The 72089-nt window shown below is 46.1% G+C and overlaps 1 protein-coding gene and 1 long non-coding RNA gene across 2 annotated transcripts; one reads left to right on the forward strand and one right to left on the reverse strand.

Annotated features, from left to right (window-relative positions):
- Positions 1 to 2956: 2956 nt before the first annotated feature.
- Positions 2957 to 49836, reverse strand: LOC306798259 (XK-related protein 6-like). The gene is made up of 3 exons (XM_079298236.1): positions 49053 to 49836; positions 4569 to 4684; positions 2957 to 3026 (listed from the first exon to the last, which is right to left on the reverse strand). Exons 1-2 carry the CDS (start codon positions 49775 to 49777, stop codon positions 4636 to 4638), a joined length of 774 nt encoding a protein of 257 aa, XP_079154362.1. The 5' UTR covers positions 49778 to 49836; the 3' UTR covers positions 2957 to 3026; positions 4569 to 4635.
- Positions 49837 to 57443: 7607 nt separating this feature from the next.
- On the forward strand, positions 57444 to 58333 carry LOC306813673. Its single transcript, XR_013777019.1, has 2 exons — positions 57444 to 57678; positions 58116 to 58333. It is a non-coding gene; the product is annotated as an uncharacterized lncRNA (long non-coding RNA).
- The last annotated feature ends 13756 nt before the right edge of the window (positions 58334 to 72089 follow it).

The raw sequence follows: 72089 nt of genomic DNA on the forward strand, positions 1-72089 counted from the left end.
TCTGGCTGTCCCCTCCTGTCAGGAGCTGTGCAGAGCCACAAGGTTCCCCCTGAGCCTCCTTTTCTTCAGGCTCAGCCCCTTCCCAGCTCCCTCAGCCTCTCCTGGTGCTCCAGCCCCTTCCCAGCTCTGTTCCCTGCCCCTCAATGTCCCTCTTGTCAGGGGGGTCCCAGAGCTGTCCCCAGCACTGGAGGTGCCCCGGCAGTGCCAGCTCATGGGACAGGCACTGCCCTGGTCCTGCTGGACACATTTCCTGGGACAGCCCATGGCCTTTTTGGCTACCTAGCCACAGCTGGCTCTTGTTCAGCTGGATATTGTCCATGGCATGGAAGGTCCAGCCCTACCACACTAGTGCTGGATCCCCTGACCAGCTTTTAAAACACCCCCAGCCCATCCCAGTGTGTCCCCCCAGTCCTGCAGAGCAGTGATGGTGACAGTCCCTTGGCCAGGCAGCCAAAGCTGCATCATCAGGCTGGGAAACAGCCCAGCACCAAACTGATGGAGGCTGAACCATTTCTCCTTCCCATATCCACAGCCCAGGATCAATTCACCTCTGCCATGAGAATCACTTAAGAGGGGCAGCACTGAAACCACTTCATAGGAAGCAGTTTTAAAAATGCCCTGCTCTGCATAAGATGAGTTTGCCACAGAGAAGGGGAGCAAAAATTCAAGCATGTTCAGCATCTTATAGATTAATCCTAGGCCTAGAGCCAGGATAATTACTGCCAGAAGGAATAAAAGTAACATAAATATAGGTTAACACACAAAGGGTCCCCTTTGCAAGGTTTTACACATCACCAGCTCACAGGCAGATTTGTAAATTTAATTATAGAAAGATTTATAAAAGCAGGTAATACCCGAAGGGCCGTAAAAATAATTTTACTACAGTGAAGAGAACAAAATAAAAATAAAAAAAAAAGCTCCAAAGATTTTAAATTAAGTAGGGCATCTGATGGATCTCCTGAAGCCCTTCTGCAGGATCCAGCCCAGACTGCCTGAGCAGCATCAGGCACAGCCTTCCAGAAATGCCATTTCCAGAGGACAGCAGGTAAGTCACTCTGACAGCCTTGTGACCTTCCAGCGCTGATGTGCTTAAAAAAAAAATCTTTTTTTTTTTTTTTTTTTTTGTAGAGGGTGTTCCTGTTATGATCAATGCCTTCTTAGGATGGGGAAGGACAATTCTGAAACACTTTTGCTGCAGGGGTGCAGTGAAATCCCTGGAATTGCTGGTTCCCATCAGGATTAATGTCCTTTTCTGCCAAGGACAGCTTTGAGGGAGGAGGAGGATGGTTCCCTGTCCGTGGCAGGATTTGATTTTTAGGGTCCCTTCCAATCCAAATCATTCTGTGACTCCATGATTAAATATCACTGGGATGGGTTTAGGTTCTGAATGAGCTGTTGCCAGTAAAGGAAAAAGCAGGAGTAGGGGCTATCCAAACAACTCAGCATGGAAAAAGTGGGATATTCTCTGCCAGCCATGCCACAAGAGTGCTGGGCTCCTGAAGAAAAATGAAAAAGTGTTACAAAGTGAGTATGGAAGGAAAATACAGGGCAGGAACAGGGAGAATTCCATTGTGGGATCTCCTGGGCTTCCCACTAAAATACAGCCACTTTTAGAAACTTGAAATTTAAATTCTTACCTATTAACCCCCTTTTTTGTGTATTAACTCCCATTCTGATCTATCCAGTGCTTTCTGCTCCAGGAGACACTTCCTAAAAGTTCCCTGGGAGTGATGCAGGTGCTAAGTCAAGCTTTTGGCAGTCCAGCAAAACACACTGTCACCTTTAAATGCATTCTTTGGGGACTTCACACAGCTCCTGCCTGGAATGCTCTGCTACCCCCATGCCCAGGGTGTGTGTGAGGACAAAATGTTCAGGATGCTGAATGCTTGTAAAAAGGCATTTTAAAGGATCACAGACAAAGATTTTTTCAGCCTGAAAATACACATTTATTAGGAAGAAAGTTTATGGGGTTACAAATATCATAAATAAAATGTAGTGTGATAAGGACTGAGCACTAAATCTCTGGAAAACTGGGACAGGACCCTCCACCTTACCATGATCAGCATCAGTTCTGCACAGGTGGCTCTTGGAATCTTGTCTCACACGAGTTGTTTCCATGCACAATGATCCAGGTTGGACACTCCAAACCCTTTTTGGGTTTGTAATTTGTTAATCTGTTCCTACAGCTTGGAAACCTCCCCACAGGACAGCAGAGCTGTTGGCAAGGGAGTGGTTTAAATACACATATTTGAATGGATATAGTGAGCACCTGAAACAGCAAGGGGAGGGGAAGGATCCATGTACCTTGGCAGATCCCAGGAAGCATTATGGGATGGAATGGGATGCAGTAATGGCAATGCAAATTGAATCTCAGTATCAAGGAAGTGCTGCTAAATCAGAGGCTGCAGCAGAGGAGCCCAGTCCCCCTGGGCTGTGTAAAACTGGATTAGGTGTGAACTTCAAACCCAGTGTGATGTGGAATAATCCTATGCTGGCAGAAAGGGATCAAAGCTAATTTCTCTAACTTGCTTAATCTTCTGCAGAGATGTCTGAACTCTGGAGACACAGCAGGCTGGGAGTTAAAGCTTTGCTCTCTCACAGGGTTCAGCAGTGAATGAGGGAGAACAAAAATCCTGGGGAGTGGAGTTATTGCTGATGAGCTTTTAGAAAATCAGGGAATCACAGGATGGATTGGGTTGGAAGGGACCTTAAAAATCATCTTATTCAGCCCTGGAGTGTCCAAGGCCAGGTTAGATGGGGCTTGGAGCTTGGGACAGTGCAAGGTATCCCTGCCCATGGCAGAGGGGTGCAACAATTTGGGTTTTAAGGTCCTCTCCAACCCAAACCATTCTGATTTCATGATTCTCTTTATACCTGGATCAGCTCTGCTGAAAAAATTCCAGAAATTTAAAGTAATCCAACCAAACAATAGCAAAAGAAAATAAGAATCCACTCCTTCCCACATTAAATGAAGCAGATTGATCCAAGCACTGGAACATCTCACCACCCATAAAAACCTTTCATACCTAAAAAACAAAGAAAAGAAAAGAATAAAATTAAATAAATAGTAATGCTCAAATCTTAACTAAACCATTAACAAAAGCCTGAGCACCCTTTCAGTGAAGGAACAAATAAATGGAATAAATTTCAGCAGTGTAATTTAACTATTCCAAAGCCTTTAGGAAAATAATTGTACAGGTGGGTGCCAATAGATTGGTAACTACATCTTAAACTAGGACAGCAATTGGAATTTCTTTTGGGATCAGATCCTTCCACACTCAGTGCTCCCTTTATGCTCCTAAGAGGATGCTGGTAACTGATAAACCCAGAGCTCCAGGAGAAAAGTCTACTTTGAGGTGTAAATCAGCTTTTACACTGCAATCTAGAAATGATTCTGCTGGATAAAAAGCACAAAAAATTAAATACAAAGAGTCTCAATCACCTCAAATAACAATTAGCCATAAGTGGATACATTATACCACAGACATGTCTCTGCTCTGTTAAATATTAATTTAAATGGACACATTTTAAAAGACATACAATAGGGATAAGCACTTTTTGTTAAAGGAGAGCAACTCTTGTTAGTGAGTAAGAAAGGAAAAGCTCAGAGGAGAGCAGAATGAAGGATTTCAAGCAACAACAGTCCAAGGATAAGAAAAATACAGGTACAGTAACCTGATACAATGATATGCATGCACACATGTGCATTCAGTGCAGCATTTCTAATTAATTCCTTAAAATCTTGAATTGCAAGCTAAGTAAGATAATATATTGCTGATCTCCAGATCTGTGAGATCATTCAGCTTTACAAGAATGAGTCCAGCCTGGAGTTACACTGAGCTAAAACACACATGGAGCTGAAACCAGCCCAGCTCTGGCATCAGCAGCTGCCACTGCAGAATGTGCACAGAGCTCTCTCCAAGCTTCACCCACACCCCCAAAATAAACCCTGTGCCAAAACACAGCAAATACTCTGTCAGAGAACAAGATGTAAAGCTGCTTGGATCTTTTTTTTTTTTTTTTTTTTTTTGGCTTCCTTAAGTTCCAGCTCGAGGAGTGCTTGGGAATGCTCTGACACAATATCAGCCTGAGCTTGTGCCCACCTTATTTCCTCCACTGGTAGTAATATTATATTATTATATTATTATATTATCACATATAAACTTTCTGGTGATCATTTACTAAGAAATTTGATATATTTGCCAATTCCCTGTCAACACAAAACTTGATTTCACTCTTAGTTATGAAATCATAGAATCACAAAATTAAAGAATCAGGGGATGGTTTGGGTTAGAAGGGACATTAAATCTCACCCATCCATGGGCAGGGACACCTTCCACTGCTCCAGGCTGCTCCTAACCCAGCCTTGGACACTTCTCATGCAATTTTTTGTTTTGTACCATGCTGCCTCCCAAAGCACTTTTGGGGGGAATTATGGGACACCCAGGATATTTGCAAGAGAAAACCCCATGGAAAAGGAAAGAGAAGTTTTGCAAAGCAGCAGAAGTTGTGTCTGAAGACAAGAACAGAAGAGTGACAGCACAACAAGGCTTTCTTTGACTCATTACCATTTTGTTGGAGGTTTTCCAGAGTGCTGGTCTCCTACAGCTCCTTCTATGATGGAATCAGGTGATGTCAAAATAACCCAAATTCTGCCTTAATGCTCCGTTCTCTTTGGTTTAAGCTAAAAACAAAGACACACATGGATGATTATGGAATGGAAAACACACACACAAAAAAATGAAAATAATGCTTATTTGCAAGATTCTGTCATGAACAATGAAAACAAATAAATATAAACAAAGGACAAAACTGCTTTATCTTAAACAATGGGTATAATGTATATACATTAAAATATATACACATTGGAATAAAGGGATGAAAATAAGGGAAGAAACCACATTGTGTTTGCAACAAATGATGGAAATGAACAAAAATCTGCTTATAGGAACTGAAAACTGCCATGGTGTAGCCCTGACTGCAATTACCACCACCTCAGCCACAAACAGCACATCTGGGGAGGGAGGGGGATTATCAGGGGCTCCTTTGTCAGCCCCAATTACCTGCCCTGTGTGTGTGTACACAAGGCTTAAACATTCAAAGGAATTTGCCTCCAAGAAAAGTCATCTTTATTGTCATTGTCCCCAATTTCATGGGTAGAGCAGGACACAGCCCTGCTGTGTGTCAGCACAGTCCCCAGTTTGAGGAATCCACACTGACACGACAAGAACTAATCCTATTATTTCCTTAACTCCATCTGAATAGGCATTTTCCAAGTCCTGCTTCTTATTGTAAGTTTAACCCATGTGTTAATTCTCTTACTGAGATCTCAAGCTGCTTTCTCTAGAATCAGGGATTTAGGGGAATCAAATCCCTTCTATTCAATTTGCTACTTAAGAGACAAACCTTTCAAAATTAAACTTGCAGGCTGTTTGCCTGAAAAACATCATTTCTCTTTCCAAGGAAAGGATCTCTAAAACCCGTTTTAAGCACACAGAGAAGTTTTTAGCACATCTCAAGTTTAAACCTGACAGCAGCTGCCTTGAAGTAAGAACCAGGAGGGGTGAAATTCATCAGGGGAAAGATTTTTAGTTTATTTTAATACCAGCTGGATGAGTGAGCAGCCAAGCAGTGCTTTATTTGAGTAAATTATTTCCTATTATTGTGATTCTCCTCCAGTAAAGCACAGTTACAGAATTGTTTGGGTTGGAAGAGAACTTAAAGGTCATTTTGTTCCAATTCCCTGCCATGGGCAGGGACACATTCCATAATCCCAAATTGGTCCAAATCCCATCCAACCTGGCCTTGAACAATTCCAGGGATGGGACAACCACAGCTACTCTGGGATATATTCAAAGGTGAACAAGTGGGAAAAAACTTGGGCAAAACCCAACTCCTCACAGACACTTCCTGTGGCTGAAAAAATTTTTACATCCTGCTCAGGGGAGTTTTCCTTTCTGTAATCAAATATTAAATTATGAAACCTTATGAAAACAAACACACACACACACAGACACTTTCTGTGCTTTCCAGCAAAGCCACAACAACAGATTTGCTGGGGGGCTGCAGGAACTTATAGGTAGCATATTAAATAATGATTGAAAATAAATCCAAATAATTAAGCTTAAATTTTAATACCTACGTACATTTCTCTATAATTCATCACCAACTGCATTTTCTGAGGTTCCACGAGAGGCACTGGATTTAATTTTAATTATGCATTTATTACATAATTCACCAAATTCAGTAATGTGCAGTGAGTGTCTCAGCCATTGAAGTGAGTAACGAGATTTATCAGCCCAGTTTGTCACACAACAAACAGGATTCAGAGCCTTATAAAGGCTGGTGATGAAAGATACATGGAGGGAGGGAAGAACCAGCAGCAGCTTTATTTCCATGTAATAATGCTAATAATATGCAAATAATTCCCCATCTTAATGAATACTTCAGATGAATGCCACGTTCCAAGCGGGGATGGCACAGGGAGGGAGGGAACTCAGCTGCTGGGAGTGTTCAAAGCTCTTTGGAAACCACCAAAAACCTGGGATTTTTGAGCTTTTTGTGTTTTCTGGTACTGATCCCCAGGAAAACACTGCTTTTGACCTGAGGCTTCCAAATTTAAGTGATGGAGTTAAAATCACAGGTGTGTAGTTAAATAGAAGTGTGTGATTTCACATGGTGGAGGGTTTGGAATTTGGGGTTTTTGGAATATAGGAATAGGTATGGGATGAGATGGAAGATTTTGAGTGTTGTTTCTTTCTGTCTTCTTCCTTCTCCATGGTTTCAGGTAGTAATTTCAGGTTAGACAGTTAGTGCTGCACTGTGTGTCACAGGAGTTTGGTTATTGGGTCAAAAGTATAAATAAGTGTTAATTCTCTATTAGACTGTTTAGCTTTAAGGGAACTTGTAACTAGATAGGTTCCACCTCCATTTTGCTCACTTTTAGCTGGTAGCTAAATGTGTTACAGAACTCTCTGGACTTTAGATAAGATTTAATAAACAAGCAAGCTCAAACACAAGTAAATTTGTCTTGTGTTTTTAATCCTGACTCTGAATGAAGACAAAAGAAAAATAAAAATAAGCCACTAATTAAGTGGTGCAGATACCACCTTTAGAGTGTCCTGTGCAGGGCCAGGAGCTGGATCAATGATCCTGATGGATCCCTCTGAGCTCAGGATATTCTGTCATTCCATGACCCTCACCCACCAGCAATGATGTGGATAATTTTAACAGACAATAATTTTAATCCCTGTAAGGATCTCCATCCAGAGTCTGGAGCACAGACATTTTATTTGCCTAAACTTCAGGAGTGTGGGACTTGCTCTCCTAAATACTTCTGGGGACTCTTCAAAGCTGCATTTGGAAGTTTCTCCTGAATCCCTGCAATTGTTAGAGGAGTGAGTCTTGCTGTCCTTCGACAAACATTTCAATGATTTTTTTTTTTTACCATTTCCAAAGCTTTTGCAAACTTTTCCCCTTTCAGCAGGAATCATCTCCCCTGGGACACTGGGCATGTCTATTTGCCATGCTGTTTTTTCCCCCTATTATTTCAGTCTCAAACATCTTCTGGGAACTCAAATATTTAAGACTTACAACCTCCTCACGAAGCCAAGCCAGCATCCCTTCCCACGTTCTCACTTGAAATCCACTTTTTTTCAGTCCCTTTCATTCAGCTTCCTACATCCACACATCCTCTGGGATTTCCAGCCCATCTCCTCTCTCAACAAAGTGTTGGGAGAAACAGGAACTTTAGGGGGGGGTCTCCATTTGCAAGAAGATCCCCCCAATCCTCCTTTTTTTCCAGGCTGAGCCCTCCAGCTCCTTCAGCTGTTCCTCATGGGACTCCTCTCCAAATCCCAAATTCCTATGGAACAAAAAGGCCCCAAATTCCCCAAAGTTCACCCTGGTGCTGAATGGGGGTGGTGGATCACTGAGTTGCTCACTGAGTGCAGAGACACTCTGAACTGAAACTGAAACTCAATCCTCACCTTTGCTTAAAGGATACCCTGAGACACCAGATGACAGTGGGCTGTGACCAGGAATTTACTGCAAAATATCAAAGCTGCTGCAGGAATGAGGAAACCCTGAGCCAGAAAAGACACAGAGACTCTGCTGCACCCACTGAAATGCAGAATCTCAAAATAAATTTGACACCAGGACCACAGAATGGTCTGGGATGGAAGGGAATTTAGGCATCACCTCCAAACCCCTGCCAAGGGAAGGGAAACCATTCAACAGACACTGCTGCTCCAAGCTCTGTCCAGCCTGGCCTTGGACACTGCCAGGGATCCAGGGGCAGCCACAGCTTCTCTGGGAATTCTATTCCAAGGTCTCCCCACCCTTCAAGCCAGGAATTCCTTTCCAATATCCCATCCACCACTCCTCTGGCAGTTTGAAGCCATTCCCTGTGTCCTGTCCCTCCATCCCTTGTCCCCAGTCCCTCTCCAGCTCTCCTGGAGCCCCTTTAGGCTCTGCAAGGGGCTCTGAGCTCTCCCTGGATCCTGCTCTTCTCCAGGTGAGCACCCCCAGCTCTCCCAGCCTGGCTCAGAGCAGAAGCTGCTCAGGGAATACACCATCTGAGACCAAAACTGGACAAATTATTCCTTTTCTATGAATTTCATGAACAACACAAGTGTGCAATACTCTTCCATCTCCAAAACACGCTGCTCTAATAAAACACACAGCACTGCCAAGTAGGGCACCATGAAAACATTCAGACTTCAAGTAATATCACAAATTTGCAAGAACTCACAAAGCCCTTAATGCTTCCCCAAATAATTTCTGAGTAGATCCAAGCTCACAAAGGAAAACAAGCAGGGAAGGAACAAGGGAGTGACTTTTTACACGGGCTGATAAGGGATGGGACAAAGGGGGAGAAAGAGGAATGATTTAGATGGGACATAAGGAAGAAATTCTTGGTTGTGAGGGGTGGTGAGGCCCTGGCTGAGGTTTCCCAAAGAAGCTGTGGCTGCCCCTGGATCCCTGGAAGTGTCCAAGGCCAGGCTGGATGGGAATTGGAACAACCTGGGATGGTGGAAGGTGACCCTGCCCATGGCAGGGGTGCAAGTTTCACAGCAGAATTGTTTCAACCTGTTCATTGATTATAGAATCACAAATAAGCAACCAGAGCAGCACATCTGAGCTCCCAGGTGGGGAAACATCACTTAATAAAGGAATTTTGTGGGCAGCAGCACCAGAGCTGAAAACCTTTATTCTGGCCTCTACAATCAGCACTTGCAGCACTTTGTTGACACAACAGAACATGGCTCAATTTCAAACACCGTTGAGGTTGAGTAATTTCAAACATCTTTTAATGTTTGTAGAGAGTCCAGAGGGAAGTTGGTGGAAAAGATCTCCAAGGCAGCCACGTGGAAATAAGATACAAACCCCTTCAAATCACTGCAGAGCAGGAATGGAGACAGAGCAGGGAAAAGGGGAAAGGTGAGGATCCACACTGCCAGCTGAACTGCTTAAAGCATTTATTTATGTCCAGTGGCTCTTTGCAAGTTCACAGTGTGCCTTGGGGAGCAGCAACAGACCAATTCCATCAACACAGATTGGTGCTTCAGAAGTAAAATTTTAAGTGTAATCCATACTCCTATTTCTTCTCATGGCATGAACACTCCTTTTAGAGGGAGGTCATTCTCCTGTTCTCTTCCAGTACCAAAATTGTGCATGAGAAATCAGATAAGACATTAATACAGCTGGATTTGACTTGATTATACACTAGAGCATTGGTGCTTTTAATGAAAATCTGGGAAAGATTGCTGATAAATGTGAGCTGGGAACAATGACAGGGAAAATAAGGTTAACACTCATCTACAGAGCTTCCCTAAAACTCCTGAGGTCAAGGGAAAGCCCTTTTAAAGTCTAAATTAAATTTACAAAGGACAACTGTTGGAATTAGAGCCTTTTTCAGAGTGGGATCCAGCAGCAGTATCCCAGCAAGGAATTTCAGGATAACAAACAGTGAACACAAACCAGCACTTAGGGTTTGTGTCATTATTTGGTCACTCCTATAATGAGGATTCAGAGTAAGGAAATCTGTCCTGAGGACACTGAGGGAAACACAGCTGCCCTATTGGAACAGAAATACCCTGCAAAAGTGTCCCTGGAATGAGAAGTTAAATCAGATGTTAAAAAACCTTCTCCCACACCACCTCAGAGAGCAGAGAAAGCCTCAGAGGCACCAGCAGCTGCTGAAATTGCTCCTTCTAAGCCTGTCCTGACACCTAAAAACCTGAAACCTTTTCCTGAAGGAAGATTTTCTCAGTGCAGCACAAGCTACTGCACCAAGCCACAATTAATTTGCCATTTGCTCCCACCCAGCAGAGGTAAGGAGTAAATCAGCACCTTTGTCACAGATGCCACAGGGTTTTCCAGACAGACAGACAGACTGTAAGTGCTGCCCTGCTGGGACACAGCACTCCAGTCACTGGCACATTAAGAGGATCATGATCCCAGCATCACTGTGGGAACACTCCCAACAAATAGCTGTTTTTCCAGCCTGATTTCTCCAGCTTCCATCACTTCCATCACATTTTGATGCAGATTCTTCCTGTGAGCAGACTCATCACTGCACAGATAACTCTGTCCATCCAGCCCAGACAACACATTTGTTCACACAAGGCTGTGGTATATGGATTTTTCCTTCCAAAAAAAAATGAGGAGTGTCACCATTTTCCTATCATTCTTCTGGAGCAAAAGTGATCTTAACTACCCCCTCTTAAAAGCTGGAGCACATTTCAGGAGAACTCCACTTTGTCAGGCCATGGGGAGGTCACAGATCAGGCTGGCAGGTGGAAAAGGAGGTTTAAATGTGTTTTTAGGGTCACCAGAGGAGGATCCCTCATCCATTTGAGTTTTCAGCAGCTCTCTACTGCATGAATGCAAAGCAGTCTCAGCTGAATTTCACTAATTCCTTCAAAGGCTCTCTTACACTCATCTGCACAGATTATGCAGTAAATAGCTTTAAGAAAGCACTCTCTAACCCCAACAAGGCTATTCCAAAAATAAGGCTTAACCAGCTGACCTCTGATTATCTTCAGCAGTTCACCCATCTGTCTCCAATACACAAATTCCAGCCTCCAAGCAATGCCTCCTTCCCTGAGGTGTCTGAACTGGCTGTTAATAATCACAATGCTCCTCGATGAAACGGTGACATGGAAGTGTCCAAACTGCCCCCAAAAAGCTGAGTGAGGGTTCAGAATGCTTAAAACCCTCTTGGAATTCACCAAATCCCAGGGAAAGGACATTAAAGGAGCATTTCTGCTCTCAAGTGACACATGAGCACTACCCCATGAGGATTTGTCCCCCTGTCTCACACTTGGACAAAATCAGCCCAAATTAAGTGAACCCAAGTCCTAAAATGTTCATTAACTCCCACAGTGGCTTTGGGAAGAAACTTTTCCTCTAGCTTTGCCTTTTGTAGTGACAGTTTTACAAAATTTGGGAGCTGTGAAGAAAGCTGGGATTGCTCAACAACAGCTTTCATGAAGTGCAGCAGGCTGCAAAATAAGTGACATTTGAAGCTAAAAATGAGTGAATTATTTCCTAGAGGTGGAGCAGCTCCAAGGTGGTGGCACCATGCTGCAGTTCCTTTATGGCCTTCTCCTCCCTGGACACCTCTGCTGCCATTCCACAGGAGCTGCAGGACACACAGCATCCACCAGGACACCTAAGGGTTATCCCAAACCTCCTGGGGTATCACAAACTTGAATTTTTCTCTTCTGCCTCAGGTTATTTTGAAGTCTCAGCCACCTTTAACTGCAGTCATGAGCTTGCTCAGCCACCAATCAAGGAAAGACAGAAAGGCTTGGGTTGGAAGTGACCTTAAAGATCATCCAGGAGGGAATATAAAGATCATTCAGATCCACCCTGCCATGAGCAGGGACACCTTTCTCTATCCCAGGCTGCTCCAAGCCCTGTCCAGATGCTGCCACCCTCCTGATGTCTGTGGATTAGGAGAGCAACTTTAGTTGTTCCATCCCTCTAAAAGTGATGTTTGACCCTTTCCAGCCTGGAATGCAGCCTCTTTAACATCCAGTATGGACACTGTAAGCAGCTGTTGAATTTGAAGGGTTTCCACTGAGTGCATTTTGAAGTTAGGTCTCTTCAGGTCCAGATTTTTCTCACAGTGCATTTGAAATCACACAGAGAGATCCTGATCCTGGCAGGGCTTGGAGATTGTTTTGATTGCAAAAGAGACAAAAAAAAAAAAAATGCACAAATGCATCTTAAAGAAAGGAGAAGATGGAACAGGAGCTTTCAAATAGATGCAGCCTTGATAAAGACAGGAAAAAAATCACAGAAAGTGGAAACCAGGGAGCACCAGTCTGGGAAAGAGACCTGCAAGAGGGGATTATGACTTTGATTAACAATCTCTGCTCAGGGCTGGGGCAACAGGAGCAGCAGTGGGCAAAGCCACCCCTGGGAAGAGGTGAAGGAAGGAGGGAGCTGCTTTCCAGGAGAACTGAGCTACAGGGACTCTTCACATTCCCATTATCCATGAGGGAAGAGCACAGGGCACTTCCCATGGAAATAAATCTTGGCTCAGGAGTGGGACAGAGCTGTGAGAGTGGGGAAAGCATCCACACCCATTTCCCCTGCCCTAACTCAGAATAGATCAGTATTTTGTCACCTTTCACCCTGAGTATTTCAGGAGAAAAGGAGGATGCAAACCCAGAGCAACGCTGGGTGGGGCACCTCCAAATTCCAATGGTGAAGCCAGCAAAGCTCATGAGATGTCACCTCTCACCCTGAGGCCACCAGAAGGGTAACAGGGGCATTGGATGCACTTGTAACCTGGGTTTATGTAAAATTCTCCCTTCATACTCATCATGAGTCCTCCTGTATAAAACACTGTGCAGAGTGTAGATCTAGATGGGATATTAGGAAAAAAAATTTTTCTTGTGAGGGTGGTACAGGTTTCCCAGAGAAGCTGTGGCTGTCCCTGGATCCCTGGAAGTGTCCAAGGCCAGGCTGGACAAGGCTTGGAGCAACCTGGGATAGTAGAAGTCTCCTGGCCATGGCAGGGGTTAGAATGAGAAGAGCTTTAAGGTCCCTTTCAACCCAAATCATTCTGTGATTCTGTGATATAACAGAGCAAATTCTCTCCCTTCATCTCAAATTAAATTTAAGCATGAAGCAAAAGCAGCTGCATTTGTGTAGTGATACATGAAAGTGTCTGCAAAGCATTTTAGGATCCTTCAGGAAAAATGCTAAATATCTGTTCTATAATTCAATGAATGTTAATATATTCATCACAGATTTCAACTCTTCAATTGCACGGGAGAAAAACAAGAAAATTGGTGCTTGTTGCAGTGTTAGAATGCCAAGGGATGGAAGCAGTCCAGAGTCTTGGAATATTCAAGTTTTCTGTGGGATGCAGGGAAATCCTCCATGAGAACACAAGCAGAGCCTGCCTGCTGTGGGATGAGCAGTGAGGGCACACTCAGGCACACTGGCTTTGACAAAACCACAAACCAGCTGTTGTTTGAAATTCTGTGCTTGCCAGAATCAAACCCAAACTGTCCTCACACAGAGAGCTCTGCTCCTGCTTGCCAGGCAGAGCCAAGTGAATCATTCTCCTTGCTCCTTTTGCACTTTGTGCCCTTCTAAAAAGCTGTACCTGAGATGGCTCCCTGTGCCAGCAGCTCTTGCCTGACACGACCTGGTGAGGACAGGGCTCCAGAGCACAAAGGCAGAGAGCACTTGCCCTCCTTTTCCCAGGCACGCCATTCACTGCTACTCCAAGGTATTTTTGTTCCCTGCTTGGAGTGACTCTGAGCACATAACTGCCCTCCTTTGTTCAGGCTCTTCAACAAGAGAACCCACTGCTTTTGCAGTGTGCTCAAACATAAAGACTCCCAGCAATACCGTGCATTTAACCAGCTGGGGCTATTTTAGCATGTGCTAAATTAGGGGAGTGTTTGTAATGCACTCACCTAAATGATCGGTGCTCACACACCTCCTGCTTTTACACCTAGGTGGCAAAAAATAAATCCCTGCTGAGGTGTAGCCATATGGGAATAAGTTCTTCTGTGGCTTCCCTGTAATTTTCCCAAAAAGTTCTGCCATTCATCTTTTCCCACAGCATCCTGGGTGTTTCAGTGGCCATTTAAGCAAATCAGTTCAGATGGCAGGAGTTCCTCTGAGCCAGGCTGGGAGAGCTGGGGGTGCTCACCTGGAGAAGGATCCAAGGAGAGCTCAGAGCCCCTTGCAGAGCCTAAAGGGGCTGCAGGAGAGCTGGAGAGGGACTGGGGACAAGGGATGGAGGGACAGGACACAGGGAATGGCTTCACTGCCAGAGGGCAGGGATGGATGGGATATTGGGAAAGAATTGCCCAGAGCAGCTGTGGCTGCCCCTGGATCCTTGGAAGTGTTCAAGGCCAGGGCTTGGAGCCACCTGGGATACTGGAAGGTGTCCCTGACATGGCAGGGGGGTGAAATGAGATGATCCCTAAGGTCCTTCCAACCCAAACCATTCTCTGATTCTATGATTTTTGCCCCCAGCCCTGTTACAAAGCTCCTCCCAATAATACTGTTTTTCTCCCAATAATACCCCTCCTCCTGACAGCTGCAGTGCCTTTGCAGGAGGGGCAAGAGAAGCACCTCAAAGTGAGAGTATTATTCTCCAGCAACTCTTCTGTTCCCCTGGTTTCCAACAACATCCTCCCCCTGCTGCACTTACCAAAGCCCAACCTGAAAATCAGCCCTTAAAACAACATCAGCAGTTTTTAAACTCCACCCAGCTGTTCACTGGAAGGAGGAGGGAACAAACTGCCCTGGGAGGCAAACTCCAATTCAGCTCCATTCAGCCAGAGAAACTAAAATGTTCAAATAAAATACAGGTGCACAGTGGTGAACCCCTGAGCTGGCAGATAACAGGGTGGGCAAAGCACAGGGTGTGCTTGCAGGGACAAATTGGGATAGTGGAAGGTGTCCCTAGCCATGGCAGGAGGTTGGAACAAAATAAGCTTTAAGGTCCCTTCCAACCCAAACTATTCTATGACTTCAAGAAATACAGCAGGGTTACAATACTTTTAACATCTGGTTACTTTTTGATGCTACTCTCAGAAAATGTTTGCAAAATGGCCATTCAGCATCTCATCTTGATTATCTCAATGCCATCAAATCCATGGATTTTGCCTCGTAGTAAATGCAGAGTGTAATATTTAAGCATTTCAGAGTTTCAAGGATGCAAAAGCCATCTCAATCTTAAGAGCCTCAAGAAGCAATAAATCATAACAGCTCAGACAGGAGTTGTTTTTGACTCAGTATTACTGAGGTAAATTACTTGTAGCATTACAGAAGAGTAATTCAGTGAGTGAGAAACGAGCAGCAGCACTTTGGTGATAAGGTTAGAGAGATATTTGTGCTAACGAGGACATTTAAGCTCCATTTCAAGGCAGACTCTGGAGCCCTCAGCGGTGTCTCCTGCCTTTCTCCAGGGACCAACTCAGTATCACTCTCACATCCTTCTCTGGAGTGATGAAAGCACATTATAGGCTGATAAAAGGCAATCCGTGGTATTTCTTACAGGTCTCCAAAGATCAGCAATTTATTAAAAAGTGCTTTTCAGGAACCAGGCAAAAACAAAACATTCTTCATCAACATCTCACACCGAATCCATCTTCCCTTAAATAAACACATACAAACTCACTCTACCCTAATTGCTGCTGTTCCACATTTGCAAATTCCAAGTGGTGATGCCTCTCTGCTTGTCAGCAGAGATTTATCAGCCCTGCTCCATGTCCAAAGGTGACACGAGTAAATGTGAGTGTGTTCTGAGCACAAACCCCTCTCTCTGCTCCTGAGATGTCCCATCCACAGCAGTGCACAAACCCAGGGTGACAACACAGAACACAACAGCTTAAATAATTAAAACCAAAGTGATAATTATCAAATGAAAGAACAAAGCAGCTCTGAAGCACAACGAGCTTTGCTTTGCTTTATCCTCCCATGACTTATTTGCAACAGGTCTCACTGTGAATTAACAGCAATGAAGGGATGCTCCAGGGCTTGGTTAAAGGCTACTGCATCCAGCTGTTCATCTGTCATCAAAACACAAAGAAACCACCAGAAAATTAAAGGTCTGAAACTCACTTCCCACTTAAAACCACCCTGGAAGTGCAAACATGAGAATAAATTATACTCCTCCAGCAGCAGCGTAAATGAGCTGTAGTAGAAAGGCTGATCCAGCTGAAGATTTCAAGTTAAAAACTAAAGCAAATCCAAGTGCAGATGTTTTGTAGTCTGGTGCCTTGTGCAAATGCTGCTTGCAGTGTGTGCTGGAGCTGCTCAGCTCTGCTCTGAACAGCACCTGGGAACTGTCAGACACTAAAACCAGGCATGGAAATGCCCAATAAATGTAACCATCCAAAAATTTCTTTTACTGTGTCTGCACCTTTGCTGGTATCAAAATCCCTGTCCAGCTCACCTGCTGCCTGGAGCTCTTTGATTCATCCCTGCAGCTGTGAAAAGCTTCAGCCAAGCCCCTGTGTGTGAAATCAGGGGAAATCAGTTAAATCAGCCTATTGAAGTGGAATAACCAGGCAGGGAACTGAGTATCCATCATGGGTCACACTGGTGGAATTCAGGCCTGTTTTCCCCTTGGCTTCCCCCAAGGCACTCTGCACACAGAGTGACACCTTCAGCTGTCTGCACTGATGGGGGTCACCACCCAAAAATTCACCTTGGTAACTCAGTGCCACCCCCAGGAGCCCAACAATGAGGGGCTGACACAAACCCTGCTCTGTTCCAAAGGTGTTTGTTCCAGGACCTGGCTGTCCCTGAATTCAGTGTTAATATCATTTTTCCACACTGTCATTTTTTAAAACAAATAAGACTAAAATTGGAAGATGTACCTGAGTGGCTCAGACAAAACCTGCTCTGACAGGGGGGCAAGGTCAAGAAACCCTGTGATTTATTGACTCTGGGATGTCTGAGTCACAGAATCATAAAATCAAAGAATCACAGACCCTGGCTGGAAAAGACCTTTGAGATCACCATGTCCACCCATCACCATGTTCACCACTAAACCATGTCCTCAACTGACACATACACACACTTTTGGAACACTTCTAGGGTTGATGACATGGACATCCTACCCTGAAAATCATAGTTATCCAACCTTACAGTCCATAAAACCTTATTCTCCTTTTTCTCCCAAAATTCTGAGGGGTTCTGCTTCACCACTGAGACTCCAGAATGCATCACCTGAGTCTGTTATAGTGCACTGAAAGCAGAAAAACTGTAAAAACACACATCCCAGGCTGATATACTACCAAACTGAATTGGGTGAGGTCAGAATATTTTGGTAGAGAATGATTTGAGCAGCTCATTTTTCTAAATGACACCTCGGTGCTGAAAGCGAGCGGCGCTCTGCGTTTTGCTCCAAGCCTAATTCAATTTCACTCTGTCTCAGAAAAAGAAAACAGCACATTAATCCCAAATCCTGTAAACACAGAGTTGTAAACATTCCCCAGCACCCTCCCCACCCATGCTGAGGAGGGCTGGCCTGTTTTCCAAGCCTGTGTGAAAGCAGATGGCAGCCACCTAATTCGGATTCGGTGCAATCTGTTGCTGGTGGGGAAAAAAAAAAATATATATATACTTAACTGCTTTTCCTTACAAATGTAAAACCTGGGAAGTTCAACCCACTCTGTAGTTTTGTGAGATGCTTGGTAACAGTTTTGCCAACAGAACCAGCTCTGTTCAGGGAGAACACATGCTTCTTGTTCTCAGCCTGAACTCTGCAGTGAAAAATCCCCTTGGATCATTCTGGGAAGGGAGAGTTGTCTGTGGGCTCAGTTCTTACTCTGGCTTTGCACCCTGCAAGTGCACCACTCATGACAACATCATGATACACTGAGACACCTTGTCTACCTCATTTTTTATCACAGATCTTATTGAAAATAAAAATATATTACAGCATATATAAAAGCTTTTTGTGTCCACACACCACATGCTGATGGTGAATTCCCACTGGTTCAGAGAAGTTCTTCTTGTGAGGCACAAAACTGGATGTGAGATTTTGTGTGTGACCAACAAAGGGGCTCAGGTCACTTCTCTTTTATGGTTTGGCTCCTGTTTAAAGAGATGCTGAGATGCTGGTGGCTTCCCTTTTCTGGGAAGCTCATGGGGCTGGGGAAGGGGCTGGAGAAGCAGGAGAGGCTGAGGGTGCTGGAAAGGGGCTCAGCCTGGAGAAAAGGAGCCTCAGGGGAACCCTATGGCTCTGTATAATTCCCTGACAGGAGGGGACAGCCAGGGGGGTCAGGCTCTGCTCCTGGGGAACTCTTTCTTTCCCTGTACATGCTTAGAAATTTGTTCAAGAGGACTCAGCCCATGATGCTTTCAGGGGTGAAAATGGAGCTGGCTGCCCTGTAGTTCCTTGGATTGTCCTTGTAGCAATATTCACCATTTTCCCATCATCTCCATGAATTTTCAGAGTGGCCTTGCTTTGACCCCAGTGGAACCCATGGATCTGCAGGTAATCCCTGACCCCATCCTTACCCACTGCTGATGTTCCTCTGTCTCATGGCAGAGGCCATGGAATCATGGAATCACTTAGGCTGGAAAAGCATTCCAAGATTATCAAGTCCAACCATTCCTCCAGCACTGCCAAGCCCATTATTAAACCATGTCACACAACCTTTAAAAACATCTTGCTCTTCTTGAAATGCCCTTGCAAGGATCAACTGTAGGTGAGTTCTGGCTTTCCTAACACAAACCAAACATGCCTGGATGATGTTTAAACCTCCACCCTTGTAGCCAGACTCTGCTTCTACCTCCTGAATATTGCTTTTTTTTGTTGCATATTGAACACCAAATGAACCCTTTGCCTTGTTGTGCCTCTAGCAGAGTTCATAGCACAATGCCTCAAAGTGAAAAACCTCTTCAAACCCACTCAAAACTCAGGGCTTTGATAGTTCTTCTCTCCAAGCATGAAACACTGGATAATGCTGCCAGTGATTAGTTAAACCTCTTCACAGCAGCCTGTAAATAACCCTGGCTTGACACAAATGCCAGTGGTCACAAAGCTTCAAAGTCCTTCTTCAAAACTGGCCGATTTTATCTGACTGGGTTTCTGGAATGCATTGGAGAGGTTGATTCTATGTGATACAATCAGGATGTTTTAGTTCCTGGAGATAAGTTGACACTTCTCCTCCTACCCACAGCTAGAGACTTGAGAAGCGTGACACAGATTTCCTACAAACTTACAAATGTTTGCTTGGCTGTTTCAGCAGCCTCAAAGTGCCTTAACTGCATTTTTTTTTTTTTTAATAAAAATAACTAAATGCTGAAGTTACAACATTTCTGTCATCCCTGATGTTTATAAACATTAAATGAAGCTTTCAATGAGCATGTTCATGCTGTCACCAGCACAGAGCTGCCTCCCTTTGGTGTTTGTCTCTTGAGGAGAAATGCAGCTGTGAATGCCCCTGTCCAAAAGCAACAGCAGAACCTGGTCATCAGCTGGGGAGTTTTGTAGAGCTGGGAACTTTATTGGAATAATGGAAAATGTACCAACACACAACACTAAAAAGATCTATTGGCTGTTCTTTCTCTTCATTGAACTATTTAATTTTTTTTTTCTCTGATCTCAATCCAAATAATACTTTTCAACACTTTGACCTGAAAACTCCTCCTATTACTGCTACCATCAACTCTTCACCTAAATAACATCAGGGACTTTTCCCTATACCATATACATTTCCTTGGGGCATTAATCAATCAGATAAACAAACTGAAAGGGGGGAAGTTTAGATTAGTTATTTTAGGAAAAAAATCCTCCCTATGAGGGTGGGGAGGCCCTGACACAGGCTGTGCAGAGAAGCTGTGGCTTCCCCATCCCTGGAAGAGTCCAAGATCAGGTTGGACAGGGCTTGGAGCAGCCTGGGATAGTGGAAGGTGCCTGTGATCCTACAATGTTAGACTAGTCACCCACCTTGGAAGATGTGCTGCCTGTGTAAGGGAAAAAAAAAAACTCTTCAGGAGATGGCAAAAGGACCAGTCCACTCCTTCCACTTCCCTTTGTGGAAACAATTACCAGAAACTGCCCTGCAGCCTGGAAGAAGAGCTGGAGGAGTTCCTGACTTGCTCCTGTGCTAAAGGAAAAAAGCCTTTTTAACCCATTTGGAATAAAACCACACCAAGACTTCTCTGCAACTTCAAAAAGCCCCAAGACCACCAGAGCTCCAGGAGTGTTTGGACAATGTTCTCAGGCACTGGGAGGGATTGTTAAGGTGTCTGTGCAGGGCTCTGGTGGGTCCCTTTCAGCTCAGGACACTGTGATTCCTCTTGATAAGCTCCTGGGTGAGCAGAGGGAGAACATCTCTCCTCAAGCAATGCAAGTTTGGCATTTCCCACCTGCTCTGCCTTGGAACAGCTGCTGTGGCTGAATCTCACCCAAATCTGCTCTGCTGACAAAGCAGCACTGCTGTAGCCTGGCCTTGTTCACTGCTGCTTGCCCCAGATGGGGAACTTTGGGAACTGAGGCAGCAGCTGGCACAGATGGGATGCACCAGCACTGAATGAAGAAGGCTGGTCTCAGGTGATGCTGCTCCCCTGCCAAAACCACTCTGGAGACTCTGCAGAGTGACCAGCACTGGAAGAGCTGAACCAGGCTCTGCCTTCTCCTCTGGACAGGGTCTGGCTGCTTCCCTTGGGCTCTAAGTCACCACTTCAGGGCTGCAGTGAGATGCTGGACCAGTGTCCCCCCTCAGGGTCCATCTGTGTGCATCAGTTCAGTCCCTGGCAAAACAAAATCCAGCTCAACTCTGTCACACCATGGGCTTGGAATGATGTGCTGGCTCTTGACCCATCAGGTTTCCTGTTAGCTGATGGCAAGACCAGGGGATGAGTTTTAGTGCCCTGGAGCCAAGAGAGAGACTCCCCTCTGTCTCTTAACAGTGTAATTTCACAGAATCCATCTCTCCACAAATACTCCTGCTCACTTTAAAGGTTACAGACGTGGTTTCACAAGATTTATTTTTATGAAATGAGACTTTTATACTCCTTTTTATAAATCATCTGATCTCCAAGTATACTTCAGCTGTGATATTAATTGTAAAACCCACATGTAGCCAGGCAGAAATGTTAAACAGGGAATGCTCAAGAACTGGAGAATTATATGAGGGATGCTCAGTGCAAGGACAAGCCAGCATCCTGCTGAGAACAGAAGATAGGCACATGCAACCACCTTTCACTGATCATGTGAAAAAACTTTGGGAAAGATGAATAAATCCAAGGGATAATTAAGAAGGGATTGTTTTTGAGAAGTGAACTGCATGAAATGTGGAGAAAGATGTCAACACTTCCTTTTAACACCTCCTCCAACAAAGCCTTCCACTTTCAGCCTCTGCCATACTGTGTAGATCAGTTCTCAGATCTTTCAAAGCAGAGTGCAGCTCTCCAGTCTTACACTACTTCCAGAATATTGATCCCAAGCATGCAAAAATCAGCAGTCATAATAATTATGGGTTTTGGAAGCAGCTGCTTTGTTGTAACTTGGACAGAAATTACATGTCAGTGAGAAGTAGGTGAGATATTACTGAACCTACTTGGCCTAAATAGCAACAAGTCTGTGTGTCTACAGCAAAATGGGAAAGATCAGAGTTGTCTAATAAGAATGTAATTCACTGCCTCAGAATGGAAGTTTTGGCCAGATCTTAATGCTGTAAAAATTACATTTGTTTCAGCAATCAAATCTCCCTCTCATTACTTCACTGCTATCAGGCTTCTGATATATCAGGCTTCTGATATAATTGACATGATCACTTTCAACAGGGAAGTCTGGATTTCAGAACAGCCAATCTTGTCCTCTTTTTCTGTAGTACTTTACACTCATCCATTTATAAAACCAGATTTTTTTTTTCCATATAAATACTCCCTTCTAGAAAAATACCTTCAAAATAGTTCCAATGTCCAGCTAATTAAGAATACAAGCACAGTGAAAAACACAAAAAGAGTTTCTAAAGGGACAAAACCTCTTCCTTTTTCATTTAAGATTAGCAGGCTTCCTAATTATTTCTGTCTGTGTAAAAGCTTGTCCCCAAGATGATGACACCCCTCTGAACACCCTCATTCACACCTGCCCACAGTTCTCCCTCTCCAGGGATGTGACAGCCCAGGCTGTGACCTGTCCTGCTGAATTCTGGCCTTCAGAAACCCTTCTTGGTGATAAAACTGATTTATAGAATAACTTCTCCCATGGTCACAACAAGGCAGCCTGTTGTAAAGTCCTGCTACCAAACAGTTGTGACATAAATCATCCTCTGCAGCAACTGAGGCAGGAAAAAACACTACACAGAATCATGGAATGGGTTGGGTTGGAAGGGAACTTTAAACATTTCTATGTTTAACCCCCCTGCTATGGGCAGGGATATAAACTTGCTTGGGGCTCCATCCAATTTGAATTTTTGCACCATAAAAGATGTCCCCTAAATCTATTCTGCTATCCATAACTGTTATACTCTCTGCACAAATTCCTCCTCCCTAGGATTCTCTCATTCCTGCAGGAGTTATCCCTTCCTCTGTGCTTGCAGACCTACTCCTGCACTGCTCAAAACCTAAAAAGACAGCCAAAAAAAAAAAACCCTCAAAAACAAAAGAACCTAAAGCTTAGACGCCTGGAATTTCCTCTTAACACCTCTTCAAGCATTCAGTGTTCATTGAGCCTTTCATTTCCTTCTCAAATAACCTCCCACTGAGTTAAACCAACACAATCGAACACAATCTCAGTAACCAGGCCAACACACGGAGCTCCCAGAGATGCAGGAACACGTGGAGATCTGTCACACCCCCTCCAGCAGTGCTGGGAAAACAGAGGATCAGATTATGGCATCACTTCTCCCCAAAATTTACCTGCCAAACAGGAATGAGATGGACACAGAGAGGGGCAGAGGGGTGATGAACTCGGTGAAAAATAGTCACAGAATTATTCAGCCTGGAAAAAAAACTCTGAGATCACAGAGTTCAACCTGTGACACATCCACACCTTGTTAACTGGGATAATTGGTGTGTCCTGTAAATTCTCACAAACATGGCAGCTTTTATTCCACTGGACTTGGAATAGGTTTTTCTTTCCCTTCTGTTTTCAGGGACTCAGCAACCATTTGTGATCTGAAAGATCTGTACTGAAAACTCTGATTGAAATGGGTCAAAATCACAGGGGCAGGCTCTGTGTCTCCTGCACACATGCAGAACACCAAATTAAGGATCAAATAATTTCACAGAATCACAGAAGGCTTTGGGTTGGAAGGGATTTAAAGGCCCATCCCATTCCAACCCCTGCCATGGGTTCCACTAGCCCAGGTTGCTCCAAGCCCTGTCCAGCCTGGCTTTGGACATTTCCAGGGATGGAGCAGCCACAGCTTCTCTGGGCACCCTCTGCCAGTCTTTGCTCAGTCTCAAGGGGAAGAATTCCTTCCCAATATTCAATCTAAATCTAAAATTCAAAATAGCCTAATTATCCAGTGCTTTATGCTATGCTTTTCATGATTCAGATGCTCTGATTTCATAATTCAGGATATCAGGAAAAGAAGCTAAAGATCACTATGGAAAACTCTAATCATGTTTTCTCCAAAGTTTATTTAGAAATATAAATACAGTATAATATAAATACAACCACTATTTCTTCTTAGCCACCCTGCAAAATTCGAGGAAAACTCAATAAAAGTGGCACACTTTAGACATCTTTTTATTTCACTTGACCACAACACCCTCTTCTTCTGGCTTCTCTGCTACAGTACAGAAACTTCCAGGACTTTCTCATTCCAGCTTCCTCTGTGCCCCAAATCTTGGGCTCAGCTCTGTCACATTTCCAGGATCCTTCCCCACGCTCTAACTTGTGATTCCCTCACTGTTTACCTCCCCAGGAACATGATACCTTCCAAGTGCTTATTTTAAGAAGCTGTTCAGATCCATGGAGAGCAGCAAATCAACTCAGTGCCACCCCCTGCTTCAGTTTCTCCACCAAACTGGGGCAATCCTTGGCATCTGTGAAGGGAGCAAGGAAGATCCCACCTCCTCCTCTTGGTCTCCATCCTCCTCCTGCATTTCTGGCTTTCTTTAAACTCACATTGCCAAAAAGGACATTTCTATCATGAGAGAAGAGTCTTCTTTCTTCTCCTGCAGACTTCAGGGTGGCAAAAGTTAAATTTTTTTTTTTTTTTTCCTAGTGAGATTTCCCTGGTTTTACATGCAGAGCAGAAAAACACAAGAGTTGGAAAAAACTGGTTGTTCCTGAGGAACAGATAGTCCCTCTGTGGGAAGGGATGTGCTGTGAACCTGTTCCCTTCCCACAGGGATGTTCAGCACTTCCCTAAGTGATCAGAGACATCCTGAGTCACCCTGTCAATCAACAGCATCCCTTAAAATACAACCACCAGACTATTTTCTCCCAGCACATCAAAACCACACAGCAAACCAGGTACCAGAGAATCCATCATGGAATTATAAAAGGGTTTGGATTGGAAAGGACCTTTACAGATCCTCTCATCCCAACCCCTGGGATGATGTCCCATGGGCAGGGACACCTTCCACTGTCCCAGGGTGCTCCAAACCCATCCAGCCTGGCCATGGACACTTCCAGGGATCCAGGGGCAGCCACAATTTCTCTAAGCACTCTGTGCCAGGCCCTCCCCACCCTCACAGGGAAGATTTTTCTCCTAATATCCATACTAAACCTACTGTCTTTCATTTTGAAACCATCCCCCCTTCTCCTGTTCCTCTAGCCTGTGGTACAGAATCTCTCTATCCTTCTTGTGGGGTCAATAAGGTAACCCCAGAGCCTTCTCTTCTCCAGGATGAGGAATCCAAATCCTTTCAATCTTTCCTCATGGGCTGGGTGCTTCTTCCCTCTAGGATTTACCTCCAGGTACAATTCTTCTTTCCTGCTTTCCTCCCACCCCACACATCCACTGTGGATTAGAAGTGAAAAAATACTAAATCCAAGATAAACCAGTGATGACAAGGCCCAGCTCTACTGGAATAACAAATTCCTGTTCTGGCTGCAAGGTCAGCACATCTCCAGGCTCTGGAGTCTGCCAAGACAGCACATGGATATCACAGGGACCCTGACACAGGCTGACAGAGATGTTTTCCTCAGATCCTCTGCCAGGTCTCCTGTGTGCCAGAATATTCAACCACCTCCATTCCATCCCTGAGAAAACACCCCCAGCTCTGCCTTACCCTGAGCCATGGATGAGATCAATCTGCAGCACAGAGAGCAGCAGCTCAGGTGATGCCAACCAGCCAAGGTGCTTTTTATTTCAATTTTCCATGCTCTGGAGTGATACCTGATGGCTGCTGAGCCAAACCTGCAGAGCCTGGCATTAGGAGCTGCATTTGTGCTTCCTCAGAAAGGCAGCAGTTAATGGCATTCAGGCTGCCTCCAGAATCATGAAAATATCTTTATTAAGCATGTCAGGAAACGCAGAGAAACGCTGTGTTGAACAATTGGCCGTAGCAATGCTACTCAGCTCTGCAAAGCCAGCCTGGATCACATCTGATGGGCTACATAAAATATATGTCAGCATTTTCCTGGCAATAACAATAGAGTACTTGCTGAAAAAAAAAACCTTAACAGGTTGCAAATAAAATATTTGGAAGTGTGGTCACTGCAGAGCTTAACACACTCAGCTGGAGACTCACATGTCTCAATCGCCTTAGAGGAGAGCTGAATAAGCTCAACTTTTTCAGGTATATTTAGACACAGTGGTGAGTCTAAGGGCTTCTTATTTTAGGTATAAAAAACATTTTTACTTAGCCCTATCAGTGCTTTCCTGCCTATAGACATATGACCTGAGGGGGAAAAAAAAAAAGGAGATGAAAGCAGGAAAGTAAGGCCAGTGTAAGGACTGAGGCACAGGCAGCAAAGTTTTTTCTGTGAGGCTTGAAAACTGCTGTGCTTAGTCATGAATGAAATCAGAAATATTATATAAGAGGTAGAATAATAAAATATGCTGAGTTGGAAGTGATCCACTCCTGGCCCTGCACAGACAGCCCAACAATCCCCCTCTGAGGCTGAGAGTGTTGTCCAAACTCCTCTTGAGCTATGACCAGTCCCTGGGAGCCTGTTCCATGCCCAACCACCCTCTGGGGAAAGAACCTTTTCCTAATAACCAACCTAAACTTCCCCTGGATGTAAAGACAGAGGAAAAGTACTAAATTGAGGAGATGGAAAATTAAAAAAAAAAAAAGGCAGAAACAAACATAATCAAACAGACATAGAACTAACTTTTAAGGAGTTTTAGTATTGGCTGGGGTCTTAAAAGAGTACCAGGAGTAAGGAATGTACCCTCAGAGATCATTAAATGGGTGATTTCTGCTGGGGACTCTGTAGATTTTGTGATTATGAGTAAAAAAATCCATCTGGCACAACAAAAATACAAGAACAAAATTCAACTTCACCTGGAAAGTCACACCCAGGCAGTGACTGAACACTGGTTCAGATGAAACTGAGCATTTCTTATAAGTGAGGAGACTCTTCCCAACTTTTCCCACCATAACATCCCAGGCTCATCATGTACTGGAGGATTTGGGAAAGGAAGGGCTGTGCACTTATCCCCAGTGATGCTCTGAGAGGAGCAGGGCTGGGCTGGTGGCTGTGCTGTGCTTTGGGTACCTTTGAAGAGACTGACACCAGCAGAAACAAAGCACTTGCCTTTCTGTGAGTGCAGTCATCCCAGGAGAGCACTTCTGAAAGGTTTAGGGAGCCTTTTGATTAGAGGGGAAATTGGAAATCCTAGCTACAGATCCTAGCACATAACAGGCCAAAACCTGCTGTCACCAAAACTACCCATTTAATTTTATTTTTTTTCACAGCTCTACCAGAAAATGAGTTACACACAAAACAAGATTAAGGGGAAGGAAGAACAGAAAGGGCTGTGAGTGTGGTCTCCCCATCACCTCCATGGATAATCCCTGCTTCAGGTAATTCCTGCTTTGTCCAAAGCTACCACAGAGAAACCCCTGTGCTCACCTGTTTTATCTGTGATTTCTCTTTACAGGTGACATGACTGGATGCTAATTTTGATGTATCTTGACACCTAACAAGGCTCCTGATCTTACAAGTGCCTTTCCCACCCTTTCCAGCCCTCATTGCTCCTTGAAAATCTGCATCAAACAAGGATTTTGCCTTAATCCCAGCAGTTTAAAGTAGTCACTGTGCCACTGAAGGATGGTGTCCACTCATGGTTTGCCATTGATATAAAAAAAGGAAAAACAACCCACCTAAGTAGAAACTGTGACAGTCTTGAGCCAGAATTTAGTGACTGATCCTTCTCACAAAGATTTGCAGCAGGGGACACAGGACCCACCCCTGTGGGATGGGATGTTGGGATGGATGTTGGGATGTCTGTGCAAAGGAGAGAGCAGATTCCAAACCTGGCTGGACCATCCTGAGACCTGACAGGCCAGGTGAGTTCCAGAGCAGAGAAAAAAGGTTTGAGGAAGCAAAGCTTTACAGGAGCAGCAGGGTGGGGAGATCTGGCAAGCCCACTGCAAATGTAAATTTGCTTTTCTTAGATTATTTAGGGTCTCCCCCTAAATCTTCCTTGGCCCTGCCTTGTCTAACACTGGCCCTGCCAGAGACACTAATTTCCCTGCCCCATCTGTTTGGATTTGCTTACTTCCTAATTTATCCAACGCCTAGCTCCATGGTGGCTAAGCATTTTAATCACAGTGATTAACACACTGAGCAAGAACAAAACAAAAATGGTTAATCAAAGGCTATTAGCAGTGTTTGAATGTCTAGACACCGTTTTACACATGAATGCTGGTTAACGATCATCTCCCCAGAACGTTCCCTGATTTATTCCTTCCCCTGCCAGCTCCACAGTTTGCCACCACCACGGCAGAGATTTTGACCCATTTGGCACCAGGAGAACACAACATTCTCCTGCAGGAAACACTCAGGCTTTTCAAGCTGCCTGAAGTGCTTTAAACCACCAGCAATCTCCAACAAGGGGAAATCCTCAGCTCCATCCCTCATCCAGTGGGATGGAGATGAAACCTAGGATGCTCTGAATTCCCTGTGCCTCCAACATAAAGAGGATCCTTCCCAAATCGAGGAGGAAATGCCAAAAAATGTCATTATTAAATAAACAATTAAGCAGTGCTTGTCACATCCAGGTATTATTTATGCACAAACATAAGGAGATGGGGATTCATAAAAGCCTGGGTTTGCTCCTACACCCCTGAGTGTTGAACTTTCCACCCCAAAATTACTCCCAAACAGAGCCCAGTGCCCAGCTGGGAATATGAACTCCCTTGGGTGAAGGAATGTCTGTCCAAAAAAAGGCTCTGCCTCAAGGATTGCTCACAGGGATACACAAGGAAAGGAAGGGATGCCCAAATACCTGGACAAAGCATTAATTTAGGAAGCCCAGACCTCTAAGAATGAGTTATGTGGGCAGGGAAAGTGTCTTATCTGTGTTTATAAAGCCCTGTGTAAATTAACAGTCTTGCACAAACAGGATTTAAAACAAAAATACAAGTGCAGCAAGAGGGTTTATGGCTTTAAATACATCTCCAGTGGTTTAGGTTGTGAACACAGTGCTCAGTGGGTTATTTATGAGTCACAGCAGCTTCAAGTAAAGCAGAACTGTAGCTTTGGTGGAGGTTTTTTTATAGTTAATACAAATAAAAGCCACCAAAAAAGTTTGGCCACTTTCAATTCTGCTGTCCTCAACTGGTCCTTCTGTCACTGAGCTTTTTCTGAGGTCCCTTTGGCCATGTAAGTTTTATTTTTCTTATAAAATAAAGCCCCACAGCTGCAGTTCTGAGCTCTGGGCAGGTTCTGGGCTCAAAGGCTCCAGTAAAAGCTGAGTGCTGGGTGAATCATAGAATCATTAAAGATGGAAAAGATCTGTAAGATCACAGATTTCAACAGTTAACCACGATAGCCATGATAACCAGTGAAATTAAAAATGCTACATTCCCATACCAGCACACACACAGTCACCTCCCTCAGGATAACAAAGGTTTAATTGGTGGTAAACTGGAAAGAAATGGAATGAGCACAAGGAATTACCTTTATTCTACCCAAGTTTTTATCTCTTTTCCAGCCTATCATCAATCCAGGGATATTATCATGTTAGCTCAATCTTTCCCTTCCTTGAAAGGGTATGTTTACAGCAAAATAGCAGTTCTGGGGGGGTTCTCTCTGATGAAATCCTATGAAAACACCTATCCCAAGTCTCAGTGCTGTGCTGAGAAGAGGCATCTCAAGATGGACCTCAATTAGCTCAGTCAAACCACATCTCCAGTCACTTGAGTCCCTTAAAACAGCATTACCAGCCACAGGAAGTAACAACCATGCTGAATCTGCACATTAGTGAATTTAAAAGCCTGACTGGTAGATCCCTACATTGACCCTCGAGCTTTCCACCACTTCTACTCCACTGTTGACTGTTTATTTATAATTTACTATCCAGGTGTCTCTGGGACAACTTAATACACTGTGATAGTCTCTCATCTCCTCCCTGCTAATGAAAGCAATAAATAACTACAGTAAGCATTCCAATCAATATTACACTCTGCTCACATCCTGGACAACACCAGGTCTGTGGCCTGCAATCCTGCTGGAGATGAAAAGTCTCCCTGGGATCTGCTCAGAGCTCAGGCACAGCAGGTGGAATAGCAGCACAGGGCTGGGAAGGCACCTGCAGCTCAGGGATTCATCTTACAGGTGAGATACAAGAATAGTGTGAAAATAAAACAGGGGAGGGAGAGATTTAAGCTAAATGATAGAAAAAAATTCTTCCCTGTGAGGTTGGTGAGGTCCTGGCACAGGGTGCACAGAGAAGCTGTGGCTGCCCCTGGATCCCTGGAAGTGTCCAAGGCCAGGCTGGATGAGGCTTGGGACAACCTGGGACAGTGAAAATTGTCCCTGCCCATGGCAGGGAGTGGAATGAGGTGATCTTTGAGGTCCCTTCCAACCCAAACCATTCCATGATTGTATGAAGAGACATCCAAGCTTTGTGCACAGAGTTACTGCTGTGAACAATCCTAAAGATCCATTTGTGATTTGAGAAAATAAATTCCCTTAATGGGAAAATGCCATTAACTGCCTGAAATGCAAAGGCTGCAGCTGCTTGGAATTTTCCTTCCTACAATGCAGAATCACAGAAAACTCTCATGATCCTGAATTCAGCTTTTCCCCTTCATCTCCTGCCCTTACAGACTGAGAAGAACTTCATACAAGACTTGCTGCCTCTTGCTGAAGCAATGATATTCCTCAATTCATTCACCATTTCTCCACCTTCTCCCTGAGCTGCTCCTGCTCTGCCAGCTCCAGGGCATGAGCCAAACCACGTTATCCAGAGGCTGAAATCAGGCACGAGCTGTTCTTTCTAAACCATCCCCTCTGAGACATCTCATTATCACACCCCTTGCAATCCCCCCAGGAAATACTCAGCCAACCAATCTCCTTGCAATGCTCACTCTCCCTTCTCAGTGCTTCTTGCCCCCTTCCAGGATTTTTCCTCAAATCCTGCTGTACAACTCAGTGCTGGGATCACAATCTGCTGCAAAGAAACCTGCAGGGACCAATTCTCCCCAGAGCCTGTGGGGAGTTACTCCAAGTGGTAAAAGATGAGAAAAAGGAGAGAAACCACAACTAATGACTCATCTCAGAGAGAAGCTTTGCTGCTGAAGCTGTTCCTGGTGTAAAATCACCTCTGCTCATCAGCATGAGCATCCCATTGGGAGGCAGGATTTGATCTAAAGGGATCCTGTTTTCCTTGGGTTTCCCTCCTCTTCACAGCTCAGCTCTCTGTGCACCAGCTGGCATTTTTAAAAAGCAATTTTCCCTTCTAGAAAGGTGTCCCTGCCCATGAAAGGGAGCTGGAACTAGAAGAGTTTTAAGGTCCCTTCCAACCCAAACCATCCCAGCATTCTATGATTCAATAAAATCCTTCTCACTAATACACTCTTTGACTGCAGAGTAAATAACACATTCACACTAAAAATTCTGACAGCACAAGAGTGTTTTCTCTATACATATTCCCAAAGTCCAATACACACAAAGCATAATTATCCAATAAAAATATCATTGAATCCAACTGTCAACACTGACACCACACTGAAGCTGGAAAAATGACTTTGGAACATTCAATACCTTGCTTCACTAAAATATCAAGTGTCCACAATTAATCTATGGAAAGGTTTTTATTGCAGAGGTATTTTCTCCCTCTGCAAGGGGCAGAAACTCACCCTGCTGATTTCAGCTCTTCAGGATAACTTGTGTGAAGCTCAAGTAATCCCTGTTCTACATTGGAATCTGCATGAAAACTAAACCAACCCCCCCCAAAAAACCCCAAAATAAATAAAACAACTGTAATTGTCCCACTCTCAGTATTTGCAGGAGAGCAGTTTCAAGCTCTCAGAATTCACAGATTCACAGAATTGTTTGGGTTAAAAGGAACTTTGAAAATCATTGAGATCCATCCCTTTGCCACAAACAGGGAACATCCCACTACAAGATCCATATTGTGGGAACCTTCCTAATGAAAAAAAAGCAAGGAGACACCAAGCAAGGCAAATTAATAAAATTAAAAAAATTTTGTCAAGCTCCAAAACCCCTCAAAGGACTAAAGCATCCACTGTGGGCTTTAAACACACACCACCTCCTGCTCAGGAACTTTTCAAGCCACAGTGATGGCAGGAGAACCTGGGGGAAAATCAGGACATACTTGCCCAGATCCAACCCCTTTTCCTGGGCCAGCTGTGCTCTTTTCTGCTTGCCATCAGAAAGAAGATAATGAGCTGCACAGTGCTTTGGCCTGAGATCTCTGAAGGTACTTTCCTATACTGCCAGAAAAACTCTTTCAAGCATTGTGTTTTCGGTAACTGATAAAGTTTAACAAAAAGTATTTTACACTTAAATCAGAACTACTTTAAAACACCAACCAATGCTGCTGCTTTGTGGTTCCTTCCTTTAATTCCAGCAGTTATTAGGGATCACAGGGAGCTGTGCACAAAAGCTGGTTATCCCTGTCACCCTGAGCCCTGAACCATTCAGGACACAGAGTGTTCTTTCACACACAGGAGTTACTCCTTTAATTCAGCAAATGCAGGGTGGAACAAGTGCAGGACACCCCAGGAAGGGCCCCCATCAAAGGCAGAGCAGAGCCAGGTTGGGAAGGACAGCAGAGCAAACAGCCTCATTTAGATAATCCCACTGGTTTGACCCAAAGAGACACAACTTTATCAGGTAACAGAACACCTGTGGGGGGGAAAAAGAGTGTGAGATCATAAACTGACAAAAGCTGACTTTGCTGAATGAATCCAGAGGTTTTCCAAGTGTATCTGACACTTCAGTGCTGGGGCTGAATGGGAAAGTGCACAGAGGAAAATAATGGCTACACCACACGACTGGGTAAACAGCCTCATTCAAAGCAGGAATTCCTTTTTCTATTTCTATTCCTATGATTAGGAAGAGTAATAGATGCCCTTTAATGGGGAAATAATTTCTGTGTTATCCTGAGAATCATAGGCAAAAGGATGTGGGAGCAAATTTGATGCTGAATGGTGAATTTTCATGGTTATTCTCTGCTCCTGTGAGGAAGCTTTTCTGAAATCCAGTAACACCAATAACACCACTTTCAGTAAAACCTTGGTTTGTCCGGCATTTCTATTATTAATCTTATCTTTTATTAAAAAGCCAAAGGTACCCAAGCTCCAAAAACATGAAACTTTCTGAGGTAACCCCAGCAGATGCTGCTGGAAGGGCAGGGAGAGTTAACCTTGGACAGGTCTCCCATTTCTGAGGTGATCCAAGAAAATTGAGATGAATTAAAGGAAACTGAAGCCTGAACTACCTGACAGGAGGCTGTGGACAGGTGGGGTCAGTCTCTTCTCCCACATGACAAGTGACAGGATGAGAGGAAACAGCCTCAAATTGTGCCAGGGGAGTTTTAAACTGGAAATTAGGAACTATCTCTTCACCAAAAAGGTGGTCAAGTTTTGGAATTGGCTGCCCAGGACAGCAGGAGCCACCATCCCTGGTGCTACCTAAAAGCTGTGTGGATGTGGCACTTGGGGACAGTGGTGGCCTTGGCAGTGCTGTTGTTCTGGATGATCTTAGAGGGCTTTTCCAAGCTTAGTGATTCTCTCAGCCTGTGGTTAATAAAATCTTGCAGTTCCTGGGTTTCTGCTGTTCAATTCCTTGAATACAGTGAGTACCCCAACCCTGGAGACAGCCAGTTTAAAAACAACAGTGAGAACAGCAACTCAAGGCACTGACTGCACAGAACCCCTGGCTTTGGGGACAAGAAAGAATCCAAGTCAAACACTTCAACCAACTTCAACAATACTGAAGAAAACAGTAGCTTCCAAGCTGGGGAGGGGTCTGGAGCACTAGTTGGGAGCTGGAAAGGGGCTGAGCCTGGAGAAAAGGAGGCTCAGGGGGACCCTTGTGGCTCTGCACAACTCCTGACAGGAGGGGACAGCCAGGGGGGACAGGATCTGCTCCAGGGAACAGGGACAGGAGGAGAGGAACAGCCTCAAGTTGTACCAGGGGAGGTTCAGGATGGACATGAGGAGGAATTTCTCCATGGAAAGGGTGGTTGGGCATTGGAAGGAGCTGCCCAGGGAGGTTTGGAGTGCCCATCCCTGGAGGTGCCCAAGGAATGACTGGAGCTCTGGGCAGGTGACAGGGTGGGGATTGGTCACTGGGGCTGGATTCAATGGTCTTGGAGCCCTTTTCCAACCTCAATGATTCTATAATTCACGAATTCTGTGGAATGTTGAACACACTCCCATAGAAGGAAAAGGGTAAAGAGCAGAGAACAGATGAGGGGTGATGCCCAGGGAGGAGGACAGGACACAGCTCATCTCAGAGCTCTTGGCAGCTGTCAGAGAGTCCCACCTGCCTCACAAACAACAGACTTGCCCTTAGAGTTAACACAGATTCAGTGTCCTGCTGAAAAGTTTCCTCTTGGAAAAAGGACTGGAAGAGAAGCAAGTATATTTAAAGGAGTTTGATTGATAAAAATTTCCAGTTTTATGACGGTGAAATTGTTCCTAAAAATGCAGATTCCTATTCTGAGTGACTAACAGATGTTTTCACTGAGGATTTAGGACAGGAAGAATAGGAATGCACTGATAATGTCAGCCTAATGTAGCTTAGTCCTCAGTTAATTCACACAACCAATTAATCCTATATCCAGTGGAAAGTGGGAGCAAGGCAAGGACCCTTTCTGAACAAAAAGGAGCACTGCCAGGCAGAATATCCACCCTAAATACCATGGAATAGTTTGGGTTGGAAGGGAACTTAAAGATCCTAAATATGTGCATTTTAATTCTTATTTAGGTCTGTGATCTTTTATGAGTCTGACAGCAGCACACAAGGACTCAGCACCAGATCTCAACCAGGCACAATTCCCCAATCCTAGCCTGGCTCCTGCAGCAGTCAGGATCCTTAAATTAAACAGCTTTCTGCTCCCATATTCCATGTGGAAATTGGCTCTAAATAAAAATTTTTCAATTATTATATCCTCATTCATCAATTCCTACTTAAAATTCCTCATCAGAATTATTCCAAAATAAATATTCCAAATTAAAAGTGTGATTTCCTCACCATTCCCCCCAAAAAATAGTTTCAGGATGTCAAAAGCAGTTCATTTAAAGTAAATGGAGGTGGTATGAACCTCCCATTGCCTCAGACACCTTTGTTAGGAGTGCTGCTTAACAAACAAATCCCCTAATCCCCTGAAAAAAAGGGGGAAATAATCCAGTCCCAGGCAAAGAAGTTGGCAAAGCCACCAAAAATTCAATTCAACCCCTGAATTCAAACTCCCCACTAAAGTTACACAGCTCCCAACAATTGTAGGAAATGAGAAAAATTGTCTGTTTTTTTTTTTTCCCTCTCAGAACACACTGAAATATCAACAAGAAAAATAAAGGAGTTAGAAATAATTTGCCCTCACTGATAGAAAATTGGTCACTTCCCAGAAATGTCACAGAGCTGATTCCTGGTGAAAGGAGCAGCAGGGAATTACAGGGAGATCTGTGTGCTCAAACAGAAAATTCAGTGGTTTGTTGCAGGCAGAGCTTGATCACAACAACAACAACAAAAAAAAAAATAATGAGAGCTTTTAACAAAGCTCTAATTGTGCAACAAGCCATACCATGGAGAAAAGAAACAGCAAAACCCCAAATGTTTGGATAAATGGGATTATGAAACTCCAGAGCAGTAAAACAAAGACTAAGAAGACAAATGGTAATAAAGCATCATTAAAGGTGCTGTTTTGAAGCACTGCTGAGGCACAGGTAAATGTCAGGTTACTCAAGGCAGAGTTTTAGTACTCAAAAGCAATGTTTAATCTGATTTTTTGCTCTCCTGAATTTCTGGATGCAAGATACTCTCCTTACTAAAGGATGATTTTTATTTTCCAATGAGGATATGTGAGTTTTTTCAGCCCCTTCTGAGACAAGGGGCAATATGAGAAAAGACCAAGCAGCAAGACCAGCCCTGCAGGGGTCATTTGTCCCTTGTGACTGCCTGACAAACAGATTTCAAACTGGGCTTTGCATCTCCATCAGAAAAACCACACCAATTTTAGAGCAAGCCAAGGAAATATCTGAATTTAGGGATGCCAAGATTTTCCCACAATAAAACCGGGGCAGATCAACCATAATTTTTTACAAAATTATAAATGACACCTGAAGTCCTGGCTGGCTTCACCTACTGAGGGATGATTAAGCTGCAAATCTACAATTACTTCTAATCTTAAATAACTGATAGGATTTGAACTCCCAACATACAGTTGCTCAGATGTGATATTACTGGGAGCTTTTTGAACCAATCAATAACTATTAAAGCTGGATCCCATCAGCTACCACCAGGTATTAGCCACTTTCTCAATATTTCAAGGATTCAGTTATTCTTAGCTACAGTTAAAGTAGTAAAATGAAGTGGTCTCATACTGACACTGCGATACATACGAGATTAAATATAGAACAAATTTATTACTCCCCGAAGTCCTACTGAGTGTCCTGATTTTTGATTTTTTTTTTTTTTTCTGTATCCACAACAATCTGGTTTACTTTGATGTTTTATTATCCCAGATCTAAAGCTCACGATTGAAAAAGCAAAGGCTGAGCTGGTTGAAAGAAGCCAACGCCAGCCACGCCGGGGGAAGGGAACAAATTCCAAAGGGAAGGTGCGAATGGCAGAGCCCTGTGACAGCCGTCATGCCCCACTTAGAGCAAGTGACACTCACAGGCGACTGATTTGTGACACTGAGCGGGTGTGACACGGCACAGCACCCCTGGAGTGCCCTGGGCTGCCAGAGGATGGTGCCTGCAGGAGCTGACTTCTCCTAATACCCTGCGCTTTGAAGAAAGCGGAATAATCAACCCATTTTTAAAGCACTGGTTTGAAGGGCTCCGAGGAGTTTGAAAGGAAAGCAGTTAATTACTTGGCTGGCTTTAAAAATAAATTAACCCGCAAATTAGAGTCGGGATGGGTCTGGGTGGTGATGGGTGACCCCAGAAGTGAATGTTTTTGGCTCGCTGCACGTCCTGAGCTCCTGAGGATAATCCAGTTTAAGCCCAGGGGGTTCTCCCTGAAGAGCAAAGCACTCTGGAAAACTGCAGGAACAATGAATCAGATCCTCCTCCACCAGCATCCCAGCAGGATGAGTCCACAAAGACACCAGTGTTTGGGTCTCAGCTGAATTCCCTGGAAGTGCCCAAGGCCAGGCTGGATGGGGCTTGGAGCAGCCTGGGACAGGGGAAGGTGTCCCTGCCCATCGGAGGGGACTGGAACTGGATGAGCTTCAAGGTCCCTTCCAACCCAAACCACTCTGTCATTCCATTATTTATGACAAGACTTGGCATTTCTCTGCTCTTCTCACCTGGGATTCACCCCTAAGCATCAATTCCAAAGTGGCCCACTGAACATAATTCTCCTAAAGATGACAATGACAATCTAATCCAATAAAGGGATCTGGCCTCCACTACTGGTGCTCACACAGGACTCATAAAATAAATTTAGTCCCAAACAGGTAAACCTGATGGCCATATCCAAAAGTTAGAAGCAGATTTTGTTGGAGACTCTGACAAGCTGGATACACCTTCTTCAGCTTGGAAAAACAAAAGTACACTCTCATAAGAGAATTAAAATTAACCTTAAGCAATGGGAACATTTTCCTTCTGATGTGTTCCATCCTTGTCTACAAGGCAGGGATGCTGTTGCCTTCAAGGCTCAAGCAGCACAGGATCATCCCTGGGACTCAATCCTGCCACTGCCAAGCTCCCAGGAGATGTGGCCACTGAGGATGAGCTCCTAACAGGTGAGATGAAGAGGGCTCTACCCTTGATCAGTGCACATGGCTAAACTTTGAGATGGAAGCACTAAAGGGGAAAGGTGCCCCTGCCCATGACGAGGGGTTGGAATGAGATGATCTTTAAGGTCCTTTCCAGCCCAAACCCTCCTGATATTCACTGAAGGACTCTGGTATCACCTCATCTGGGGCTGGAGCCTTTCCTGGCGTCAGTGGCACGATGCATTTACGTCAGCATGTGCCAAGGGGCCCGGAGTGACAAGGACTAAGGTAAGATTAAGCATTCAGGAGCCAGGCGTGTCCTTCACTGGAACAAGGGCGTCGACGCCTTATCGCGCTGCCTTTGCCACAGCCTCCACCTCCAGCTTGGATGCACATGACTTGGCAAGGCACTGCTGCTTTTTCCCAAGGAAAAAATTGTCATTTTTCCCAAGGAAAAAGCTTTTCCCAAGGAAACCATTCCCTCCCCAGCCCAGCTGTGACAAAGGCTGGCAAGTAAAGCCCCGAGATGACCTCCCGCCGTGTCACCGAGGTGTCGGCGTGACAGACTCCGTGTGGTGACTTCACAGCCCAACCTGAGCACCTTCCCTGCATTTGGGATCCTTCCAGGAGCGAGGAACTGATGGGTTTCTGCAGCCCTCGGTGCACGCTGCTCCAAATGATTTCCATTTCTAATTAATATTCATCAACGAGCCACAATACTGCGCCTTCCATCAGCCGTCACACGCCACCCACGCTAGATGAAAGGACAACTACACCAGATAAGCAGTTTATTGGATCAAAAGTCCCTTTTAGATGAGGAGACAGCTACTGCAACAGCCTCCAACTGATAGCATCCCATCACATGGAGGGAGTATCAGCAGATCTCCCTCTTTAAACCCCAGATTCAGCACACAGGAATGCACAACGCAATTATGACGTTAATTTGGCAGCATTTTGCTGCCTGCTTGAGGCTTCAGCTGGGGGGAGGAACTTTGGTTTGAAGAGCTGCAGCTGAAAATGGCTACTTTAAAAAACTCAATTGACACCTAATTACACCATCAGGTTGTGAGTTTAATCCCCTGTTGTCAGCACCTCACCTGGCTGGTTTTGGGTAAAGACTCTGCCCTTCAGCTTTTGCCTTTACCAACCATCTACATCTTGCCTGATCCTTAAGGAGCTTTACTTGTCCTCCTCCCCAAACTCACTTTAGGTGGCAGAAAAGAAGGATCTCATCTGCTTGCACAGAACATAGGGAATAACAGCTCTTAATTGTCCATTACCCCTGCACAGACAAGAAATTAATCAAAAATACACCTGACATTCCCATCAAACCCATGCAGGATGACAGGAAACACTGAGACTGTAATATTACAATCCCCCCTCTCCACTGATGGGGAACAAGTGTTTCCCAGCTTTAAACTGAAAGACAATAGGGTTTGTTTGGATATGGGGAGAAAAATCTTCCCTATGAGGGTGAGGAAGGGCTGGCACAGGGTGCCCAGAGAAGCTGTGGCTGCCCCTGGATCCCTGGAAATGTCCAAGGCCAGGCTGGATGGGCTTGGAGCAACCTGGATAGAGGAGGATGTCTCTGCCCATGGAAAGGGGTTGGAACTGGATGATCCTCAGAGTCCCTATGAACCCAAACCATCCCAGAATTCCATGATTAAAAGATGCATTACCCACTGCTTTCCAGAGCTGCTCTGCTCCTCATCCAAGAGATACCCAAACAGTCTGCCCAAGAAAAAGCATATTTACACCCATTGCCAGAGAGGGAAAGTATAAATATTTCCAAAGCTTTATGAAGGCTGGTACTTACAGTCATGCTTTGAAAGGGAAAGAATAAAGCAAAATATTCAATTAGAAAAATTACTGTAATTGCAGGTTCTATTTTATCCCTCCATTAAAGCAATAAAGTGCCTTGAAATATTGCTGAGCTGGGATACAGAGCTTAGTGCTACTTAACATATTAATATACATCCAGGGGGTTAATTTAATTTAGATCTGCATGAGGGTCTTCTCTCCTCCCTGGTCCCTATGGTCTCCCCCTACACTTCCAGCTGGATATCCATGCATGCATCTCCCCAAATTCCAAGGGATGGGCAGGCAGTGCTAAGGATGGACATAAATTCTGACACCTCTGGAGCCAAAAGACATCGAGCACATCCATGCACAGCTCCACACACACTGATTCCCACCTTAAACCAAGTTTTCCTGCCCCTCAAAACTCTGATTTCTGAGTATTGCATTTTCTGTTGGACAAAAACATCCAATTCCTGCTCTCTGAACATCAAACAAAATCCTCTTGGAAATGTAAAATCACCCCATTTTGCTCTAACAGCACATGATTCCCATGGGAAGGGATCTGCTGCTGAAAGTCACTGCTGAGGCTGAAGAAGGGGCTCTTCCTCCCAGCCTTGCCTCTCTTCATGCTTCCTCCACACCACAGTGCCATGAGCTGCAATTTTCTGAATATAACCTCACTCTTCTCTGCAACAGAAGATAAGTGAATCTTATTTTAGGGAGCCCTTCATCCTTTTAATTAAACAAATTAATATCACTTCTCCCTATCTCCTAGCCTCCATTATCTTTTGTGAACTCCAACAATTCTGTTGTAAAGATATATTGAAAAAGCACTAATTGAGATAATCTCTGGAATTCAAGAGTTGCTGTATTTTTAGCCATGTTTTAAAACTATTTTCCCTTTGTTTCTGGAATGCCTCCCATCCTTCCTCCCATGCCAGACTGTTTACATTATTTAAATGCCTTCTGCTTATACCACTCTTTACAATTTTTACTTCAACAACATCGGCCTCCGTTGCTCTTTTTTCCCTCGCTTAGACATAACTGGGATGAATTCCAATCCCAAACTCAAAACCACTCCTGGTGCTTTTACTGCTGTCTTCTGTGTTTGGTAGATCAGGCAATGTATTTCTGCCATCCTGTCATCCAGGGCTGCCTGTGTGGGGGTTCCAAGCATGAGGAGTTAAACTGATTTTTTTTTTTTTTTTTTTAACAAGAGAAAATGGGAGAATGGTGATTTTCCCAGAGACTGAAACTCTTTAAACTCACAGGGTATTTATCTGCTTTAGGAGATGATCCTGAGCCACCCCACTGAAAAGATGGGGGAACTCATTTCTCCTGGATTTTTTTGGAGAGTTGTGATGTCCAGTGCCCATCAAAGAAGCAAAACATGATCCTGCTTCCTGCCCCTACAGAAAACCCCAGAGAACCCCATGAGCTGAGGGAGGTTCTGGCAGCTGGACATGACCCTTCCCCACTCAGGTCTGGGTTTTTCCCACAAGTTTAAATTAGCAAAGTGATAAAGGCAGTTCCAGCTGCCAGAGCTTTTTGCACCTGAGGAGATTTTAGTAAGAGTTCTGCCAAAATGGTGGGGCTTTTATGGGGAAACTTCTCCTACACCAAGCTCACCTGTGAAGGTAGAAAAAGTGATGTGGCTCAGCAGCTGACAGGAGTTTTCCAGCATGAGCTGAGACCTCTGCAGTGTCTTGGTTTTCCTGGTGCCCATTCAATGACCATCAACCATCAACAGAGGAAGCATTTTGGAGAGATTCCTGTCTCAGTCCTACTTCCCATGGGGTTTTGGGACAGGGAGAAGATGCCTATTCCCTCAGCCCATCCTGTACAAAGGGCCTGTATAAAAAACAGGGAGAGTGACTTTTTACATGGACAGATAGTGACTGGACAAGTGGGAATGGTGTTATACCAAAAGAGGAGAGATTTAAGTTAGATATGGGGAAGAAATTATTTCCTGTAAAAGTGGGGAGACCCTGGCACAGGCTGCCCCTGGATCCCTGGAAGTGTCCAAGGCCAGGCTGGATGAGGCTTGGAGCAGCCTGGGACAGTGGAAGGTGTCCCTGCCCATGGCAGAGGGTGCAACAGGATGGTTTTTAAGGTCCCTTCCAACCCAAACGATTCTGTGACATGATTCTATTCCATGGTTAACACAGGGATATTTCTTTGGGATGCCAAAATCTTGCTGCAGGTAAATCAAATCAGAATGGAGCAGAGGAAGAGGAGGTCATGATAGGAGCTCTGGGCTTGAACACCAAAGTTTTCAACAAAGCTGCCAATTCTGCAAAAAATCTCCTGTGCAGCTGAAGTCACTTAAGGACAGACTGTGAATATTTCAGGTGAACCTGAGCTCTCACAGATTTCCAAAAAAAGGAGATGTGAGGAGCAGCAAAGTCTTCAGGTTCCATTATAGTTTTGGGGACCCATTTGAGATGGCCTTTTGCTTATTTTGCTGTCTCTTGGCCAAGACTTGATTTTGTTCCTGGTTCAAGATATGGAAATAAGGAATAAAACATCCATTTATACTGAAATAACAGAAGTCTCACTGAAATTTGTTCAGGGATTGACAAACAGCAACTCCTGAGACTCCTCCTCAGCATTGTAAATGTGGTTCCTCTGCTACAGCATTTCCATATAACCAAACACAGGCTGAAACTGGAATACAAAGTGGTAGGAAATGTAAATTCTAAGTAGAGAGAGTGACAAAATAACATGACAATAAAATTCTATCCATGGAGAGATGCAGTGGGCTGCTCCTGAGACACAGCTCAGTCCTACAATCCAGAAGATTTTGGGAGCATCCTTGACACTGCAGCCCAAAGGATGTGGGATGTACCTGATATTCTGTCCTGCAATCATCAAATAATTCTTTTCCATATGGTTAAAAACACAAGATGTTCCTCCCTCCATCAGACTGCTGCTAAGTTGGAGGATTTTCTAAAGATCGTCCTCCCCTGGAAAGCTCTTTCCTCATTTTCTTGGGATCCTGTTTGGAAAAGAATTTCAGTGCCCTAGAGCACCACAGTAGGCTTGGCCATCATTCTGAATCCCAGCACATCAGAAGAAGGTGGGTCAATGGAGTGACAATATTTGGCACATATTCTTTGCTTACACCTTTAATTACAATTTAATTCTCTCTCTAGCAAAGCCTTACTCTGACTCACAATTCCTCCTGCCTAAAAGCTTCCAGGTGTTAAAACACTGCCTTGTACTACTGCTGATTTTCACTACAGTCAGGTGCTAAAAATCAAGTCAGGATTCATGGGAAATAAAGCAAAATGAGTAGAGAGTGAAGTTGTGTGAGGGATTCAGATTTCTGCACAGGCTCACCTTCATTCCCCAAGGAAAATTACATGTTTGACGTCCCATTTCTGCTCCTTGCAGTCTCAAGGCAGAGCAAGCAGCTCTTCTCCAAAGAGATGCTTTATCACCATCAGTTTTCCCTCCATCCTTTTCATTAAAAGAAATGCTCCCTGAATAACCTACATTTGTTCAGAGAGGAGAACCACTGCAAGGAATAAAGCTGGCTCAGTGCAGCTGAAAGCAAAATGGAAGTGTCTGGAAAAGTGGAGAATACAGAGCTTGGAATTTCAATGCACAAAAAATGGTGAGCCATCTTTCCTCCTTCCCTTGGCACCCTGCCTCCCCTCCAAGGAAAGGCACTGCCAGGCTGCCACTGCCACTGGAGATAAAGCCATAGGGAGAGTGGGAAAAAAACAAACAGCTGGTTTTGCTGGAGTTCAGCTTGAACAGCTGAAAAGGGATGTTGTGGTCAAGGACCACATGGGTGGGAGCATTTAGGAAAGCAGCCTGCAACCCATCTTCAAAGCAATTGGCTTCCTTCTCACTTTTTTGGACTCCTGGAGATGCTGTCCCCAAAATACCTTGCAATGGTGTCTTCACCTTGAAAACCATGGAAATTTTATGTTGGTTCTAGTAAGAATTAAGCCAGTTCACCCAAGGTTCTCTCCTCCTCCCCAAAAACCAGGGCAGCTGCTGTCACTGCCCAGCCACAGGGCACCACCTCACCAGCATCCAAGAGCAAAGCAGTTTCCCCTCCAAATCCCACTCCCCACCTGCCCAAGCCATGCTGTCTCTGCAGAAACACTGGGTGCCTTGGGAAGGGGAGTTCCCAGCAGGTCAGGGCAGGATATTATTTCTCCCAAGAAAAGGTTTGGTGAAATCTCTGCCCTCCCAAGGCTGGCCCAGCAGATCCTCTCCAACATCTGTGGTTGGACCCCCTCTAGTGGGAACCACTCAACAAGACATGGAGCATCACCACCACCTGCCACCCATGGAGACTCCACTCAAGGGATAAAGCCCTTTGTCCATTGTTATGATGATTATTATCATGATTATTATTATTATTATTATTTCCACTCTCTCTGTAGTTGTTATTGGACCTCTACACACACAGCCCAGCACTTCCTTATGGAGATCCTGCAAGAATGGGGGTGGAATGGCTAAGTTTTTTGGAAGAGAGAACAACCTCACTGGAAAAAAAAAAAAATACAAAAAAGTTATACCCCAGACCTGATTTTGTAGGGAGAACATATTTATCATCTATCCCAGAATGTCTTCCTTCTGCCAACTTGTCAAAAGCTGACAAAACTCCATACTATAAAAGCAAGCTGTTAAAACTTGGCTAAAAGGAAAAACTCAGCTGCCAGACAAGCTAACCAGAAAAAGCTGAAAAAAAAATATTCCAAAGTGCTAAGGAAGGCAGTAAATTTACAGAAAGGCTCTATACAGAGCTGAACATCCCATACCAAGACAAGGAGGCAGCATTAGGTCAGCAGCTTCTGGTTCATCTGCTGTTTGACAAGCAGATGGTTCCCACTTTGAGGGATTTGGGCAGAGAACTTCAGGGTTGCAGAGCTGCCTGTATTTCTAAACTATCCAAAATAATGTGTCTCTAACTCACAAAGTTCATGCCAGACAAAGTAGTTTAGGGGAGCCTGAACCCACTCAAAACCAAGTCATTAAATGGCACATATTCCATTTAAACCCATTGATTCATCCTTCCACCTCCAAAGATGAACAACTCATAGATTTGGTCTTTCCAATAATAAAAAAGATGCCAACTCTCTGCCTAAATGTTAGGAATTTCTCACCATGTACATACACAACACAATTTTTAATGTCACAACAGTGACATAGTTTGTTGTGGTTTGCTGGGGTTTCTTGTACAAAATATTTTTCTCCTAGATCTATATTCAAATCTGTTTTAATAACAAACCTCATAAACAGAGCACATTCAATTCCCAAAACTCACCATCACTGCTAGTTTCACAGACACAGATTTCCAGCTGGTCAGCATTCATTTTAGCTCAGCTCCACATCCTGTTAATCCAATGGAATCCAATAATGTTTGCTTTAATAGCACAGACAACACAAGGACTTTCCACTCTAAACCCCCCATTCCAGGGCAGCAGCCATGACCCAGTAACCCACTTCCAGCAGAGGTTAAGGAAAGGTACATCAGACAGGGAAGCTCATTCCTGTCATTCATACAACCTGTGCAACTACTCAAGATACCAAAACTTCTGAATTTACACAGCAAAAGCAACAGCCCTGTCTTCATCCTGTTTCCAGCAAAACCACAGCATCCCTCCTCAAAGAGCAGCCCTTGGCAGCTTGCACTGCAGCACCTCTATAATGAGCATAATGTGCCCCAACTGGCATCCTTCACTTCTTGGATAGTCTGGATGAATTGTTCAAGTCCTCAAGACAATCTAAGATTTGAGAGGAAAGGTGAATATTGTGGGTTTATGTAGGTAAAAACCCCAGGAGCTGATTTTTATTGGTGGGAATGGCATTGGAGATCAGACTACTTGTAGCAAGAATTCAAAATATATGTATCTAGACACACACATATGTTTTTTACTATTTTTCCAACAGCCACTATAGACAGACACTATTAACACATCCTCCAGATCTCAGCTGAACTAAAAAAACACACAAAAACTCCAGGAATATCACTCAGCCCCCCCTCAGCACTTGCACTGCCCCCTCAGCCCTCCTGCCTGGTCACGATCCACCCTCTGAATACAACACAAACAGACAAATCTCCCATCCAGGCTGCTCCAAAACAAGCTCCTTCTCCCACAATCCTGACAAAACCAAGAGACAGCCTTGCTAAAATAAGATCCCGACGTATATTTATATTTCTGCCATAAAATGCTATTTATTCACCATCTTATTGGCGAGTCTTCCCAGTATTTACGAGAAGAAGCTGCCACAGGAATTGTGTCATCCCTTCAAATCCAAACGCAGATTTTACCTAATGTATTCAGGATGAGAATTTTCCTGTACTACTCCAACCTTCCCCCCTCCAATTCTCCAGGATTTCTCTCCCAGCTGCTGAGCAACACCCACGCCATCCCCTACGTAAGGTAGGATCCCGATTACGCTCCGTGCAGCGGCAGCACGGATCTGTGATCCCACAGGGAACTGGGCTGGCAGCATTACACACTGAACTCATGCTCTCCTAGGTTTTTCTCCTCCATCCCCACGTCTAAACTTCTCCCCAGGTCAAACCAGTGTGTTCCAGTATCAGTCCCATCACTGTATCCCAGATTCATTTTAATGGTGTTGGTAATAGCTGTAGTGGGAATGCAGAAAGACACCCTTGTGGAGGCTGTTCCATAGATCCCAGGAAGTTCATTCTGGCTCTGGTCAGATATTGGGAGTTGGCTCCACGCTGTCCAGCGTGCCTTAAAGTGGGATTAGAGATCAACAGGAGAGAAAGCTCTCTGATTTCACCTAACGTGATCCGGGCTGCAGCACTCCTTGTCAGTCCCCTCTGGCACTCCCAGCCCTGCACAATCTCAGAAGTGTTATTCCTCTGCGTTAGCATAGCAGGGAAAAGTCTGGGCAACTTGAGCTTTGTTTCTTCCCATTACCCAAAATTCAGCCCCTCACATGCACCCCCCCTCTGTCCCTGCCGGCATCAGCTCAGCATCCCCCTCCCCACGCGCTCACTCGAGCGTGCCATGGCACGGGGTGTCTGTGCACAGCTAAAACACAATCATTTCTTCTGCCTGACTCCAAGAAAGGAAAAATCCAACTAGCCAGAGGAGTATCTGCATTGAGAACCGCTTTTGCTGATGGGATCAGCACTTGGGAGTACCAGGGGAAGCAGCAGAAAGGGTCGCAGACCAATTCATCATCCTCGCACGCACCACCCGCAGACATCCCCCTCCCACCACCCCCCAGCCCAAACCCCGCCGTAAAAAACCCATAAAAATAGAATAAACCCCCAAGCAGAAGTTGAGAACAAATGTGCTTTGAACGCTGCACAAATGACATTGAAGATGCAGAAGAAATATGTATTTGCTGTTGCACTGCATGATCGCATGGGTTTATTTCCTACGTACACATCTCACGCACCCTTCCAACGCAGATCCCCTCCCCTCCGCCCCCGCGGCTTCTTCAAAAAAAAAAAAAAAAAAAAAAATTGGGAAAATAAAAATCTTTCATCCCTAAGGATTATTTTAAAAGCTACAAACGCCAAGTGACCCCCATCTGGAGCCTCTTCCCTACAGCCTGACCAATCCGTGGGGTGGAGGGGGTACAGAGTTGTCCCTGTACCCCCACCCCAAATCTCACACCCCTTCCACGTTATCACCCCGTGCCCCAGCTCAGAGGATGCTGGGCCACGCCGGGTTTTTACAGCTGTCCTTACACCACCTCTTTCCGTAAGCCCGACATCTCTGTGGCAGTGTTTGCATCCACAGGCTTTCATCCTGGAGAATCCCTCCCTGCCTCCTCCCACCTCTCTTTTTGGGCAGGATAACGTAATTTCCAGCTCGCACTGAAGGATGCTTTTTTTATTCCTGAGGTCACTTCCCAGACCTGTCCTCCGGCCGGTGTCTCCTTCACCCCAGGAGCTGTCCCTGGGGCAGGGAGCAGTCCCTTATCCCTGACCTTCATGCTCACACCGGCAGCCCCACCGAGGAGCTTTCTCCTTGCTCCAGAGCCACAGCCGAGGCATCACGCTGCGTTTTTCCACTCCCACCACCCGCTGCTTCGGTTCAGGGGGAGTCAGCGAGCCGGCAGCTCCCGCTCCACCGGCTGGGGAGAGGGATGGGGATGGATGAGACCCTCACCCCTCATCCTACGGGGAACATCAACCCTTCAGAACCAGCACGTCCCAGTGCTTGGCAGCCACGGGTCCATCCCACTCTCTGGAGCAGACCCTGCATTCCATGGGGTCTTTTCCTGGCTCCAGGAGGGGGGTGGTGGGGTGAGTCCCTCCCCCAGGGCCACAGGACCGACCTCTGCAGCGCTGCCACAGCCAGGGTCACCCCCAGCCTCAAGCCTGCTCTGCAGGGAAGAGCAGCTGCATGACCCCCCTCCCCATCCTGCCCCATGGCTGTGGAGAACCATCTCACCCCACTGAGAATCCCCTCCATCCCACACCATGGAGGCACAGAACTGTGTCCCCCCCCCCGCTGTAAGCCCTATTCTCCTTTCCCCAGCCCCACACACTCATTTGGAGGGGGCATCTCTGTTCCCTTTGGGGCTCTTCTCAGTGAAGAAGGGGTCACCCCAAAACTCCACGTGGGGAGCACCATCTCATGTCCTGCTTGTACCAACCAACCCTGCTCCTCCCAACTCAGCCCCACAGACACATTTTGGGGGAAATTCTCTTCCCCTCAATCATCCCCTCAGCACAGGGGGGACCTTGGCACCTCTTCCACCGTGGGGAGCACTGCAAGCATTCACCCCATACCATGAGGTGACAGTGACCCCCATGTCCCCCCCTCAGCCCCCCAAGCTCATTTTGTGGGAATCGCTCCTCCCTTTGGGTCTCTCCTCACATGGAGTTGGAGTAACCCCAAATCTCTCCTCCTTCTTCACGTGGGGAGCATCACACTGACCACCATCACCTCAGACCACGGGGTGACACCGAGCCATGTCCATCTCACACCACAAGCTGACAATAACCCCCACCTGCCCCACCTCAGCCAGGGACAGTGACCCAAGTCCACCTCAAATCATGGGGTGACACTGACCCCCATCGGTCCCACCTCAGCCAGAGAACAGTGATCCATCCACCTCAAGCCATGAGATGACACTGCCCCACATCTGCCTCAAACCACGAGGTAACAGCAATGGCCATCTGGTCCACCTCAGCTCGGGGACAGTGACCCACCTCAGCCCAGCGAGGTGACACTGACCCCCATCTGCCCCAGGGACATGCACCGACCTCAAACCATGAGATGACACTGATCCATCTGAAACCAGGAGGTGACACTGACCCATCTCAAACCACAAAATTACACTGATCCACCTCAAACCCGGAGGTGACACTGACCCACGTCCATCTTGGACCACGAGCTGAGAGCTCCCCACCTCATCCAGGGGACAGTGACCCATTTTAAACCGGAGGGTGACAATGACCCATGCCAATCTTAGACCACGAGCTGACAGTCACCCACATCCATCTCAAACCAGGCACTGACACCCACCTCGGACCACAGGGGACACTGACCCACGTCCACCTCGGACCACGAGGTGACACTGTCCCCATCCATCTCAAACCAGGAGGCGACACTATCCCTGTCCATCTCAAACCAGGAGGCGACACTATCCCTGTCCATCTCAAACCAGGAGGTGACTCTGTCCCCGTCCATCTCAAACCAGGAGGTGACTCTGTCCCTGTCCATCTCAAACCAGGAGGTGACACTGTCCCCGTCCATCTCAAACCAGGAGGTGACACTGTCCCCATCCATCTCAAACCAGGAGGTGACACTGTCCCCGTCCATCTCAAACCAGGAGGTGACTCTGTCCCCGTCCATCTCGCACCAGGGGCTGCCGCTGCCCCGCGTCCCCGTCGCACCGGGCGCTCGCAGCCGCCGCTCCCGCCCCTCCGCGGCCGCGCTCCCCGACCCGGCGCGCCGCCCGCCCGCCCCGCCGGGGGCACGGCGGAGTCCCCGGCCGCCCCCTTACCTCCAGACCTGCCCCATCTGCAGCAGGTGGATGACGGACTGCCAGACCCAGACGGAGATCCTGCAGAGGCGCTGCGCCCCGGGGGTGGCGGTGCCGCCGGCTCCTCCTACCCCGCCGGCGGGTCCCCCACGCCGGCCCGCGGTCCCCCCCATCATGGGCGGCCCGCGGCTGCTGAGCCCCTGCACGGCGCCCAGCCCGCCGCCCGTGTAGTCCTGCACGAACCAGCGGAAGCTCAGGATCTGCACCAGCACCGAGGGCAGCAGCACGAAGGCCAGGGTGAGGCCGCACCACACGTAGTCCCGCCGGCCGTAGTGGTGCAGCGCCAGCCACAGGTCCGTGCCCACATCCCCCAGCAGCACCAGCAGCGCCAGCACGATCCACAGGCAGTCCAGCCACGGCCGCTCGGCCGCCTCGCCGCCCTCCGGCGGCCCTTCGGCGGCGGCGGCGGGGGGGCGCGGGGCCAGCGGCTCGGCGGCGGCGGTGGCGGCGGCCCGCCCGAAGAGGTTCCGCAGGCAGGCGCTCCGGCAGCCCCAGTAGCAAGACGACGTGTTGCAGCAGTGGCAGATGTGCAAGGAGCTGCTCGCGCCCGGCTCCTCCGCCACCTCGGCCGCCGCTGCCCCGACGCCGCCGCCCGTGGCCGCCGCCGCCTCGTCCAGGTTGTGCAGCTGGGCGAAGCCGCCGCCGCCGCCGCCGCCGCCGCCGCCGCCATCCGACTTGGCCGCCATCTTGCTGCCGCCGCCGCCGCGTCCCCGGCCCGTTCGCCGGGCGCTCGCTCGCTCTGCCCCCCCCGTGCCCGCTCCCCCCGCCCGCCGCTTCCGGGGGCGGCGCTTCCGCGGCGCGCGGGACGGGCCGGGGCCGCCTGGCGGCGACAGCGACCGGCGGCGGCCCGGAGCGAGCGGCGCCCCCGCGGCCCGCGCCCCGTCCCGCCCGGCCCGCGGATGGCGGGGGTGAGCCTGGGCAAGGGCCGGTTCAGCGGGGAGCTCGCCGCCAGCTCCAGCCGCCCCGTGAGGGGAAGAGGAGGAGCGCGCTGGGCTCCGCGCTGAGCCGGGACGGGAGCTGAGGGCACGGCTGGGTTGCGGCGGGGGAAGGTTGGGTTGGGTGCTGGGGAAAGGCTCTGGGCGCTGGAACAGCTCCTCAGGGAATGGTCAGAGCGCCAAGGCTGCCGGAGCTCCAGGAGCGCTTGGACAGATGTTGGGGATGCTCCTGTGTCGGCCCAGGAGTTGGGCTGGATGGTCCTTGTGGGTTCCTCCCAATTCTCTGGACAGCCTCTGCCCTCACAGATCTCAACACCCTCACAGGGAGGAATTTCTTCCTCAAATCCCATCTAGCCTTGACCTCTTTGAATTTCAAACCATTCTGCCTTGTGCCTGTTACTCCATGCCCCTGTCCAACATCCATCTCCAGCTTTCTTGGAGCTCCCTTACAGAACCACAGAATTAGGTTGGAAAAGACCTCTGGAATCACTGAGCCCAGCTGTTAACCCACGGACATGATCATGCCTAAATTGTATCCCCAAGTTCTACATCAGCATATGTTTTGAAAACCTCCAGGGATGAGGATTCCACCATCAGGTTGCCTTGAGCAGCCTTTTCCACTCCCTGACCACTGTTTCCATGAAGATTTTTTTTCTGAATATCCAATCTAAACCTCCACTGGTACAACCTGAGTTCGCAGAATCACAAAATCATTTAGGTTGGAAAACATCTGAAATCATTGAGTGCGACCTATGACCAAGCACCACCTTGTCAACCACAGCAGAGAACTGAGTGCCACATCCAGTCATCCCTTGAGCACCTCCAGGGATGGTGACTCAACAGCCTCACTGAGCAGCCTGTTCCAATGTCTAATCGCCTTTTTTTGTGGAGAAATTCCTCCTGATGTCCAATCTGAACCTCCTCTCCACCCACATAAGACTTAGGCTCCAGGATCTCCCCAGGGCTCTCTTCTCCAGGCTGAACAGCCCCAGTTCTCTCAGCCTTTTCTCATAGGAGAGCTGTCCCATCTCTTTAATCATCTTGAAATCACAAAATCTGCACTGAATCATAGAATATTCTGATTTGGAAGGGACACACAAGTCCTGACCTTGCATGGGACACCCCATCTGTCCCACCCTGTGCATCCCTGAGAGCTTTGTCCAAAGGCTCCTGGAGCTCTGGCAGCCTTGGGGCTGTGCCCATTCCCTGGGGAGCTGTTTCAGTGCCCAACCACCACGGGGGAAGAACCTTTTCCTGATATCCAACCTAAATCTTCCTGATTTAGGACAGCTCCAGCCATTCCCTGGGTGCTGTCCCTGTCACTGGGAGCAGAGATTGGAGCTGTCCCTTAGGAGGAGCTGCAGCCCTCAGTGGGTCTGGCCTCTGTCTCCTCCAGCTGAACAAACTGAGAACCTTCATTCTCTTCCTGACTCTCCTCTGGACAGTTAAAAATTTCAATTGTGCTTCTTCCCCTAAAGCCTAAGTGCTGGCACCAACATTTCCCAGGCCATCCCCTGCTGAACCCCCTTGTGCTGACCCCATCCTGCTCCCAAATCATCTCCCCAGCCCAGTGTCACCTGCCCTGTCCCTGTCACCTGCTCAGCCTCAAATCACCACTCAATTCATCCTCAGACAGGCTGCTTTCCACCTTCCCACCTCCAGCAGCTCCCAGGTCCCTGGCAGATCCAGGACCTCCTCTGGGTTTCTTTTTGCTTTTTCTCTTCTCGTGGTTGTGCTGGGGAGGGGGGGCTCCTGTCCCACCCCATCCCACAGGTGCCTCTGCTGTACTCAGAGGATGGTGGAGCTGTGGCTTCCCTATTCCTAGAAATGTTCAAAGCCAGGTTGGATGGGACTTGGAACAACCTAGGATAGTGGAAAGTGCCCCTGCCCATGGCAGTGGGTTGCACTGGGTGAGTTTTAAAGTTTTTTCCAACCCAAACCTTTCTGCAATCCATTCTCTGTTGATAACAGCTCTCTCCAAGCACACCTTGGTACCCCAACCTCACACCACCTTGTTGCCTTCTCAAATCCCCACCTTGGTGCCTTCCTGTCCTCCTAACACAGGGATTCTCCATCTCCTCCTCTGCTCATTCCCTTTCCCACTTTGGGGGGACACTGCTTTTCCCACCCTGTTCTTACAGAGTCAGGCAGACTCTCCAAGGGCTCAGCTCTGTGCTGCAGGAGCCTCTGACAGGCTGAGGAAGCAGCTCCTGCCTCTGTTTTTGGCATTTGCCTGGAGCTGAGCTGCCCCCCAGGCAGCTGTTTCACCAAAGGACCCACTGGCAGTCTGGGAAAGCCAAATTCCAGCTCCTTTCCCCTCCAGTTTCATGTTACACATCTGTTCATTAATCATATCTATCTTTTCTGAGCTGTCTTGTGCTGTCCTCTGTAGGTTACAATCTCTCCTTTTTGCCATTTTTTTTCCTCACCATTCAATAAGAAAACTCCTTCCAGATGCTCCTTCTCCAGCAGCTGCTTCTATCTCTGTGTGAATTTGAATTCTACCCTTTCTTCCTTTATTTTTTATTTTTCTATAAAGTGTGTCAAAATATCAGGTCTGAAAGTGCCAGGACTCCAGAACTGGCTGCAAAAGTTGTTGCTTTGGTGAGTCTAAATTTCAACGTGGAGAAAACAGAAACACCTCAAAGAAAATAGAGAAACACAGGTAAAGTGCAGATAAAATGTTTTTTACAGGGAGGAAAAATTAATTTCATCTTGAAGAGAAAACAGGCTGTCTGGGAAGAGTGTATTTGGTGTTTCTGGGTGATGTCAAAATAGCTGAAAAGTTTTGTGAAGTCTGAAAAAATGCTGCTGATTTTGAAATGATTGGATCCTCCTGTTGCAGAGAAACAGAAGAAAGGGAGCAGAAAGCAAAACTTTGGGCATGATCATGTGGATGCACCTGATGCACACCTGGATGTGGAAAAATTTCTCTTGGAGTGAAACTCTGGCACAAAGTTCTCTAAGGGGAGAAAACTGGTATTATTTATAATATTATATAATGGGATCAGACACAACAGGATCCCACAGATCCCCATCATAACACATTCAAATGTTGAAGATATTCTTTTATTTTCTGCCAACTTCAGCTATACAAGAATATGAAAATAAATAAGAGCAAAACCAACCCTCAACCAAAATTACTTCATGTGAATAAGACATGTATAAATATATATATATATATATATATATATATATATAACATCAACTCCCTCTCCTGATGGATACTTTCAAACCTAAATTTGGATGTTAATTCTCACAGCAGTGAGAAATAAGGACTCTGAGACCCCTATTTTTGGGTGAGAAGCACCCAGATTAAGCTTCGACTTCTGATTTGCAGTACAAGGAGATATAAATGGAAGCATCCCTCATTCCTCCAAACTTTTCTGTGTAGCAGATTTGCAACATATGATTAAAAAGCTAAAAAAAAAATCTCCAAAAAACCCCAAAACAACAGAGAAGTAAACAAACTATTTGGTCTTATTACTTCTATAGAAGTGTAGGTGAAGCAGTAAGGGGGCAGACGAGTCATTTGTTTTGATACAAAACCAATCCAAACTTGTTTGATGAGACATTTGGGTGGGAGAAGGCAGCAGTTGAGGATTTCAGCGTTGGCACACTGAGTGAGAAAAGCAGCTGCTTGGGCAAGGCATGACACAATGACAATACCCTGCTGGCACTGCCCCAAAACTCCTCGGTGCAGTTGTGGCCACCTGTGCCCAGGAAAGGTGAATTCCAGCTGCAGGGAAGAGCTGGGTGTTGATCAGAGCTCAGGACAATCTGTCTTTTCTCCTGTGGACTGAAAGAATTTGGCTTGTTTGGTTGAGCTAAAAAATGAGGCTGGAGGAAGGAATATGTTTTCCTGCCTATAAATACATCCTGGAAAATAAATGTGAGCAGAGGGAAAGGCGTTGGGACACTGAAGGGCAACGGTGGAAAAGTAAATGAGTAGGAACTGGCCATGAATATTTTTAGCCTGGAAATCGGAAGATCTTTCCAGTAGGAGTATGGGAGACTGAAATAAAAAAGTAACTCATTTAACACATAACTTCCTGATTTTATCAAGGAAAAGGCATGCCAGTGAGGAGGGATAAACAGCTGGGATGGAAGCCCTTTAAAGGTTTTCCATGGCAGATGATGTCTCCTTGGAAGGATCCTGTCCATTTGGATGCACGGTACGCTACGTTCCTTCCTGCACCAGGGGATGACTCATGGCTACATGACTCCGTGGGTGGCCAGAAGTGATATCTCCACCACTTACATCTTAATTCCTGATTATCCCATGATGTTCTCCAGCTCCTGCTCCCTCACTTAGCACACTGTACCCATGTCCCCACAACCTCCTGGTTTTTCTGTTTCCCATGGGATTGTTTTGGCCAAAGACATGGGGGTGATGCTTTGCTCCTTCAGTTCACAAGAGCTCCAGTTCCCTTCTAGTCTTGGCCCTCACAGAGAGCCAGAAGTCATTACTCAGAGCCTGTTTCTTTTATTAGCCAACACTCTGTATTTTTAGGGATTTTTTGGAAGTTGTGAGTGTCAATCACACCCATGTTGAGATCTCTCAACTCATATTTTTGAGAGGAGAAAGCTTTCCTTGGCACTCAGTAGCATCCCACGCTTCCATCACGCTGGAGGAACTTGTGTCCGGAGGTCTGGGTAAACTCTGGGTGACCCCAAGATCTGCAAGTATTTATAAAACATGTTTAGCCAGGGTTTTTCCCTCACAGCACTCTGATCTGCCTGTGCCTTGCATTTTGTGTTCCTGCTGTTCTCCAGGAGCACCAGGGAGGCACTGGGAAAGGGAGGCGTGTTCAGTGCTCCAGCAGCACCCCAGCATGGCATCAAAACCTCCTTGTGCTGCTTGGTTAAAGGCTTTTCTCATCCTGATCAATACCCTACTCGAGCTGTGTGGTCTTCCATCATCCAGGCATTTATTCAGATCAGGGGAACAAACACTAAATATAGAGAGGTATGTAAGCCAGAATCAGAGTTGTGTAAATCTGGCGCTGCCTCATTTAAATAACTGGGGGATGGATCCAGCTGAGTGTTTGGTGTACATGGAGTACAGATAATTACAATTAATGGGAATTTACTTTAAGTAAAGTAGGTCAGAAAAAAATGACATCTTATTGTGTCATTAGTTTCCATCAATTACTTCCATGTTGTTTGCTCAGTTCCCAAGTCAAACGAGTGTGGGCTGACAGCCTCGCAAGCTCAACTTGGTATTGTCTCTAAAAATCAAACTGCATTATTTCTGCCTCATGCATCATCACTAACAATAAAGCATCCACTGCTGGAATATAGCAGGTGGCTTTCTTATTCATGCATGAGGCAGAAAAAGCTCCAGCTTCCATTGCCACGATGTTCATGTCTCTGCAGGATCAGAAGTTGGGTGTGTTGGTGAACTTAGTAGTCATTGTGTGAGTTTGACTGAGAAGACTCACTCAGGCCAGTCCTTCTGTTGATTAACTCTATTAACCTGTTTGAATGCTATGTGTATATAACAGGGGAGAATCAACAGGGTGCTGCTTTTGCTGCCACTTGTCTCCTTCTGGCAGTACTGTCATAGAAATGTGTAATCATGGAATGGTTTAGTTTGGCTCATTCTGTTCCACCCCCTGCCATGGGCAAGGACATCTTCCACTATCCCAGGTTGCTCCAAGCCCTGTCCAACCTGGCCTGGGACACTGCCAGGGATGAGACAGCCCCAGCTTCTCTGGGTAACCTGTGCCAGGTTCTCACCACCCTCACTGTAAAAAACTCATTTCATGTGAGTCTTTCAATCTAAACTGACCCTCCTTCAGTTTAATCAATCAATCCTTGTCCCTTTTGTCCCCATCTCTCTTACAGGACCCCTTCAAGTACTAAAAGGCTGCAATAAGTTCTCCCTGGATCCTTCTCTTCTCCAGGTGAACACCCCCAGCTCTCCCACCTGGCTCCAGACCTTGGAGAAGCTCCATGGCCTCCTCTGGATTGTCCAGAGCTCCATGTCATCTGCTGTTGGACCCAGGGCTGGAGCAGCTCTGCAGGTGGGGTCTCACCTGAGAGGGGCAGAGGAACAGAATTATCTCTCCCCTGCTGCCCACACTGGGGGATCAGCCCAGGGCATGGGGAGTTTCTGGGTTGAAAGAGTCTCTCTGGGTGAGAGCTCATGGCCAGGGCATGTCCAGCTCTCACCCACACTTTGTGGCACTGGGCTCTCAAGGAAAGGTGCAGAAGGTCCCAAATGTTCTCTGTTGAAAAGCCAGTTCACAGCCATCATAAGAACTGCCTGTAAGACAGTGTGAGGAATGTTTGGTCAGCCTTTCCAATTTTGTCCCTTCTCTTTTATATGAGAGCTTCATTTTTGAGTTTTCATTTTAGCAGTGCAATTGACTGGGAAGTAATATCAGTGAATGCCAATAGTATTAGTCCTTACTGATCATAAAAATATGGAATCACTGAATGTTTTGGGTAGGAAGGGACCTTAAAGACCATCTTGACCTATTCCCTGCCATGAGTTGGGAATCTCCCACTGGACCAGGTTGTTCAGAGCCTCATCCAGCCTGGACTTTAAACAGCTGAACATTGTTTAATTGAACTGAGCTGAACTGAGCCCCCTGCTTCAGTTTGATCTCACAGCTGGACCAGGTGCTTCACTTCCAGTTCCTTGCAAGTCCCTGAAACATGTTCAGGTCCTCAAATGTTACATCATAAAACCTGCATACCCATTCCTCTCTAAATATGAAATTATATGAATGCCAAAACTTGTGTCTATTGGAAAGAAATGTTACATTCAAATCACTTTGCACCTCCTGACAAATTTAAGAATTGTTATGGTCTCGAGATGTGTGCATTAGCAAACTTCATGGTTGCTGTTATCTTGATCTTACCTGTGGTGACAGGGTTTATTCAGCTCTCCTCAGGCTCCCTTTAATCTTCTGAGAGCTGCAGCTGTTTTCATTTATTGCTGTGCATCAAAAGGAACCTGTCTGCTCTCTCTGCTTCCCCCAAATGCCTTTGTGGGACACCATTTCAATGCCATCAGCTGAACCAGTGGCACTGGATGCCTGGTCCTGGGGCCTCCTGGGGAGTGCAGATGGCCAGGAGAGGGTGATCCAGGATTTCCATCCTGCCTGCCTTTCCTGGAAGTACTTGCAGCTTTCCCATTAAACCCAACATGGGACAATCCCCTCAGTCCTGGTTACCCAGCAGGAAGGAGCAACATGACTTCATCAGCTGAGGAAGGTGGTGAGCAGTGCAGAGAACTGTTTTTCCCCTTGGAAAAGCATTTAACAGCTCAGGTCTCCAGTTTGATGGACTTGCTCAGTGCTTTTCCAAGCTGGGATTTAGGAAAAGCAACTACACAGCATTTCCTACTTCCCCCCATGGGATTCCAGTGATTTAATTGGCTCTGAAGGGCAGGGATGTATCTCATAGAGTAGCTGGCTGCTGTTGTCACTGTGCCATGCTGCTCCTCAGAGCTCAGTGAAAAATAAACTTATCAGGCAATGCTTCCCATTCCAAGCAGGGTGAAGGTTGGCCCCTGTGCCAATGGGAAGGGTGGGTAACATCCAGTTTTTCTGTTTTCTGGGTCACTAGAGAAGCCAGGGAACTGTGAAAAGCCATGGACTGTGGGAGGAAGTGGAGCTGGATTTCACACCTTAGCTAAGGTAAAGTATAATCCCTGTAAAATAATTCCCCTTCCCACAGTCCCTGAGGCTTATTTTATTGTAGCTGATAATGGCTGAATCACAGAATGTTTTGAGTTGGAAGGGACCTAAAGTTCATCCTCATCCACCCCCCTGCCTTGGGCAGGGACACCTTCCACTATCCCAGTTTGCTCCAAAACCCATCCAGCCTGGCCTTGGACACTTGCAGGGATCCAGGGACAGCCACAGCTTCTCTGGGAATTCTATTCCAGCCCCTCCCCACCCTCCCAGGGAACAATTCCTTCCCAATATCCCATCCATCCCTGCCCTCTGTGTTTTGTCCATTCCCTGTGTCCTGTCCCTCCATCCCTTGTCCCCAGTCCCTCTCCAGCTCTCCTGGAGCCCCTTTAGGCTCTGCAAGGGGCTCTGAGCTCTCCCTGGATCCTTCTCCTCTCCAGGTGAGCACCCCCAGCTCTCCCAGCCTGGCTCATAGCAGGGAACCTTCAGAGCATCCTCTGGACTCAGTCCAACAGGTCCATGCCCTTCTTATGTTGGAGGCCCCAGAGCTTGGCAGCAGCACCTCAAGTGGGGTCTCATGATGCTGTAAACTTCCCCCAAATCTCTGTATGTATGAGAATATTCTCTTGTATTTAACACTGTCACTACAGAATTGTTACTTAGGTGAATGACCTTTTATATCAACCCAAATTTAGGCAGGGTGGTGCGAAAATCCAAATGTATTTGGGTTTCCCCCTGGAAAAAGTCAAGGAGAAGGTGACTGGTGACTGGTGACTGGTGACTGCAGCTTCTCACATCTCCCTCTGGCTCAAACATCAGCCCAAGCATGGCCTCTGTCCAGTGTGGGCTGCTCCACCTTGGTGTCTTTATTTCTTCTCTTCTTGATCCTTCCTCTAGACAAAGTACTGCAGAGAAATCACCTTCCCCTGATTCCCTGCTGATCTTCTGAGATCCTCTATGCCCCATTTTCCTAAAGCTCTGTCCACACCAGGTCTCCTTGCTTTTCTCTCCTTTTTCATCCTGAGGACAGAATTTCCATTTCCATTTTATTTTTGTTGTTTATGGCATGAGGCTTGGAGTTCTCTTGTGCAGGACTAAGTGTTGGATTTTGATGAACCTTGTGGATCCCTTTTATCTCTGACACCTTTGCAGCCCTCCTCTTCTCCCTGTGCACCACATGGGATTCTGATTTTTGTGTCCTTTTGCACTCAATAAATCTTCTCCCCCTGCCTTGACTCCATTTCAGCCACCATTTGTCCCACTTGGGTCCTGAGTGGGAAGATAGAGTCTCAGAATGGTTTGGGTTGGAAAGGACCTTAAAAATCATCTAATTCCAGTCCTCTGCTAGGGATCTTCCCATCCCATGACTTTGTCCTCTCCTAGATCAGCTTCTCTTGGCAGAAACAGGCTCCAGTTTCAGCAATGACATCAAATTTTTACCTGTTTTGGGGAAATCCATTCCCCTGCCTCCGTGTAAGGAGATGGGGCATAAACACTATTTGTTCAATAATAGAGCAAAACTCTTTTTTTGTAGGGTAACACTCTCTTTCTTTCTTTTCTTCTCCCACCATATTAAAAACATCACCAATCCCCCTCCTCTGTTTGTAAATGCTTTTAATTAATTTGTCTTTGCACAGGTCATTTAATAACTCAGGGGACAGGTGAGATTTGCCCAGCTTGAAATGGACACTGGAAGTTTCTCATCTCTATGGCAAAATTCATCCTGTGCCTGTTTCAGACAACATCTCAGAATTAAGTCTGGCCATTCTGAAGTCCTGGTTCAGGCACACTCTGTGCTTTCTGATATGTGCAATCACCAGCATTTCCAGCTTTGCCAAGTGCTCTTATAATTTCTTCCATCTGCCAGCACACACAATATTTCTCAATCTGTTAATTAAGGAACTGAAGTTTTGCCCTAAGACACCAGAGTAACTGGTTCAGTTTCTTTGCAGGGAAAACTGATGCCTGCTTTGTCCATAATTACCTAAATTGTTGAGGAAAAAAAATTATTGTGCTTTCATGTTGATTCACTTTTGTAATTTCATTGCTGGGGCTAAGTGTGGCACCCATTTAAATTATCTCCTGCTCTCATTTTACTCCAGATATGTTATTTGCTAACAAAGATTCAATATGGAAAAACTGGAAGGTGACAACTACCTCCTTCATCAATGCAAATGACAATAATCTCCTCTCCTCCACCGTGTAAATATAAACACTGAATCATCCCAGACAGAAATACCCTCCTGCATTTAGAAATATGAATGTGCAAAGGAGACACCTGCTCTCATTTATGGAGTCATAAAACTCCAGTTTATCCAATGATTCCATGGCAAATCATTCAGGAGATCAGCAGCAGCATGGACACAGACTAGAAGTGTCCCCAGTGTTCATTCCAGGAATATGGACATTCTTCATCCTTTGGTTACACTTGCTCTTGGAAAGAGAAGATTAATTTTCTTTCTTGTCAAATTATTGAAATTATTTATTTTAAAAGCAAGCCCATACAATTCCAGTATAATTTATTTTTTCTAATAACTCTCTGATATAATTAGTAGCCTCTATACAGCTTCTAAAGCAACATCAAACCTTCCACTAGTGAAGACTCTTTGTACCAAGTGCTGTTGTGTGTGCTGGTGCTTCTGCTAATAACAATATTAAATGCATAAAATAATACCATCCTTCTTCTCAGACACCATGTCATAGAATCACAAAAGGGTTTGGAAAGGATCTTGAAGATCATCTCATTCCAAACTCCTGCTGTGGGCAGGGACACCCTCCATAGTTTCTCCAATTCACTGTTTCCTAAACAAAATTAACCAACAAACCTGCACATGGCTCCATAAATCTTGCAGAGGAGACAAAATTTAACAGCTCCAAAGGCAACCCTTCTCTCACCCTGCTGAAAATCCAAATTCTCCAGGCTCTGCTGGCTTCTCTTTTCATTCCTCCTCATGCTTTGAGCATTCTTTTCTCCATGAGGATGGGTGCTTAGATGCTTGCCTTCTAATCAGCCACAATTACAGCCTTCCCCAGGATCTTCTGCTGCCAAATTGGAGGAGGGGGGGAAAGAGAGAAAAGGTTTAAAAATAAGAGAGAGAGGCTAATGCTTGCAAAGACATATGTGTTTAGTGTTGTTGGCAGATTTGTAAACTTATTAGTGCCTCCACACACCATGTAATTAAGATCTACTGGTAATTAGTCAATAGTTAAAAATAGGGGTTGGTATTGTGCTGCTGAAAACGCCTACAAAATAATGTGTTCTCTGCTCTCAAGATGCAGTTAGTGTCTCTAAAAAATGTTAATTTCAAAAATATGTATTCACTTCAGAAGCAGATTTTTTAGCAAAGGAGATTTCAGCAAGTTTATATGTGTGTGTGCATGTGTTCATCCAACCTATTTATCTTTCAACATTTATGTGTGTTTGTGTAATGCCCAAAGAGCCTGACTGCATCTTTTGTCTTGGATAAAAATGTTAAGCTACAAAACTGCAGGCTTGGCACAGCAGTGGAGAGGGGATGGGAGCTGCTCTCATTTGTCCATTTCCATTGGAATAAACCTGCTCATCAAAGGAAATTGTTCAGAAATCCATGGGAATGGCAGATGTGCAGCACCATGGGGCAGATGTCTGGTGTTTGGAGAGCTGTGTGTGTATTTTCTGCATATTCAGGGATTACCACAGTCTATGGATATAATCCTTTAGTAACCTGGAATGTCAAAGACAACACAAAAGCTCTAATGCCTTGTAGCAAACAATTTAGCCAAACTGCCCTGGAAGAGCAGGTTAGAAGCCACTTGTCTTTATCCCATGAAAGAAGACCCAAAAGAGGTGATGTGTTTTTTAAAGATTCCTTAACTCCTGCTGTATAATGTGCTCCAGAGCTGTGAGAGCTGCTGCTGATGTTCTGCAAGGATGTCTCGTTTGGCTGTCATAAGCAATCTGCAGTGATTTGTTGTGCAGACAGGCATTTGTCTCAAGTAATCCAAAGGGCTTATTGTGATTGCTTGCTAGATCCAAGGAATGGAGAGTTGACTCGATGGGGGATTCATTTATTATGCTCCCAAACCTCTCCTAAATCTTGCCTTATGTTGTGTCAATGGATTTGTCAGGCCACCCTCAGACAGCAGAGATGCACTGGTGGGGGAGATTTACCTTTGCCAAGCACAGTTGGTTGCTGTGTTGGTAGAGCTGCTCCTGAAGAGCCTGTGGAGAGGGGAATTCTGCTCCAGAAGAATCTGGACTTTGTTTTGTGCTTTGGAGAGGAGCACCTGTTGTTGAGCTGAAGAAAAGATAAAAAAAAATCAGTACTGCAAATCCAATGTAAAGCAGAAAAGACCAACCTTGAACTGTCCTACCAAGGACAACAAAGTTACTGCATGGGTTGTTCATAAATTCTTCATAGAGTCATAGAATGATGGAATGGGTTGGAATGGACCTGTAAAACCACCTCATTGCAACCCCTGCCATGGGCAGGGACATTTCCCCCCATCCCAGGTTGCTCCAAGCCCCATCCAACCTGGCTTTGGACACTGCCAGGGATCCAGGAGCAGCCACAGCTCCACTGGCACCCTGTGCCAGCCCCTCCCCACCTTCACAGGCAACAATTATTCCCAGTATCCCACCTAACCCTGCTCTCTGTGAGTGTGAAACCTTGTCCTGTCTCTCCAGTGCCTTGTAAATGGTGTTCCTCCAACTTTCCAGTTGGCTCCTTTTAGCCACTGAAGGCCACAATTATGTCACCCCAAAGCTTCTCTCCTCCAGACTGAACAGTTTCTGCTCCCTCAACCTCAACCTTTCCTCTCAGAAGAGGTGCCCCATCCTCTGGGGGCCCAGGTGTGATCCCATCTGATCAGGGAAGAGGGGCAAAATCCTCCCTCCCCTGCTGCCCACCCTGTGGGATCAGCCCAACAAAGGGGGTTTCAGGGTATGTCCAGACTCTTTCCAACACCACCAGGTCCTTCTCCCAGGATTGCTCCTGATAGGTGACATCTGGAGAACCCTCTGAGCCTCCCTGCTACCCAGACACCTGGCATTGGTACCTTTGAGTTCACAAAAAGGATTTAAAGTAAGTTTCTTAGATGCTGAAAAGGAATTTCACTTTCATTGTGTTTCAAATGTGGCACTTATAGAGTGAGTTTTCTGCTCAAAAACCTGAATAACCATTGAAACTTATTTTCAAACAGCTTTTTCAGGTATGAATGTGTTCTTTGAATCCTCTCATCCTTTCCCAAGGCCTCTTTCCCTGGTTAACAGTGCCAGTTAACCAGCACATGACAAATACTTTGGGAATGTCATAAAGTTCATTACACAGAACTCACAAGCAGAGTGATGTTATATGATGGTAACTAAAATGTATAGATGCATATTGGGGATGCAGTTTGTTTCTAGTCAAACAAAATCACTCACTAAAAAAAAAAACAAAACAAAAAAAACCCAACAAATTGTAGAATCACAGAATGGTTTGGATTGGAAGGCACCTAAAAAATCATCTCATTCCATGAGGGACACATTCCTCTAGATGAGTTTGCTCAAAGCCCATCCCCAAACAAAAAGAAACCAACAATCTTTGAACAAGAAGTTTTTAAGATTTCCCTTCTTTTGGAGTTGTGCCTGTCATCTGCAGCTTCACCTGAGAGAAGACATTGATAGGATATCTTTTGTCTCCTTGGGGTCTAGTAGAAACTGTTGGAGGGATGAAGGAGTTGTTGGAGCAGATAGGAATGATAAAGACACAGAAAATTGGAGATTGAGGGTGTGACCTCCCCAGCCTTTTTTCCTCAAGAAAACATAAAAACATAAAAAAGCCCTTTATTCCCTCAGCTCTTCTCTGCTTCACTTCTCCCAGCTCTTTTAGAAATCACCATTCCCAAATCTCACTGTCCAGCTTGGCTCACTCGGGACTCAAACTCCTGCAGCATCACCTTGGGGTAGGTGCACATTTCTCCTGGAGCAAATCTCCATTTACCAGCTGACCAGCCACCACTAGGGAGCACCAGCTGATCCCCACTCATGCCAGATTTGGGAAGAAGTCACTGCTTGAGAACTGCTGGGGTGTGAAGAGCTCTGGGACACGTGGCTGCCAGGGCTGGACAGTGACAAACCTCTCCAGAGGGACTCTGCACAGCCTGCAAAATCCTGGAGGACTCAAGGACTGGGAATAGGAAACAGCTGCTGGTCTGTTCCACAGTGTGAATGAGGAAGAAAAGCCAGTTTGAGGCAAATGGCAACAAGTTCAAGGAGTCCTCTAGGGTAAAAACATGTGGAAAGTAGAAGTATTCAAGATAAATAAGTGTTTTCTCTTATCTTAGTTTTCTTACAGGACCTTGCTAATGGCCAACAGTGGGGAAAGAATGTGAGGTGAATCTTTGGATCATACAGGTTGGAAAAGTCTTCAAGTCCAAATTTTGGACCACTTTGTCAACTAAACCAGAGCATTCAGTGTCCCTTCCAGCTGTTCCTTGAACACCTCCAGGGATGGTGATTCTACCACCTCACTGGGCAGCCTATCCCAATTTTTAACAGCCTGTTTTGTAAAGAAAGTCCTCCTGAAGTGCAAAAATTTAAAGTAATCCAGCTGGTGGAGTGCTCCTGGGGCACCCTGCTCCCCTGAAGGATGCACAGGACCAGTTTGGCCCAGAGTGAGGAGAGGCTGGAGCAGCCTCTTATTGATAATTTGAGAAATGTAAACTAAAAATTTATTGCAATTTGGTTTGAAGGGAAAGTTAAAATACTAATAATAAATCTGTGAGGCATAAATTTGCAAGCTTCTCCTTTAAAGAAATTCAAAACTTATTAATTCATAATGACAGCATTACAAAGACTTAGAAGCTAGGTTTTTAAAAGTAATTAACCATAGAAAAATGAAAACTCAATGTTGATATTTGTGCTCCTGTCCCTGCAATACTCAGCCTGTTGGGATTTGCTGCCCAGCAATGTCTTTCCTTCTCACTTTGGAGTTTTGCTTTGAAAGGCAGTTCTGGTGACTCTGATTTGTGATGACAGCAACTTCAGTGGCATTTAAAAAGACTGGAAGGAAGAGATAAATAAGCTTGAAGATTGCTTAATAAAGCAGTGGAAGAATTGTTCTTCCCTGTGAGGTTCCTAAGCACAAAGCCAGGCCTGGGAATTCATCTCACCTTGTTTTAGCCATCTGGAAATTGGACATTTCCTTGTCCTAGCTGATCCTTCAGAGTTTCTCTGCAGGATTTGGAGAGGATGCCAGCACAACTGGAAGGCAATTCCCCCACCCCTTGTTTTAGATATGGATTTTGGGACAGGAGTAACCATGCTCTGGAGGTGCTCATCCTTTTTGTGCCGACTGCACAGAAATTTAACTTTTAGAGGGGTGGAAATTAGGCAACCCAGACCAGAGTGAGAATAACATTGTTCAGAGATAGATCCTCTTCTTGGGATATCAGCCAGGAATGGTGAATTTGGTCTTTGGGAAATGTCACAAACTGCTCCTTGTGGCATCTCCCATGGGAAAACCAGCCAGAACCAGAGAAATCCCCTTCCTGCTCTGCTCAGGGGATGGGCAGTGCAGGACAGGGGGAATCCCTTGGAGGTCAAGCAAAGCTGGAGGACAGCAAGGACTCCTCAAAGAGAAGTGTGAGGAGCTCAGTTCTCTGCTGGTTAGGCTGATCAGAAGGGGCACGAGGGAGTCTGCAGCACAAATGCTCAGGTTGAGTTTCAGAGAGGATAATAAGCTCTGGCATTTTTAGGGCAGAATGGAAAGAAGATTAAAAAAAAAAAAAGAAAAGAAAAAGAAAAAAGAAGCTGAAACAGCAGCAAACAATAACTCTTGGTCTAAATCTTACAGATCACTGTGCTTGCAGTGGGGCAACTGTCCAGGTAAGGACTGCAAAACTGGGCCTGTTGAATGAAACCTCCCTTGACCAAAAAGTTCTTAATTGTCCTTCCACCACCAACAGAGATTGTGCAGGCTTGGCTAATCACTCTGCAGCACCTGTAATATTTCACCTTAAGAGAGGAAAGAATTCCCATTCCTCTGAGATATTCCCATCCCTGTCTGGGTGCTGTGGACTTCCTATCCCTGGAGATGTCCAGGAGCAGGCTGGGTTGGGATCTGAGTGACCTGAGTGAGTGGGAGGAGTCCCTGCCCATGGCAAGGGGTTGGAGCTGGATGTTCTTTGAGGTCCCCCTCAACAGAAAATATTCCAAAATTCTATAAAGAGAGACTTAATTCATAGACCTGAGCATGATGAATGTCCTGGGAATGGCAGAGGGAATGGTTTTAAATTGGGAGAGGTTTAGTTTAGACATCAGGAAGGAATTGTTCTCTGTGAGGGTGGGCAGGCCCAGGCACAGGGTGCCCAGAGAAGCTGTGGCTGCCCCTGGATCCCTGGATGGGGCTTGGAGCAACCTGGGATAGTGGAAACATCCCTGTCCATGGCAGGGGTCAGACTAGATAAGCTTTTAAATCCATTCCAATCCTGGAATGATTCTGCTGATCCTGCTTAGGACAGGTCAGAAATCCCCCCAAGAAATCTCCAGATGAGAATGGCACTCAGTGCTCTTTGAAGTCAGCACTGCACAAGGTGGTGCTGTGAGGATGCAGCATGCCTGGAGTGTGGGATTCATTAATTAACATTCCAGGGAGAAGCTGCTGGTTCCACTCCCATGAGCAACTTTCCCTCCTCAGTGTGGCTGCAGCTCCCAGCTGCCAGGAGGATTTGCTGCAAGGTGGTTGGGCCAGCAGGGTGACAGACAGAAAACTCCTGTTTTTTGGGAGCTGGGATAGTGCTGTGACATTCCAGGGACAAGCACACAGCCTAAAGTTTCTCACACTCAACAGCCTTGGATTGTTCATGTGTGCTTTTTGGGATGTCATGTACACCACTGCTTCCACCTCCTTGCCAGCAACTCTTTTATCACTTCTTGATTAAACAAAACATTTAAATCCTGATCCCTTATCATGTCTGAGATGTGTCTGTGTGGCTGAATATTCAAACCAGCTCCCACTGCCACTTGTTCCAAGGAGCACAGATGGGCTTCAGCTTAATTTTAGGTGTAGTATTTTGCTGAATCAGGATTTTCCCCTGTAAAGGACAACTTCCTAGGTACAGAGAGAGCAGTGCAAGGAGACATTCCTGTTGCTGCAGGAGACATTGTTTTTGCAGGAGAAAATGTGCATGGAATGACCTCACAGCTTCCTCCTGAGCCTGCAAGTCTTGAATTGCTTAATAGGGTTGTTGGTGGAGCTGAAACTCACCTGAGGGTCAAAGCCATGACATGCATCCAGCTCTAGGAGAGATCTCAGTGTTTCCAATGTATTTTCTATCCCTGTTGTTCATTCTTCCATCCAGGCTGTGCATGGGCTTCAGTCAATCCAGTCCTTGGATTTTTCCTGCCAGATGGGGATGTATTCACCTCTAAGGTTCCCATCTGAAGCACCTGAAGCACAGCTTGTGTCTCAACAGGTGAGCTGTGCCACAAGCTCCTTTTGGAGGCATCACTGCTGGGAAACAGAATCACAGAATCATGGAATGGTTTGGGACAGAAGGGACCTTAGAGATCATCTTGTTACAACACCCTGCCATGGGCAGGGACACCTTCCACTTTCCACTATCCCAGGGTATTCCAAGCTCTGTCCAGCCTGGCCTTGGACATTTCCAGGGATCCAGGGACAGCCACAGCTTCTCTGGGCACCCTGTGCCAGGGCATCACCACCCTGGGAGCAAACAGTTTCTTCCCAACTTTTCCCTCTGTCATTTTGAAGCCTCTCCACTTGTCCTATCACTCCATGCCCTTGCCAAAAGTCCCTCTCCCTCTTTTTTATAAGCTCCCTTTAATTACTGGAAGGTCACAATGAGACTGAGCCACTCCTGATTTTTCAGCCTGATTTCCTAGGAGAGGTGCTCCAGCCCTCAGATTATTTTTGTGGCCTCTTCTGCACCAATTTCCCAGGACCTCTCCTATTTTTTTTTTCTGGAAGAGGCTGGTCATGGCCCCAAAACCCTCTCCCCAAGTGGGCTGTGTGTGTTTTGTGGGCAGAAATGATGGATGGCTCTCACAGCACTGCAGCAACCCTGTTTTCTGTAGTTCCCTTCTCCCCCAGAGTTCAGGGAATTGTGGATCCAGGTGCATTTGGCAGTGTGAAGGCAGAGTAACAGTCTGGCAGCTGGGCCCCTCTGGGATATCCTGTGCCTGCCTGGTGCTGGCTCCTGACATCAGGGAGCTGCAATCATGGCCAGAGGTGATACCTTCATTTCCAGGAGCTTCTGCTCTTTCAGCTATTTGCCTCCCCTAACCACTCTTTATTGCTATGTGTGAAACCTCTGTAACCTCTGCACCACTGTGCAAAATTACCATGGATCAGATGGGAGCAGATCCCTGGTGCTGGCTTTCAGTAGGATATTTCACAGCTCTCTGCTTCCTGGGAAACATCCATTTCAGCTCCAGCCTGTGCTGACCTGCAGAAATCACAGCTTTCACAGCCTCCTGATGCAGAGCTTGGGCCCTGTAATCAGAGATGCAGCTCCTTGGGTGTTTAGGTTTGAATGGCATTAATTTGGGGTCCCCTGTACCCCCACAGTGGGCATTTTTGTCTGAGCAGTTTTCACATTATAGCTGCATGCACTTTCTACAAGTCTGTGCCTTCTTCTTCTCTCCAAATATTCCTAAAAAGCAAATTGTTGCCTGAGAGGGTGGTGAAGGAAAGCCACAGGCTGTGTCTTCCCCATCCCTGGAAGTGTCCAAGGCCAGGTTGGATGGAGCTTGGAGCAACCTGACATAGTGGAAGGTGTCCCTGTCCATAGCAGGGCATTGGAACAAGATGAGCTTTAAGGTCTCTTCCAACCCATCCCATTCTAGGATTTTAAGAACTCTGCAGCACCTGTTTCTTTTCTCTTACATGTATTAGAAATCTTAGGGTGGGACTATAAGGATCTGATTTCCCTGATTTATCCACATAAATAAATACATGTACATCCTAATCCTCAGCCCCCATCAATGCACCAGCCAGGGTGTTATGTTTCCTCTCTGGTTTGCAGTAGAACCATAGAATATCCTGAGCTGGAAGGGACCCTCTAGGCCCATTAAATCAAACTCCAGTCCCTGCATAGGACACCCCAAGCAGTGACAGGTTGGGCTTTTTATTGACATGGAAACCAATGGCTTGTCATGGGAAGGAGATCAGTGTTTCAGTGTTTGCTGTGGATGGAATTCTAGAATCACAGAATGGTTTGGGTTGGAAAGATCTGGAAAACCATCTCATTCCACCCCCCTGCCATGGGCAGGGACACCTTCCATAGACCAAGTTGCTGCAAGGCCAGTCCACTCCATCTCTGGGCATCTATGGGGGCTCCTTCATCACTCCTCCCTCCTGACCTGGGCAAAGTGTCATCTGCAGTCTCCCAGGATATTTTAGACTCCACTGCATCAGTGCCCTGTGGTGCTTTGCTGAGTTCCAGGCCAGGGTTTGCTGCTGGGGTGATCTCCTGAGGCTCACATTTCCCTGTGCACAGTGACTCACTGCAGCACACTAATCACACCCGGCCCCTTCCGTGATCTCCCCAGCTCCTGCACAGCAATTGCCATTCCCACTTAGCCCACCAGCCCATCAAACCCCCTTCCTGCCTCCAGCAATGGCCAAAACCAGAGGCTCCTGAGGTTGCCTCCATCACACTCCAAAGTGACTGCACAGTTCTGGGTGAGCAGTGGGAAACCTCTCCCCTGGCTGTTGCTGAAGATCCACTTATGCGCTGGAGCATGAGATTTGATTACCTTTATTACAGGATCTTGGCATGCAGAGCTGCAAATGTTCGTGGCCATGCAATTATCCAGTCACAGCAGTTGACTCAGTGACCTTCTTTAGCAGTGAAGTCCATAAATTGGCTTTGCACAGTGGAGGGACCCCTGAATTCCTGCTCCTCCACTGAACTTCACCGAGTGACATCCAGTGACTTGTGTTATACAGGGCAGAGGAAAATGAAAAGAGAGTTTTGAGCCTGTGGTTTCCTTCTCTTTTTTCCTTTGAATATCCTCAAGCTCTTCTGTTGTCCTTACAAAACACTTTTGGATTTTTGACTGTTTTCTTTCCTGAATCAAGATAAATTTGTGCAGCTCCTCAGAGTGTTCTGACACCCTGGAGCACAGGTAAAGATCTCCCATGAAATGTCCAACACATCCTTTGGCTTCTCTGGGCAAAGATCTCAGCTATGTTTAGGAGAATACACAAATAATCATGGAATCCCACAATTATTTGGGCTGGAAGGAACATGTTCCACCTCCTGCCATTATCAGGGATACCTTCCATTATCACAGGTTGCTCCAAGCCCCATCCAGCCTGGCCATGGGCACTGCCAGGGGATCCAGGGGCAGCCACAGCTTCTCTGGACACCCTGTGCCAGGGCCTGCTCACCCTCATAGAGAACAATTCATCCCCAATATCCCATCCATCCCTGCCCTCTTTCAGCTTAAAACCATTCCCTGTGTCCTGTCCCTCCATCCCTTGTCCCCAGTCCCTCTCCAGCTCTCCTGCAGCCCCTTTAGGCTCTGCAAGGGGCTCTGAGCTCTCCCTGGATCCTTCTCTTCTCCAGGTGAGCACCCCCAGCTCTCCCAGCCTGGCTCCAGAAGAGGAGTCCTTTACCTGGGAGGGGCAGAATCCCCCCTCCCCTGCTGCCCACACTGGGAGACCAGCCCAGGACATGATCATGGCTGTGTCCATGTCCAGGTTTTATTCACCAGCACCCCCAAATCTTTCTCCCCAGGAGAAGTCACATTCTCCTCCCAGGCTCTTCTTGTGCCTGGGATTTCCCAGACTGAAGTGTAGGACCTTGCAGTCAACCTTGCTGAGCTTGATAACTTGATAACTTTTACATGTTCCTACCTCTCCAGCCTGTCCTGGTCCCTCTGGATGGCAAAAGGCAAGGAAGGTCATTTCAAGGGCTGACACCATCTGAGACCCAGCAGAAGAGGGCAGATGATGAGTTCACCCCTTTAAACTTCAGGGCAAATTGAAAGACAAGAAGAAACTCTGGGATTCCAAGTACAATTTGTCCAGAGCTCACTTTTCTCAGTGAAAATGTACCAGGTATCCCAAGAAATGGAGGAAACAGCTATTCAGGGAGAAGGAAGAAATGTTACTTTTAGGAAAGACAATGCCACAAAATAACATTTAACATCTCTTCCAGCACATGCTGCTGCAGCCTTGAGAGCAAGGAGCCGTAAAAGTGACTAAAGCAAGAGTTTCTGGAGGGATTGCTCAAGTGAAAAGAAGCTGTGATGAAATGCCAGCCAACCCCGTCGCTCCCTCACCCAGCACTGCTCAGAAATGCCTGATGCTTTCTGACTGGATAGCCAGGCCTGGATAATTACTCAGTTCCAGCATTTTCACTTTTAAAGTGAAAAAGAGGCTTCTTATCTTTGCATGAGTTACAATTTTGCCTCATGTTTTATGAGCTGTTGCTGAAGGTCTTTGTTTCTGGTTTGCTTCTCTCCTGGTCCTTGTGGCCACTGTGTTATTCCACCCTACTGGAATTAAAATCCCTGGGGTTATGGCTAAAACTGGGAATGAAACTATTTGAGGCACAGATAGTCACCCCTACTGGTGAACTGCTTGTTTCAGCTCAGGTAGAACATTGGCTGGAATAACCTGGTGTCTTGGGTTGCAATGCAGGATGTGACAGAAATGTGTATTCTGTCACCAGCTGTTAAACCAGCTGGGACAGTGCCCCTGATCTCCTGGCACATATTCTCTGCTAATGGGCCATCTTTAAACCAGCTGGGCAATCATCTTTATCTTCCCACAGCCCATCCTCCCTCCAGGAGATATCTCCTGTTCATGGCCACTGAGTCCCAGTGCATGGCTGATAAAATTCCATCATCCCACTGGGAGATGCTCCAGTCAGAGCAGGAGCCAAGCCTTTCCTACCCAGAGAAAAACTGAGATTTGGAACACCAGAGCAGCCTTTCCACTGGATTCCAGAGGAAAACTGGACCTTTCCACATCATCCCTGCACCTTCAGAGGAAACTGCACCTTCTCCAGGAGCACTGCTCCAGCTGAACCACATCTGCCCCTGCAGGAGGATGCAGCACCATGGAATGGGACTGTGCCACCACCCTGACTGACTGACTGTGTCAGCTTGGATTCTGACTCTGGCAGGGTTTGGGCTTGTTCTTTGTAATACTGTATTTCTGTTTTAATTTTCCTAGTAAAGAACTTTTATTCCTATTCCCATATCTTTGTCTGAGAGCCCCTTAATTTCAAAATGATAATAATTTTTAGGGAGGGGGTTTACATTGTCCATTTCAAAGAGAAGCTTCTGCCTTTATTGGCAGACACCTGTCCTTCAAACCAGGACACCTGGGAAGCTTGGGAGTTAACACAGCCCAGGGACCATTCCCAATGGACCATCAGGAGGGATCTTCCTGTTTTAAAGACTGTGAAAATTT

This window comes from Erithacus rubecula (assembly GCF_903797595.1).
Source record: "Erithacus rubecula genome assembly, chromosome: 2".
Taxonomy (NCBI): domain Eukaryota; kingdom Metazoa; phylum Chordata; class Aves; order Passeriformes; family Muscicapidae; genus Erithacus; species Erithacus rubecula.

Coding starts and splice junctions, on each gene's coding strand:
- LOC306798259 (XM_079298236.1), bottom strand. CDS start 49,777: ATGGCGGCCAAGTCGGATGGCGGCGGCGGCGGCGGCGGCGGCGGCGGC. Junction 4,685..49,052: donor CAGATGGGGCAGGTCTGGAG/GTAAGGGGGCGG, acceptor CTTTGTTTTTAG/CTTAAACCAAAGAGAACGGA.